A 72089-nucleotide genomic window follows, 5' to 3' on the forward strand; every position below is an offset into this window, starting at 1 on the left:
ACTGGTCTGAGGCTAAGGTTTACAACTCAGTAGCAAAGCTGATATCATTCACTAAGAAGATGCATTTCATGCATCCTATGAATATTAATTATTCATAGGATGGTCTTGAACTCCTGAACTTCCTGCCTCCATCTCCTAAGCACTAGGGTCTCAGGTCACCATTTTTACTCGCCCTTTTTACAGTACCTGTGTTGAGGGCATGTTGTACATCACTGTGTGTGTACACCACTTTTGTCGTTAAATTAGGGTCTTACTGAAAATTTTGTAGAAAAGCTGATAATTAACAAAATTTATAAATAATTAATAATGCTTTCCAAGTATTTGATGGTCCTGGATTGGTTTGAAAACACCAAAAATAGTCTCTAACTTAGTCATGTGCCAGCCCAGGGTATCCGGGCACAGTTGTGCACCAGATAAGGCAAGTAGGTCAGACAGGAACTAGGTTGGCATGAATGCTGGAGAAACAGCCTTCTCTGGAGATGGTTTTCAGTGAGACAGCTCTTATATATTGGCAGTAACAAGAGCTATAGAAACCTTGGAGAGTGGGTGGGGGGTTTCAGGGTGAGTGTATGTCATTGGCTGGGAACACTTCATTTACATAAAGAAGAATTCCAGGTGCTTGCCAGGCAAGGCCTTATAGGGAGAGAGGAAGTTCAATCTGCAGTCTGGTTACCAGGATACACGACTACTTCAGGATGGCAGAGGTGGGGACCATAAGGCTTGCCTGTGTTGGAACAAGCAGACCCAGAGGAAGGAGGAAGACAGTCCTATTCCAGCCAGTCTCAGGACAGGATTTTTCAGGTTTGGACAGGACTTGACCTCACTCTTGCTCCAGACTGGATCCCCTTGTCACATAGCTCTCTCACCCTGAGGCCATGTTTTAGGGAGTGAAGAGCTATCTGTTCTCCCTTACAAGGGACTGTGGGACACTGAAAGACAGTTGTTCAGACCTGAGTGAGCAGCTACTCGTGACACAAACTGAAACCGTGTTGGCTAGCAGTTGGAAGCTGGGGAAACATGTATAAAACATTAAACAAAATCATGTAAGCCAGGGCTTAGGGCGTGGCTTCACAGACAGGAGCACTTGATATGCAAGTGTTAGGACCCAAGTCTGAATCCCCAACACACACTACATGTGATATATGTATTTTTATGTCACTTATAGGACATGGCTATATGTCCTAGCATTCCTGGATGAAGACAGGCCGATCCTGGGAGGTCACTGGCCAGCCTGCCTAGCCTAGCCAAAATGTCAACCTTCCAACTCAATGAAAGACCCTGGATCAGGCGGTAAGGCAAAAAGTGATAGAAGATGACAGTTAGCATCTCTTCTGGCCTTTGTATGTGTGTGCACAGGCACACTAGCATATGCACGTGCATGCTTCACACTCACACACACACACACTGCACACAAGAAGAATAAATCTCTTAACATCTATATAGTTCTATAAGTCAGAACTGTTGGCTGTGTGAGGTGGTGCATGTCATTAATCCCAGCATTGGGGAGGCAGAGGCAAGTGGATCTCTGACTCACAGACCAGACTTCCCTCCATAGTGACCTCCAGGACGGCCAGAGCTACATAATAGAGAGAATCTATCTTAAAAGACAAAAAAGGCATTGTTAACAATGTGGCTTGGACACTTGTTTAGAATTATCTTTATAAAAATAAGTTTATAGTTTAACAGAGGGGAAATGCAGCAAGAACAAAAATAATAATAGAATGAATATCAATTACTTTCCTAGGTTTATCCTTGGGATTTCTTGTCTCATAGTATTCCCCCATAATAGCCCAAAAGGGTTTCTAAAAGGGAAGTCACTTACTATTTAAATGTTTTGTCTTTCTTTTATTATATACTTACTAAGAAAAAAATAAGCCAAAAACTTAAAACTAGGGCAAAGCTGTTAGCACCAGCCTTTTCACATCACCACTCTGAAGTATGGGCAAACAAGTCTTCCTAAGGCCTATCGCATCCACACTCTCTGAGTAGCAAGAGTACTCTATACAGTTTCTACATACTTCCAAGGTAATAAATAAATTGTATACTCTTAAATGTCTCGAGAAATCACAATAAAAATGTATTTTCTCACATGTGAAACTTAAATGTTGGTGTCCATAAATTCATAACTACATGGGACCACCAAGTCATTTCTTCAGTTATTACCAGCACCTTTGAGTTTCACAGGCTACTCGATTTTTAACAGGCAAGGTTTGCCAACCCCTTGTCCAAAGGATAAAGCTTATTTTGCTGTCTCTTATTGGTAAAGAGTTCAAAAATTGAGGTTTCAGGCATTACTTTGAAGATCGTTACTGCCACAAGCTGTGAGCTATCGCAGTGGTTAAAGGAGCTGGCCATGACAGTCCAGTGACCTGAGTTCAATCCATAGAAGTAGGAAGGAAATGACTTTACCAAGCTGTTCTCACACACACACACACACACACACACACACACACAAGCAAACACACACTCATGCATGCACACACACATTTAAGAAACAAATAAAGTAGAATTTCATTCTTCTTCAGTCACAGACGTGAACTGAATTTGTCCATAGTAAAGAATTCTATAGGATACAGATTTACTGCCTTGTCCAAAAATATAAACCCAATTTGTATTTCACTATTTTAGTATTTTCTTTCTGCTCATTGTTTCAGCTTATTATATTTTGCTGCCCTGCTCAATTATTACTCAACTAAACATTTCTGATAAGGCTGGACTGGATGTGTTAGAATATTATGGTCCTTTTCTTTCTTTCTTTCTTTTTTTTTTGAAACAAAGTCTTTCAGGGTTTCTTTTTGAAAACCCTGGCCTTGAATTCACTATGTAACCGGGCTGGCTTCAAACTCAGAGATCTGCCTGCCACGGCCTCTTTCTTAAACAAGGGATTAAAGGCAGGCACCACCATGCCTAGCTCAGAATATATCTGTTTCTAAACTTGGTAAGAATTCAGTTTGACATGTTCTTCTAAAGTAAATTGTTTGACCTTACAAGATAGCTCAGTGGGTAGAGGGCTTTACATGAAGAACTAATGAGTTGGATCTAAGTTCCCACATGTAACAGGAAAAAAAAAAAACAAAATAACAGACAAAACTACTCCTAAGAGCTGACTTCTGACCTTCACCTATACAGCTAGAACTTGCAAGCACCTATAATCACAAATGAACACACACACACACACTTTTAAAATAAAATAGTTTTAGAAAATAGAAAACCAACCATCAAAACTCCTGTGGTTGACACTGTAATGTCAGATCACACTGCTGTCTGTTTTCTGTAATGTACAATGGGGGCACCACTGCGTCCTGTGGTGGGTAGAATGACTTTGGGTGAGCCACAGAGAACAAAGTAGTACTGACAACTTATAAGGGATGCCTCGTTTCTTAGAAGAATACAGAAGATTGTTTCAGATTTGTCTAGAAGAACAAATTTCTTCCTTGAAATATGTAAGCTATATCTCCAAGAACCCCTGAGCAGGAAATCTCTCTTCACAGGCATCCCTTGTTTAATTAGGAAATGCTTGCATGTGGCCCACACACAACAGGAGGAAAACTCCAAAGGGCACTGTAGTCTGCTCCACACACCTCTGTCCAGAGATCCTTTATGTTTATAAAAATTCAACTTGTCTATGTGTCTAGCTTTCCACAGAAAGGCAGTGAAGAGAAGAGTCTAGACCTGCTGGCACACAGTTTGGTTAAGATCCCTCCTATCAGATGTCCCTAGCCTAGTAGAGATTAATGTGCCAGGGCGGGGTAATGCCCAGGGGAGGCCTCCACTCTTTCAGAGGAGAAAGGGAGGGGCTTAGGGGAACCGATTGTGGGAGAGGATAGCAGGGGGAGGGGAAGGAGGAGGGGATTTGAACAGGATGTAAAGTGAATTTAAACAAAGAGGTTGCTCTTATCTCCTGGCCATAAAGCTCCTTACATCCTGCACTGGGTGGCAGGCTTCCAAAGGCCCAACAGATCCATGAGCTGAGAGGCCCTTAGGGAAGTACTTTCATCCATCAGGTATTCTCAGGCTCCTAACCATTGTCTATTTTTGTAGTAGATTGTGTGTGTGTGTGTGTGTGTGTGTGTGTGTGTGTGTGTACCATACCTTTGAGCATTCATGAGGAGGTCAAAGAACAATCCACAGGAATTGGTTCTTGTCTCCTGTAGCTTGGTCCCGCCCGTTCTTCTCCCAGCCCCATCCTCCCAGAAATAAGATTTGGACTCAAAATATATTTACAAATATCTTGGCTATATAGCTAGGCTCTTCTCTGACTAGAATCATAACTTAAAATAACCCACATTCTGTCAGGTGACTGGTTATCTATGCTCAGGTACCACGAGTCTGACTAGTCACATCTTCCTGGGCAAGTCTCCCTGGCCTGGCTCTATCCCAGAATTCTTTCTACCTCTGGCATGTCCCACTTTCTATTCTACCATTTCCTATAGGCCATAGGATTTTTAATTGACAGGTAATGCGTCCATACAAAACACAAGATGATCTCTCCATCGTTTCCGCCCCTGTGAGCTCTGGCGTCAAGCCCAGGCCATCAGCCTTGGCTGCAAGCTCCTTTACCTACTGAGCCATCTCGCCACCGCATCCTAACCTAATATTTTGTATTCCTTCTGCTGTTATGTTTATTTTTTAAGTTTCTGAGACAGCATACCACTAGGTTGCTCAGGCCGGCCTCAAAGTTATAATCCTCCTGCCTCTGCCTTCTGAATGCTAAAGTCACAGCCTTACACCACCACACCCAGCTTTCCATTGTATTTTATAACCTAAAACGATTGTGACAGAAGAAATGTTTAGATCTTGAGAAAACTTAGACCCAGAGGGAATAATGACGACAGATGGGTCTACACAGCTTCAGGAGGCATCCACACCCAGGGAAGATGGAGATGCGGTGAATGGAGTTGCATTGCTGCTGAAGGGTTTGTTCCTGGTTTCGGCACTAAAGAAGAGGGCATAAAAAGGGAGAGAGGGGTTTAGGGAATGTGGCACGGTGGTGTGGGGGGAAAGGGCCTCTATTCTTCCACTTTTCTCCTCTCTCCTTCTCTCTCTCTCTCTCTCTCTCTCTCTCTCTCTCTCTCTCTCTCTCTCTCTCTCTCTGCCTCTCTAACCCTCATTCTCTGCCCTGAATAAACTCTATTCTATACCATGTCTGTGTGCGTGTGGTCCCTCAGGGGGAAGAGGTGCCTGGGCATGGGCCTGCCTAAGCACCCCTTCCAACTCTCCACAATCACTGAAATCCTGATTAGGCAATCGGCCTTGTAGAATGTTAGGTAGATGGTACTTTTTCTCTGAGAACTTTCACTTAACACTACTGAAAAGAAAAAAACAGATTTTCCTTCCTTGATTCCCTTCCCAACCACAGAGTAATCTGTAGCTTTTCTATATCTCAGGGACCACCTTTTTTTTTTATCTTGTCACAACACTGAAGTTAAACAACACATGTCACCACTTCACCCAAAAGCGGTGTTTTCACTCTGCCCCTTCTTGATGGCCCAGTGGGGACCACCCTTAAGATAACTGTCACCCAGGGTTAGAGAGATGGCTCAGGGGTTAAGAGCACTTGTAGACTTAAATTCCGTTTCCAGGCACTTCCGGACTCTGGTGCGGCTGCACAGTGGTGGGAGGGCTGGGTCACGTGGGTGTCGCATTGCCCAGGCTTCTGGGGGTCCTGGCGTTCAATCCTGACCGGCTTGGAACCTCCCTGATGAGAGTCATACATTAGGGACCCCTACAGGTTCTCACTGAGCACAAAACCTGCCAGATCAGGCAGTTCACAGTTGCCTGGCTCTCCAGCTGTAGGTTGGATTCGGGACACCACACACACACACACACACACACACACACACACCTGCAGGCATTTGTGTGTGCACACATATAAATAATGAACTAAATGAAGAAAAAAAAAAGATAATTACTGCCCAGCATTTTGTTTGGGACAGCTTAGATGGACCATCAAAGGCTATAATGAATCATCCTAGTAGAGAAGGGATTAGGGCCTCTCAGAGTGAGTGTTGTGATTATAAAAAGAGAAAGACGCATAAGAATATGTTCTATGGGGGTGTGGTGAGGTGGGGGTAAGGGGGTTCCTCAGTGGGCCCATGCCAAGGCATCCCTTCCCCCTGAGGGACCAGCTACACAACAGTATGGTATAGCATAGAATAGAGTTTATTTAGGGCATGGGGAGGGGAGTTAAGAGAGTAGTAGAGGCAGAGAAGGGCAGAGAGAGGGAGAGAGCAGAGAAGTAGAGGCCGTCCATGAACACGTGGAAAGAGGGGGAGGCGTAAGAGGGTAAGGGAATAAGAGAGAGAGGAGGGGCAAGCAGCCCCTTTTATAATGGGCCACACCTATCTGGCTGTTTCTGGTAACTGTGGGGATGGAGTGGACAGAATACAAGAGTGTCCAGGGGAAAGGTCGCTGGGGTCAGAGTAGCTCCTGCTATTGCATCACAGACACACAGATCCTGATTCTGAATCCTGCTGTAGTCTATGCTGCCCTGGCATAGAAAGTTTTGTTTTAGCGAGGCGGTGGTGGCACACATCTGTAATCCCAGCACTTAGGAGGCAGAGGCAGGTGGATTTCTGAGTTCGAGGCCAGCCTGGTCTACAGAGTGAGTTCCAGGACAGCCAGGCTACACAGAGAAACCCTGTCTCGGGAAAAAAAAAAAAGTTTTGTTTTAATCTATGCTCATTTTATTGGAGTGAGGATTGAATCTAGGAACTCCTTGGATGCTAGATAAACACTCTAGTGCTGAGCTAAAAACCAAGCCCTCTGTTTATTTTTGAGATGGACTCTGAATATTGCTCACGATGGTCTTGAAGTCACTCTGTGGCCAAGTAAACCTTTGAACATGTCATACTCCTGCTCAGGCTTCATGAGTGACTGGGATTACAAATCTGCACCACTCGCCATTGTATAAAGGATTTTTAAAAATGCCCCTTGCCTGGTAGCACCAGGCTGGGTGTTCGGGAGGACCCTGCCTCCTTAAAAGCTTCCCGCCAAGCAGAAGCTAAATAAACCAGTTTGTTAAATCAGAGCTCTGGGGGCGGGAATCTCAAGCCAGCACTCTTCAGTTTCCCTCCGCCCTCCTCAAAGCCCGGGAATGCGGCAGGGCCTGACTGTACAGCTCTGGCCACCGAGGCAGCCAAATCACCGCAGAGCTGGCAGTATTGCGCTTCCTCACCAAGTTCTTGTGAAACAGTTAAAAGAGAAAGTGCCAAGCACGTCCTAGGTGGCTTCACTCCTGATCATGGACGAGCCATCAGACTGCACAGTGACAGCAGAAGCCCCAAGAAGCCGAAAAGTCTGCAAAAGGGACGGGAGGAGGTAGCCTGATTTGAGGAGGAGGGTGCCAGGAGAGCAGCCAATCCCGCGCTCCCCGGGAGGAAGAGGAGGAGCCAGAGCCCGTGGGCCCCGCTCTGCTCACTCCCGCGCGGCGCCGGCCCCGCAGTCTCCTCCCGGCCCCGCGCTGCGGCCCACTGTGGACTACCCCAGTGCAGACATGGCCTCGGGCTCCGCCTGCACAGCGGTGAAGGTGAGATCACCCTACAAGCTGCGAGTGGGCCACCCCTGCTCGGTTCCCTCCTGCCCCTCCATAGAGACCTTACCTTCGTGGCTGTGTCCCCAGCCCGATCGCTCCCCACCCACATCTGAGCCGGGAGAGACTGGGGGGGGGGGTGGCCGGCACCCACCGCCAGCGCACCCCGTTGTCCCCAGCCTTTGAACTCATCTGCATTCCGGGCCCGAGCGGTGGTAACCGGGGCTCTCTGATGGGGAGTGGGGTGACGGAGGGGGGACTGCGCCCCGCTGTCACCCTCATTTAGTACCACTCCCCCCTGGAGATGCTCCAGGCGGGAGCTGACGCGGGGCTCAGCTCCTGCGGCTGTGGCTGCGGCGCGCGGGTCCCTCTAGCCTTACCGGACTTGAGCTTCCGCTACTTTGACTCGGCCCACGTGGGAGAGCTGGCACTTGCTCTTTTGCACGCTTCAGCTTTTTCCCCTCCAAACTTAGATTTCCTTTTGCTTTGTTTTACCTCGGCAGCGCAGAGCTGTGGGAGCTCTGAGACTTTTGAAAACATTGAAATGGAGTGCGGACCGCTCCCAACCTGGAGGCCTCTATCTTTAAACTGCTTTGCAACCTTGAAAGTTAGAGCTATTTTCTCAGGCCTCAGGTCCCCAGAGATCTGGACACAAGGGACTCTTGTGCGCTGGGAACAGCTGGCCAGAGGAGAGCATGAGTTCTGAAAGTTGGAGTGAGCCTCCCCTGGGTCTTTTAAACACATCCTGATTGATGGGTAGAACGAGGCAAAACGGAGCACAGGAAAAACTGGTGGCTAACTCCTTTCTAGGCTGTTTATTATCAGCCAAGAACGCAGTTGATTTGATTCACTTTAGGAATTTCTAACCCGTGATAAAGGGAGTGCACTGTTTTCAGGCATCCTTTTTGATTGCCTGCAGTGCTGTTTGATTCCCTTGCAAGAGGCCCATCTCTGCATTTAGCCTGCAGCCTGCCAGGGCTTTGTTGACTGGGGCCTCGCAGGGGGTCATGAACCACTCAGGATGAGAGGAGGGGGTGAAGTTCTACACTCAGACACTCGGGCCAACTTTTTGTGTTTTCGATTTTGAAAAGGATTATTTACATTTGTAGAAAGCCATGGTTCCAGTCAGCAGGAATGGGGCAGAGAGGGTCTTCATTTCAACTCATCTGCATTCCGGTGGTAACAGGGGCTATGGTGGGGAGTGGGGTGGTGGAGGGGGGACTGGAACCCCGCTGACACCCTCCTTTAGTACCACTCCCCCTGGAGATGCTCAGCCCCTGCTGGCTGCAGCGCTGGTCTCTCTAGCCTAACTTGCTCTTCCTGCTACCTTGACTCGTCCCACGTGGGAGATCTGGCACTTGCAAGGTACAGTGGGTACTTATAAAATGGAGATTTTACCATATTGTAGGCGGGAAAGGCTAGTAATATGGTATCTGTATTGGGTATGATTGAGTTTTTAGGAGTGAGATAATTCCAAATGTCCATGGGTGTCATTCATTCGGCCACCCACACACACCTTTCTACCCTAACAGCATATATTAGGTGGGGCCAGATGTAGTAATTTGTTCTTAACTGAAAAAGGGGAATCGTGGCTTGTAAAAATCCAAGAAATTTCACTGAAGTAGAGGCCTATGATTTGAAGATAAATCTGTTTGTCATTGCTGTCCCACAATGCCAGTAAAACTGAATGGCTGGTGCTTCACTCAATCAACGCAGTCATACTATTCATGCAAGGACCAGCATATCTCAACAGAAAGAATTTGCTTTAGTCTAAGGTTAGCCTTCTGCCCAACACACAGTTTCCCTGCAAAATGAATGTGGTCCACTCAAGAGCAGAAAGAGCTTTGTCAATATTGAATGATATGTATCTTTTTATCTTGGCAAGCTTTTGAAATAAAACTTAGAGATATAAATGGTGCTAGGAATGCCTGCTGAGTTCTCTCCTTGAGATTGCAACAGGTGGGAGCATTGTTAACAAGCATGCATGTTGCCAGCACCGTGTTCCACAACCTGCTAAGGCAGCATCCCAAAGAGAAAATACGCAGGGTCCATATCCAGAGCGAAATAACCTTATAAAAGGCTATCTTAGCGCTAGAGTGAAGTGACTTTGGAGTGCTTGCAGCCCAAGTGTGAGAACGTGAACCGGGCCCCTCAACACCCATGTCAGGGAGCTGCTTGCAGACACCAGCATCAGCAGTCCTGCCAAGAGAGGCAGACACAGGGAGACGCTTGTGGTTGAAGACTGTTCAGCCTAACCAAATTGGTGAGCTCTTGATTCGATGACAATGCCTTTCTCACTGAAAGAGGGGTTAAGTTTAACTGAGGACGACACCTGATGTCTACCCCTGGCCTTTGCACACACACACACACACACACACACACTGCACACAAACTGTATTTTCTCTGTACATCAGGTCATAGAGGTAGATTGCTCACTTGAGATCCTAAGACCATGTAGATTCTTTCTTACGGATCTGAAGCTAACGCCCGTATTGATACAGATCCTAAATAATGACAGACTTAAAACCTGGCATTCCCAGCAAGTAGATGCAAGATAGTTCTTGGAGCTGAGACAGTGGTTTCGTTTGCTTTACTGTGAGTGAAGAGGGAATAGAGAGCTTGGGTGTGTGCGTACGCAGGCCACCTCTGCGGAAAACCACTGGGCATTCTCCAAGTGTAGGAGGCACACTGCGTGTCTGGCAGGTGGCTCGCAGCCTGACTCACTGTACCATTCCATCTGGTTCTGAGAAGCAACTGGTTTATTATGTACTTCAGTGACAACAGTCCCACACTGGACCTGAGACGCCTGGCCTCCTATGCCAATGCTGCCTATCTTGTATCAGCAGTGGACTCTGAGGGCAGTGAGCTGTAGGGTCCTCTGCTAGAAGTCCAGTGCTGATCACACCTTCTTTGAGATGTCAGATTTAAATACAGTAACATGCCGCACACCCAGCTCAGTGCTTGCTCCGTTAATGCTAACTCTGGGACCTTCCTTTGCAAATGGAAATATTACTAGGGGTTCGAGCTTAAATCCAGTACCATTGGATTAAGAGATATGATGGACCTTTCAGATGAAACGCAGCCGGTTTTGTATGGGCAGTCTAATGTTTATTATCTCAATGTAATCCATCTGTCTACTGGTAGAATCCTTCCCAGAAATACTTATTGGAAACCTGCCAGGCTCTGAGAATGCACAGTTGAGTAAAACAGTGTTCCTGTTTTCTTTAAGTTTGTCTTATATTGGAGCTGGAAGACTTAATGAGGGAGCTCGTGGAGTCAGGGGAGTGGCAGAAAAGGCCTTTAGGCGGTGGTTTCCAAGCTCTGCTGCCAGCCTGGTTGTTTGAGGAGATGATGATGGGGTGGCTGGGGATGATGACGTCATGGTTATACCGCTTCCTTGATGGCAACAGCATCTTTGTGAAAGGCATCAGGTCCTGAGAGCCACACGGTTCTGCCAGTTAAGGGACCTTCTGTGAACCCAAGGGCTCTCCCAGACACTAAACTGGCCATAATCTTGAGTTCTCCAAGGGCCTGCAGATTGTGAGAAATATGATTGTAAGTCTGATTTTCTTATAGCTACTTTAGGCACATTGAAGACAAGCTAATAGTTGAAATGATGATAAAGAGCCTGAGATTGCATGGACAGCTAGGACTGAGGAAGGTCTGGGGAAGGGTTGAGCATCACTGCCTTGAAGTAGACACATCTCATGATCATGAGAATTAGTTGGGTGCAGGCCTTCAGGAGAGAAACCACAGTAGAGAATTTGCCAGCACCCTGAGGTGAGGGAGGCAGAGTTTTAAGACAATCTTAAACTATGTAGAGCACATAGTGAGTTCTAGGTCAACTATAGCTACAGTAAGACCCTGTCTCAAAAGAAAAAAAAAAAGGCTAACAATATTTGGATTTGATTCTAAATGCTTTGGAAGCCATTTAAGGATTGTGAACAAAGAGGTAGTGTCTGATTTATATTTCTAAGTGATTCCTTGGCTGCTCTGTACAGAATTGCCTGTACTGGGCAACGGACAACTTCTGGCCAGAAGCCATGGGACGTGTGCCAGTCTGTGCTGGCAGCTGTAGAAGTAGTGAGGCTCTGCAGGCAGAGTAGAGATAGGGTGGGGGGGTAGCAGTGGGGAAAGGGTGCTTCCTGTGTCTGCTTTCCAACCCAAAAGGTGCTGAGGAGCCCTTTCCAGAGAGAAGCAAGGAGGAGAAGCAAGGAGATTCCTTCCACTAACACGTTTCTGAGTGGGCTCTCAAGCGTGAGGTGTGAGGGTCTCTTTATTTAGCAGAAGAGCTGTGGAGTACATCCGGGTTTTAAGGGTAAGTTAAATGGAGACAGCAGGGGGCACATTGCCCAGGAGGACTTGAGAGAAACCTTGTCCAGGTTTAACCATGACCGGCTGTGTGCTTGACCCGTATAGAAGGTGAAGCAAATCTTTGGCTTCCAGAGAGGGAGGGGGGTCTGGAGAGCTGCTTCAGTGATCCAAGATAGGCCCGTGCCTAGTTTCTCCTCTGGGAGGTAAAAAATGTTAATCATGTGTAGATGGATAGAAAGGGAATATGGTCCCTTTGTGGGTCAGTGGTAGACTTCAGAGTCAGAATGTCCTGGTCTGGAGGATGGCTTTTAAAACTCTTCTCTGGACTGCCTTGAACCTGGCTGCCACTGTTCTGTAGAATCATCCTGAGCTTTGCAGTACAGAGCATACACTTAGCCTCTCCGGACAGAGTGCCAACGGTACCGCCTCCCTCATGTGGCAAACAGACGGGTACACACTGGGTTACCTACTCTCAGACGCCCCACGGAAAGCTGTTTCATATTTGGTTAAAGACCCCTGGGCCATTGCCTTCGAGACTGCCTGGTAAGGAGACATAGGAACACACACACACGCACATGCGTGTAAAAAGAAAGTCATACGCTCCTAGGCTGAGTTTTCCTTGAGCTTTGTATTAGCCCAAATGTGAGTATTCTTATCTGAGCCGACTTTCTTGAGCCCAGTGACAAGTACTTGCCAGTTTCAGTAAGAGGCACCAAGAGCTCTCCACAATTTCCATGCTGGTTCTATGAGCTAATTAAAAGTCTGACCCACATAGAAAATAAACAGATAACATCAATGTTTGTATGTGATGGAGCGGAGAGCCTTAGACCCTTAACTAGGATCTTGGGCAGGAAGAAGGCACGCTTCCGGAGACATCCGCATGCCTGCCCACCCGCCCGCCTGCCTGCTGCCCGCCTGCCCACCTGCCCGCCCGCCTGCCTGCCTGCCTGCCCGCCTGCCTGCCTGCTTTACACTCATGCCCTCGGTCAGCACACCCTTACACCCTTCTCCCTCTTGACTCCCTGCTCTCGGAACCCTCGGGAGTCCGTGAACAGCCCATCCAGATGGTCTAGGGTAGACCCCCCATCTCACTTTAAGTTTATTTACATGGAATGATATTTATAAGTTCTGGGTTGGGGTGTAAACATCTTTTTGGAGGAGCCTCTTGACTATCCCCTGAGAACCCGCATGCGAAAGGTTGCAGCCTGTTATGCTGTGGGAGATGGAACACATGGGTCAGCTCTGTGAGGAGGACCACTGCCATGGGTATTGGGACCTCAAATGCCGGGTATGCTTCCTTACCGCTGTGGTTGGAGCAGCTTCCCCTCCTCCCCTTTCCTCTCCCCTCCCCTCCTCCCTCACCCTTCTCTCCTTCCCACCCATCCCCTCTTCTCTCTCTCCTCTCTCTCCTCTCTCTCCCCTTCCCTCCTCTCCCCTCTTCCCTCTCCCCTCCCCTCCCCTCCTCTCCCTTTGGATAAAATGTATTGTCCATGAGTCAGATCCTCTGCAGTTTGGGGTCTGATATCTGACCTACAGGGGCTGCTGATACCCATCAGCTGAGGAGTCAGGAACTTAAGCCACACCCTGCCTTTCCTCCACAAGCAAAAGAGACCTGGAAGGAATGCAGCGAGTTTTGAGGAAGATGCTCCTCAGAAACCAGATAGTCAATTTCAGGTCTGAAATATACGAGCTTCCGAGTCCCGAGAGGCTGCTGGGATCTTGCAGGCTTTCCAGACTCCTCTGACTTCTGTGAAGGTGTTAGGTTGCTAGGATGGCGTTAGCACAACTCAATGGGCTGGAGAGCCTGCTCAACAGACAGCATCTCATGGTGCTGGAGGCTGGTTGTCCCAGGTAACCAGAGCATTGCCAGGAGGGTTGGTTTCTTCTGTGGTAACCCTCGTTGATGTCTGGATTTGGAGTAGCCGTGTTTTCCAAATATTTTGACCAAAAAAAAAAAAAAAAAAAAAAAAAAAAATTCCAAAGCAAACTCATTTTGAGCCAAAATGAGTTGCCTACCAGGAACATGGATACAAGTGACCCCAAAGGAAATGTTGCAGTGTATCTATCAATGGTTTCATGAAGTTTATTTTGTTACAGGATAAAATTCAAATACATTGGTGGGAACTGAGATTAGACAACCTACAGCAGAGCAGGGAGCCCCTCAGTCCATCTGATGATGGTCTTAGCTTCCAGTTACTAGAACTTAGTGGTCTGCTAAACCAGATCATTCCAGAAGGTGTCACCTCCTGGTGACTAGGATGTTAGATAAGATGTGGGTAGACAAGAGAACCAGAGGTATGACCTACGATCTGGCTCTGCAACAACTCAGAAGTTCTAATCAGTCCTTCAGCCTTGTCGAATCTTTAAGCTGGGAGTGGCCTCTTTTCTGGGAGCTTCAGTGCACAGACTCTTCCTTCTGGGTCTCTTTGTCTTTCTCTGTTGCAGTGTCTTTTGGTAAGTGCACTATTTTTTTTTTTTTTTTTGTTCAACCTTGTCTCCAAATACACTCAGGTACCGAGCATCACGATAGGTTTGGACTGGGGCACAGTTTGGCCCATAGGCATTCCCTGTGGAGAAAGCTTACTACCTTTTACTGGTTTTACTGCTGTGAACAGACATTACAACCAAGGCAATTCTTATAAGGGCAACATTTAATTGGGGCTGGCTTACAGGTTCAGAGGTTCAGTCCATTATCATCAAGGCAGGAACATGGCAGCATCCAAGCAGGCATGGTGCAGGAGGAGCTGAGAGTTCTACATCTTCAGCTGAAGGCTGCTAGCAGAATACTCACTTCCAGGCAGCTAGAATGAGGGTCTTAAAGCCCACATCCACAGTGACACAGCTACTCCAACAGGGCCACATCTTCTAATAGTGCCACTCTCTGGGCCAAGCATATACAAACTGTATATGGGCTTATATACTTACTTTGGGCATATGTTGTTTAGTTCCTATTGCAGGTTTTGTACAGACCTTCCAGGCTTAAGCATGTGACCTCTTGATCCCCATAAATCTGGACTTTCTATTTTCAGTGGGCTCCTATAAGACCACACACATAGCACCTCCATATTTGTTTGGTGGTAACTGGAACTGAAGGACTGAAATCCCAGACCCCCCCCCCCCCAAGCTGTCTTTCCTCATCTTGAACTTGACATGCTCAAAAGCTGTCCATCTTCCTGACAGGAGTTAATCTCAGCTGTTCTGCCTTTGGTATTTTGAATGTACATCCGGGAGGCTAGTCTGAGCCCAGGCGAGGTAGGCAATGTCCTGGTTTTGAGGTACCAGGGGAAGTGCACAGGGTACCTCAAGACAGACCGGTAGGTAACATCTCCTGTTTCAGAGAAAGTAGCTCTAAGGTACAGTGTCACGGACATTCTTTTTGAGGTGACCAGTGGGAAATTGGGAACAATTATGAGCAATTAAACATGTCCGTCTTTCAGAAACCTTGTTTTGTGTAGTGAAGACTTACTTCCTGGATGTGCAGAGTTGAGCCATGAGTTCTGTGTCAGCCTTTCACCCCATTTTTAGGCATTCTGGAGTCACCTGGATGTGGGATCTGGCCAGGTCTTCCTGCCTCCTAAGTATGGATGGCAGTTATGTCAGTAGTGTCCTCGGTCGTGGCTCTCAACCTGTGGGTCACCACCACTTTGGGTCCTGCGTATCAGATATTTACATTAAGTTTTATAACATCAAAACTAATTATAAAATAACAAATAATTTTATGGTTGGTGGTCACAGGTCAGGAACTGCATTAAAGGGTCACAACATTGGGACAGTTGAGACCTACTACCTTAGATGCTCACCCAGCTCCCATATTCTCTGTATAGTGTATTCCGTCACCTTGAGCAAAAGCTTGTCTTGACCAAGGGTCAGTCTCTTTGTATCGTAGAAACAGTGACTCTTCCTAGTAGACTTTCAGCTCCTGGAAGACCCTAGAGGATGTTGGGAGTTGGCACGTGGTGCTCAAGCTGGAAAACGTGTTGCTGCTCTTTTTGTACAGCAGGAATTATGCTGTAGGGCCTGCGTAAGAGTGTCTGTGAAAGTCAGATAGGGTGCGGCCCCTGAAGCACTCAGCACTAACCTAGGGTGAAGAGCTTGGGAGCTTCATCCAGCTGTACTTCGCGTGTACCACCAGCAGGTGGTGATGTTGGCCACGTATTGGCATTGCAGGCCTCCATCCGCAAGGCCCGTTCCCTGGATTGACAGTCCAGGGTTCAGTTGGGGCTCCGGTTTCCAGTAGCAGGTGTAGGTTTAGGTGTAGGTGCGAGTTTCCATTAACAGTATGAGCCCGCTGGATGACCGGGTGGGCTTTGTAGACAGCTGTGGTCATCCTGGTCAGTTTGCTTCCGTGAAGAGTACTATCTACTCCTCTCTGAGGGCTGAGATACTGAACGGAAGTTAAAGCTGGCAGATACGGGAGTACGGGCTTCAGGAGCTAGCCTGTTCCGGTTGCTGCTTTCGTACTGTACTAGCTGCATCCTGAGAGTGATTCTGAAACAAGGTGAGATCTGTTTGTATTCAAACCCGAAATCTCAGTGTTGACTCAAAATCTGAGATCGTGTAGCCTAGGGAACATCTTGAAATGACTGAGCAAAGTGCTCATAAATAAAAAGTTTGAAGTTTTTAATTTGTTTGACTTTTGACTTTTGTTTTCATGTTTGTAGCTCAGGCTGGCCACAGGCTCCCTATATTTTGGAAGATAACCAAGCCCAGTAGCTAAATTCCCAATAAGTCAAGTGATGGTAGGTTCGTGTTGCTCTTTCTTGTGCCCAGTGTGAGGACATGGGCCGGACAGTCTGTAGCCAGATACATGAAAGATACAATGGGGAAGCCATGCCAGAAGAAGCGCTAGGATTTTGTAAAACAGAGTGATTTTATAGATTTGTTGATCTTATTATTGAACAAATAACTGTTGTTGACTTGAAAACACCAATGTACTGATTGGTCAGTCTTTCCCATTTAGTTGATAAAAAAATACATCTGCTGTAATTTCAATAATGTACCACGAGGTGGCACCAATGTCAACTGTTTTAGCCAGCAGGAAGTGTAAATCCACCATTCTACAGCAAAATCTCACAAATGCTTTGTTTTGGAACTTTACTCTGTCGAGTCAGAAACTTCTATTTTATTTTGCAAAAATATTATTCAGTGACACCTTTACACCTTTTTGTTGTAAAAAGTGCTGGGTCGTTTTCTATGAGGTTTCTCCCCAAAGTCCCATGTTATGGCCTGCTTGTTTGAGTCCTGTCTTCTTTAGGGAGAGTCAACACAGGAAAAACTTTCGTAGTAGTAAGGTTTCTTAGTTTTTTTTTAATGTTAAGACGTTAATATTTGTCTTTGTAATTGTTTTTGTTTGTTTTCTTAGACTTTGTTAGATCAGCTCAATTGTTTTTGAAAGGTTCATCTATTTTTATTTTATGTGCATTGGTGTTTTGTCTGCATGTGTCTGTGCACCACATATGCCCATTGCCATCAGCAGCCAAAAGAAGGTGTCGGATCTCCTGGAACTGGGGTGTGGACGGTTGCTGAGAGTGATCTTAACTGTTGAGCCATCTCTCCTCCAGACGAACTCAAAGGTTTCTTTCTCCACCTTTTCCAAGAACATGGATTTCCAAGAAGTTCCAGGAAACTGAAAAAAAGATGCTTGAATTTAATAGTTAAAACTACTTCAAATAAATATTTGAATTATACACTGTATGAAATACCATCTGCTATCTATGCATACATATGAACAGCACTTTGATTTAGTAAACATATATGTTAGTATGAGCTTGTCCGGTCACTCATCTTTAATCTGTATTCCCTTCCGGATGGTTATAGTGGCATAAAAAGAAAATTTCTTATTTTATATCATGGTATAATAAAAAGAAACAATTATCAAAGAAATAGGCCTAGGTTTATATATCAAGCTTTCTTTACTCCATAGTAAATGTGGTAGAGACGCAACCTTGATCAGAAAGACCTTTTTACAAATTTAGGACTCGATTTCTAACCTAAAAGTCGCATTCTATTTATTTGTAATTTAATTGGGAATAAATGTGGTATGATTGGAAACAGTGGGCTATGATTTGGCTATTTCAAGAATAGAGAAGACCATCATGTTTTATTGTTTTGTTTGGGTTTTTTTTGCTTTTATTCTTTTTACTAAAAGGCCGTTGCATGTTTGCCTTTCTTCAGTAATTTTCAGAGTTGCTTCCTTCTGTTCAGGGATTGGTAGGAATGGGAATGGGCCTGTAGATATGGTTAGTCTTTGCTTAAAATAAAGCATGACCAGATATGATAGTTGTCTTTCTTCTCTTTTCTTCCCTAGATTGGAATAATTGGTGGAACAGGCTTGGATGATCCTGAAATTTTAGAAGGAAGAACTGAAAAATATGTGGATACGCCATTCGGCAAGGTTAGTTAGTGCCCGGCTGACGAGTGCTGCCTGTGCCGATGCTTATTACCAGCTTGGCTTTTTGTTTTGTTTTGCTTTTGCTTTTTACTAAGTTGTTTGCTCACTTTACATCCTCTCCCTCCTCTGGTCCAGTCCCTCTCTTTTACCCCGGCCCCGCCCCCATCCCCCTGTCCACTCTCCTCCACAGAGAAGGGTGGGGTTCCATACTCATCACCCACCCAGCCCCTGCACGTCAGGCCGGAGCTAGGTGTATCCTCTTCCACTGAGGCTCGACGGGGCAGCCCGGTTAGAGAAAGGGACCTGAAGGCAGTGTCGTCAGATAGCCTGTAGGAAAATTCAGCTGCGCAACTGCTGCACAAGGGCAGAGGGCCTGGGGCCATCCCGAGCTGCGAGCTCTCTGGTTGGCACTTCGGTTTCTGTGAGCCCCGTGGGCCCAGGTTAGAGTCTGTGGGTTTTCTGGTGGTGTCCTTGACCTCTCTGGCTCCCTAAATCCTCCCCGGTCTTCCACAGGATGCCCCAATCTCTATTCGGTGTTTGGCTCTGGGTCTCTACATTAGCTCCTAGCAGCTGCTGCATTACACCCCTTCTATAACATTTTAGGTTCCTTTCTGACAATATAGCAGGATCTAAATAATACTGTCAGGAGGGGGTTCCCTCTCATGGTGTGGGTCTCAAGCTGGGCCAGTCATGGACTGCCCCTTCCCTTACCCCTGCATGTCCTGTGGGCAGGAAAAATTGTGGGTCTAAGGTTTTGTGACTGGTTTGGTGTCCCAGTCCCTGTATTGGAAGTCTTACCTGTTACAGAAGATGGCTGGTTTGGGTTCCAATCGCCCATTGCTAGGAAACCTTAGCCAGGGTCACCCTCCCAGATTCCTGGGAGTTTTCGTTGTCCTAGGTTTCTAGCTCATTCCAGAGATACCACCCCTAATCCAGTTGTCTCTCCCAGTGCTCCCTCCGTCTCCCTCCACATGGTCCTCCTGTTCCCATCCCTCCCTCCTCCCTCCACAGTCCACTCCTTCTATACCTCCCACCATGCCTAATCTATTTCCCCCTTCTCAGTAAGATTCAAGTGTGATCTTCTTGGGCCGTTCTTGTTACTTACCTTTTGTGGGTCTACGATTTGTAGCATGGTTATCCTGTACTTGATGACTAATACCCACTTATAAGTGGATACATACCATGTTTGTCTTTCTGAATCTGGGTCACCTCACTCAGGGTGATATTCTCAAGTTCCATCCATTTGCATGCAGATTTCATGCTGTCTTTGTTTTTAATAGCTGAGCAGTATTCCATTGTATAAATGTACCACATTTTCTGTATCCATTCTTCAGTTGAGAGATATCTAGGTTATTTCAGGTTTCTGGCTATTACAAATAAAACTGCTTTGAACATGCTCTGTTGAGAATTCCAATTAGCTTTGTACCCCTTTTCTTAATTGGGTTAATTGGTTTGTTGGTATCTAGTTTCTTTCTTTTTTTTTCCGAATTTCCGATTTTTTTTTTTTTGTATACAAGAAATAAAAGCACTTTATAGCTTAAACATTTAAATGAGTCACTCCTTGGTACTTGAACTCAGGCCTTTGAGCATGCTAAGCAAGCACTGTGTAGACTGAGCTACACTCCTATCTGGCTTCATTTTGCTTATTTCTGCCACCTGAGATTGAATCCAGGGTCTTTCCATGCTAGGCAAGAATGTTTTTACTTTTGTTTTTCTTTTTTTTTTTATTCGATATATTTTTTATTTACATTTCAAATGATTTCCCCTTTTCTAGCCCCCCACTCCCCTAAAGTCCCATAAGCCCCCTTCTCTCCCCCTGTCCTCCCACCCACCCCTTCCCACTTCCCCGGTATCTAGTTTCTTAAGTTCTCTATATATTTTGGATATCAGGCCTCTGTTTGTGTGGGGTTGGTTAAAAATCTTTTCCCACTCGGTAGGCTGCCATTTTGTCTTTTTTTTCTATATTCTTTTTTATTATTTTCTATATTCTTTGTTTGCGTTCCAAATGATTTTCCCTTTCCCGGTTCCCCCCTCCCCATAAGTCCCATAAGACCTCTTACTTCCACCTGTTCCCCAATCAACTCCCTCCCAATTCTCCGTCCTGGTACTCCCCTACAGTGCTGCATCAAGCCTTTCCAGGACCAGGGCCCTCTCCTTCCTTCTTCTTGGGAATGATTTGATATGTTAATTGTGTCTTGGGTATTCTGAGCTTTGGGGCTAATATCCACTTATCAGTGACTGCATTCCATGTGTGTTCTTTTGTGAATGGGTTACCTCACTTAGGATGATATTTTCCAGATCCAACCATTTACCTAAGAATTTCATGAATTCATTGTTTTTAATTGCTGAGTAGAATTCCATTGTGTAAATATACCACATTTTCTGTATCCATTCCTCCATTGAGGGACATCTGGGTTCTTATAAATAAGGCTGCTATGAAGACCTAATGATTCTTTGGATTTCCTTGGTGTCTATTATTATAACCACCTTTTTTTTTTTCTGGTTTCCTTAATTTGGATATTCTCTCTCTCTGCCTTTTAGTTAGATTTTCTCAAAGAACCAGTTCTTAGTTTCATTGATTCTTTGTATTGTTCTCTTTGTTTCTATTTTATTTATTTCAGCCCAAAGTTTGATCATTTCCTGCAGTCTCCTCTTGGGTGTGTTTGCTTCTTTGTTCCAGAGCTTTCATGTGTGCTGTTAAGCTGCTGGTATGCGATCTCACTAAACCCTTTATGAAGGCACTCAGTTATTTCCTCCTAGCAGTGTTTTCATCCATTTGGGTATGTTGTGCATTCATTTTTGTTGAATTCTAGAAAGTTTTTAATTTAAATTTAAAATTTAAAGTTTTAAATTTCTTTATTTCTTTGACCCAGTGCTCACTGAGGAGAGAGTTGTTCAGTTCCATGAGTGTGTAGGCTTTCTGTTGAAACCCGGCTTTAATCCATGGTGGTCTGATGAAATACTGGGGCTATTTCACTTTCCTTCTATCTGTTGAAACATGCTTTGCAACCAAGTATATAATCAATATTGGAGAATGTTCCCTGAGGTGCTAAGAAGGTATATTCTTTTGTATTTTTTTTTTAATCGAGAGTAACTGTTGGGTTTTTTTGTGGCCAGGGGTCCTAGCACTGGATTTCCTCAGCCGAGATGTCCATCAGGCTACAGGAGACTGGTGACATACATGATCTTGAACACACATGTGACTTCTTGGTTTGCCCTTCTAGAAGTCAAGATGTTCATTTTCCATTCAAACCTGTTTCTAATTTAGAGTCACACCATGGACTGGTGACCGACCGACCAGCTGCCAGATAGGCTGACTAGATGATGAGTCAGTACGAAGTGACATTTTCTGACCCAAATGAGCCAGATACTATCCTGCTGAGGCTGTGTGAGTAGGGTATCCACATTCCTAATTCCACATCGCCTCTTCCAGTCACTGACATTCCTCTGACCCTCCGACAAGAGCTTGCAACCGGCCACGCCCTCCTTCCCAGCTAAGGTCTTTCTTTACCTGACCTGGGTTCTTCTAAGTCTGTTCTCATTTTGCTCGTAGCCTCGGACTTTCTTACTGACCTTGGTTCTCCGTGTTTTCCCTGTGACACTTTAAGTGGCCGACTCAGGCCTGGCTATCGCAAGCAGTCGGTTCTGTCACCGAGTTCTTGGTGCCCCCCACAGTGTTTTCTTAACCCCTCAGCCCTCGACTCTCACACCAATTCTTGAATCATACAAATGCCATTGACACATGTAAAAGTCTCCTGGGGCGCTTGCGGCCTTCAGAGCCTGCTGGGTCCACGATAGCAGAGAGCTCAGTCAGTACTGATTGGCCATGATGTTGCTCATTAAAAATCTAAACTCCTTTCCCTGTGCTGAATCTTCCAACTCCAAGTTTTCACCAATCTGTTGTGGTTCAAACGATTCCAACTTGTAAGAACTGTCTGCACGTTTTAATATTACTGAGTTGTAACTGTTTGTTTTGCATTGCGTGCAGCCATCTGATGCTTTGATTTTGGGGAAGATAAAGAACGTTGATTGTGTGCTTCTTGCAAGGTAAAGTATTTTAAGTTGGGTTTTTGTTTTGTTTTTTTTATTTTTAAACATTACTACGTCGGGAGAATTTAAATTTAACTTAAAGTCTGGGAACAGGTAATAATAATGTAGGTGTGAGTTATATGTTTGTAGAGTCAGAACTCTACTTACTACATGAGGCCCTAAGATAAAGTTCAGATTGCAAATATTTAGAAAATCAGAGGTATCGATCCCCGCCTCAGTTTTGTAAAATAGTCAGTTGACTGACACCGAAGTTTCAGTTACTGTCCTAACGACAAAACAATTTCCTTTGATGATTTTCTCTCTTCCCATAATCAGATAATAAGGTGTCCATGATAGATCCTTGTTTAGGAGTAGTTGTATTTCTGTGGAGGGGAGGTTTGGGGTCCCTGAACTAATATGGGTCACTAGTGCTTATCTACTCACTCCCTAAACAGAGCTGCTGGGGTGCACAGTCATTAGGAACTCCCCTGATCGCATGTAGCCTGCAGGCAGACTCTCTCAAGCATGTCGTAGGTGGTGCCTTCTAGAAGGGTGGCATGATCTAGTGGTGGGAAACAAGTCTCAGGCCAACCCACACTTAGCTGTGTGGATTTTATTACGGAAGACCTGGGAAGGGGACTTTTCAAAGCTTTGTCCACAACAGTGACGTAGAGCTAGCAAAACTAAAATGTAGTTGTAATCATCCCCTCCTGTGGATTTCAGACAAGTCTCCTTCTTTGGTCTGTAGTCATTACTAGGGAACTGCCTCACTTTTTCAAGCTCAGGGAAGAAACAATTGTTTAAAGTACACAATACTGAGTAAATATGTAAATTATAAACAAACATTTCACACATTGAACAAAGGCTTATGTTACTTGCTGTCAGTGTTATTTCTGTCTTATCGACATAAAGAAATGAATTCGTGATGAAGTTACCTCTGTAGGACATCACATATGTTAGTTTTTCAGGAGGCCTAGATAGTCTTGGCATCTTTATAAAATATTGCTCATAAGAACATTAAAATATCATGTAACCAATGTGAGTTTTAAATATTTTAATTTTTACTTATACATATTACTATCTTGCCTGCATGTATGTCTGTTTGAGGATGTTTGATCTTCTGGAACAGGTATTACAGACAGTTGTGAGCTGCCATGTGGGTACTGGGAATTGAACTTGGGTCCTCTGGGAAAGCAGCCAGTGCTCTTAACCACTGAGCCATCTCCCCAGCCCCCTAAAATTAATTTTAAAAATTGAGCAGTTTGCAGCTGTTGACTTGAGTCTCCTAAGTGGGTGTGGCTTCTCAGGCTCACGGTTGTGTTTCAGGTGCTCAGATAATTTTAACCAAATGCACAAGTTTGTCCAGCAGAGCGATATTTACATGGCGGGTGCTACTGAGGAAGACAGGCAAGGGCAATGCCCTTGGGCTGATTGTATTGTAGAGGTGGGCACCAGGGAAACACAGAGGGACCATTAGTGTGGTGTGCTGTGTAGACGCATATACTTCTTGTTCTGGGTGCTAAGATGTCGAGGGTCAGGGGCTGGGTGAGATTAAGTGTGGAAGCAAAGGGGTCATCGAGCCTGGATTAAGAGGCCTACAAAAACATGAAGTGCTTCCTCGAAGTTCCTGTAGCTAGAACTCTGAGGTCAGGGAGCGGTTCCTCTGGGGGCTGTGGGGAATCTCGTAGCCCTTTTCTAGATGTTTAGTAACAATTCCTTTTTTGTTTCTTTTTGTTTGGGTCTTTTTGTTTTGATTGGTGTGGGGGTTTTTTTGTTGGTTTTTTTTTGTTGTTGTTGTTGTTGTTTTGTTTTTTGAGACAGTTTCTCTCTGTTGCCCTGGCTGTCCTAGAACTCTTTCTATAAAGCAAGCTGACTTCAAACGCAAGATCCACCTGCCTTTGCCTCCGAGTGCTGACATTAATGGTGTGAGCTGCCGCAGCCACCACCAATAGTAATAATTCTGTATAGGGTTGTCATAGGCGTGTTATGCATCCCATCGTAATGAAATGGCATTTAACCTGTAAACCCCTTGAAAAAGTAGTGCTTACTTGATTTGTAGCTATTAAAAAAAGATGTCAGGTAATTATATTTGGAAAACTTAATGGAAATTGGAAACTGAGATGGCCAGTCTTAACAGAAGAAATACTTTATGTTACCCTATAGGTTTGGACCTAGATTTAATTGAGAAACAATTAGATAAAAAACGTGTTTTATAATATGTCTGTATAAACACTTTTGGATAAGCATTCATTGCATTTTTATCTACAGAAATAATTTTTAAATTCTTTAACTAAAATATTGGTTCCTTTTCTATAATTATATTTAAAAAACCCTTTTTGTCCAGTTATCACAGTACATACAGTGCTACATTTGCTGTTCATGCCTTATTCTCCATTTAACATAAAAACTGCAGGCCTCCCGCGCCTATGGTTTTAGTTACCACGCTTCTGGAAAGTTGTGCTTTATTTTTCTTGCATAGTATTTTACTGTCTTGAGGAGGGTAGTAGCTCACTGGAACATCATCGGGTTTCAGTGGAACAGCAAATTTTTGTCATTAAAAAATGACAGTATATTGAGTAATATATTGAGAAATTAATCAAAATAAGTTTTTCTTTAACAACAACAACAACAACAAAAACTAAAGAACCCTGACTCCCAAGTACAGTCATAACCTCTGGTCCAGGTCAAAGTTAGATCTGCAGTTCAGAGATGGGCAGTGATAGTCTGCACTTTTAATCCCAACGCTCGGGAGGCAGGAGCAGGTAGGTCTCTAAGTTCCAGGGAAACCAGGGCTACACAGAAAATCCTGTCTCCAAAATTAATTAATTAATTAAAATGAAAAGCAAAGAGCTTTGATTCAGTTAAGCCCAGAACAGTGGTCATGAAAAAGCTGTCTCCTAAACAAACAAACAAATAAATAAGATAAAATGCAATGAACTTTGATTCAGTTATCAGCAGTCATCACGCAGAAGGGTTTGGAGGTGTCCACCAGGAACTTGGTTTTGCTGTTTCTTTGTAACTGTTAAAGATCCCCGCTCTGATGGTGGCTATTCCACGTCCGTCTCCTCCCTCAGACACGGCAGACAACACACCATCATGCCTTCCAAAGTCAACTACCAGGCGAACATCTGGGCCTTGAAGGAAGAGGGCTGTACACACATCATCGTGACCACAGCTTGCGGGTCCTTGAGAGAGGAGATCCAGCCTGGTGACATGGTCATTATCGATCAGTTCATTGACAGGTAAGTGCTCTGTGGCCTTGTAGCTCTGCCTTTTCAGCTCTGAGAGAAGATGTGTGGGGGACACGGGGAGAGGGGAGGGAGCGGGACACGGGACCACTTTATGCTTTTCACTGTAGGTTTTGTTGTTTTTACTAAACTGGCAGATAGTAATTATATATTGATGAATGTAATTGCTATATGAGGACATTACATATGTATAGATAGATATAGATAGATAGATATATAGATATATATATCACCATGTAATGATCATGTATCACTTCACATATACACCTCACAAATTAGCTTGGATGCAAACATTGATTTTTCACTATATAAAAGATACATCACATCACCATGCCTCACAGGAGATTTCAAAAATGTACTCTTTCTGCTCAACTAAAATTCAATGTCCTTTGGCCAATTATCTCTGAAGCTTCTGGTAAATGCCAGTTTCTCTGAAGCTTCTGGATCTGTTTTTGATCCCATAATGAGTTCCCGTATTGTCTTTGCACTTCACCTCACAGCATTCCTCCAGGTCTGTTCGTACGGCTGTGAACAGCTGTTGTCTTTTTATGGTTGACTCATTTCTGTTGTCAACGTGTTACATTTTCTGTACCTGTGAGTAGGCATCACTGGTTGTTGAAAAGTACGTTGTTCCCTCTCTGTGTGTCTAAAATGTCTGTGTTTTCTCTTGTTGGCTTCTAATATTTGTTCCATTGTGGGTTGATAAGATACAAAGAATTATTTCACTTTCTCGGTATTTGGGGAACAGATGCTCTGTGGCTTGAAATGTGGTTTCTTGTGCAGTCCTCAGCACATTAGAATGAATGTCCTGGAGTCCCTCTATAGTCTGTCTCATCTGTAGTATGATTAGCTCTGAGGTGTCTTTATTGGTGTTTTTAGGAGGTTAGGAGCCTGGAATATGTCTGCTGATGAAACTTCACACTCCTGCTATTTCCGTGTCTGGACCTGTCTGTGAAATGAGTGTGCTGTGAATTTTAGTACCCTCGATGCTGCCTGCATATGTATTCTCAGTCATTATATTTCCTTCATAGATTGTTTCCCCGCTGTGAGCTTCTGGTAAATACCATATTATCCTCTGCTTCTGCCTGCACGTTTCAGATCGTACGTGTGAGTTCCTGCTGCTGTTTTTCTGTGTCTCGCTTATTTAATTCACTTCAAGAAATTCCTCCAGGTTCATCTTGTCACACGACTGCTGTCTTTCTTATCTATTTAGTGTTTGTTGTCCGCTGGGAAAGGCATGTCCACTTGTTAGGGGCCGTTCCCCGTGAATAGGCCTCTCTACTTTGATTCAGTGGAGAAAAATCAAAGCACTTGAATGAGATAAAGATACACTGCCGGGCAGTGATGACACTCACCTTAATCCCAGCATTCTGGAAGCAGAGGCAGGTAGATCTGTGAATTCGAAGGCCAGCTTGATCTACAGAGCAAGTACCTGGACAGCCAGGGCTACACAGAGAAACCCTGTCACTAGAAACAAAACCACAGATAGGTATATCTATAGTGAAAGAAAGAACTGTAGGGCATAGTAGGAAGGTAAAATTTAGGAATATGAAAGTATAAGGGAAAGAGAGTAGTGCGACACACCTTTAATACCAGCAGCTGAGAGGTTAACCGCGGCTGCTGTTAAGTTGAGACTAACCAGGGCTACATAGTGAGACCCTGTCTGAGAAAAAGGTCAGTAGCTCAGGGTGAGGTTGGACACAATAAAGGAAATTGAAGGAAAAGGTCATATACTCCTTGCTGAAGATGTGGGAGTCTTTCCAGGTTTGCAGGTGAAGGGGAAGTGGGAACTTCTTAGAGCCAGTCCAGCAAGTCAGATTGGGGTGGGAGTTATGGAGGCGGAGCCAGTTCTACCTTGCTTGCAAGCATTAGCTATAAAGTGACCGAGTTATGGCCGTTAAAGAAGCAGAGCTCTATTCATGCCAGTGAGCTTGGTATGTGACCCTTAGGAGGTTGACTGCACTTCTTCTGGCTTGTCACAAGTGGCTGCTCAGACAGTTGCCCGTCACTTTCAAGGTACCCTGTCAGTGTTCCTATGCGCATGACAGACCAGTGCCTGTAAGCATCGCTGAGCTTCCGTGTGTGAGGATGATGACCAAACCAAGGCATCCTGCACTGAGCAGGAGCAGGTATTGAGTGTTTTGCCAGTCCTGACCACACTAGGGTGTGCCTTCATCCACATGTGAGCCTTTCCACAGTTCATCTCATGTCTCGGAGACCCAACACTGTTTTTGAAAAGAAGTTTGTTCTACTTCCCAGTGCATGCAGATGATCACATCAGGGAATATATAATTTATCATGAAGTCTTGACTCATATTGGGCACATATTAGCAATTGAAATTATAGATATTAAGTTTGTATGTCTATAAACTTACACAAGTCACAGCCAGTTTCCTGGGCCTGTACATGCTTCGGGGGTTGGCTACCTGCTAAGCCAGATGGAAAGAGTATAGGAACTTGTATAAAATGAAGGGGGTTTTGATGTGCCCGACAGTAACATAAAACAGCAGCCCCCACTTAGGTTGTTTCCCATTGCTGCATCTGTAAACATGCTGAGAAGTGCTGGAGACTCCTTCTCAGTGCTGCCTGGCTGTGCCGAGCACAGGCGGCCTGCCTTTACACTGTACTCCTGAGGGATGCTAGATTCCATGCTTGGGGTTCCCATGGTCTTCCCTTCTTTGGAAGACCCTCCCTTCCTCCTACCAGGCAGCCTGACCAACTCACACACAACCCAGGTCTCGATCCAGGGCTTAAGTTCGTCCACCCAGTACCTAGCCCATCTCTGAACTGCTGGAGCGTGCTGGTCCTACAGATCTAAAGCATACAAGGATCTCCATGACACAGGGTATTCAGGAGGAGAGCCAGTGAGGATCTAGTATTGATGGTGTATAAAACCCAGAGGCCTGAAACCAGACTCATTGTAGTAAACATTTGCAAGTAAAGATGTGTGGACAAACAGGTATACTGTGTGACACGATGTTATATTCCACAGCTTCCATGATAACATTTTTTATTCTGTCTTTTGGTGGGGAGGTTGCAAAGGTGGAGGGCAGATACAAAGGGATGGGAAATGAGTGAGATTGGGGTACATGATATGAAATATACAAAGAATCAATAAAATGTTAATAAATGATAAATACCTAAAGCATCTCCTCCAATTCTGAGAGGTACCTGGACTGATTATACAACCCAAGGACACTCTGGCTTGCCTGCCATTCTGCTTTTCCAAGGACACTCAAACTCGGGACTCCCCTTTGACTCTGTAGGTCAGGGAAAAAGAAAAGATTGTTGGAAAATAATGACCTCATTTCCCGACGAGGACTGCCGTCCTGTTGGTCTCTTCCAAGGCTGTGTGTTTTATTACTAGAGCAGAAATGAAATGCTTCTGAAGGGACGCCCAATCAGTGCCCTCTAAGGCTTACGTGGCACGATACTTGTGAGATGCTTGTCATAGACCAAAGATTGAAAACAGATTCATACCATTCATATTCAGAAGGCGGCATATAAATCTTAATATACCCAGTCGATCTTCATAGTGACAGCTTCCTGCTGTCTTCAGTTGGATGAGTATTTCTTCTGCCTTGTAGAAAGTTCTGATTGCCAGAAGAACCACAAGTGGTTAGACCACTGGAAACAGAATCAGGTTAAACTGGGCATTGGTTTGTTGTTGTTATTATTTCTTTATTTTTTTAACACACCAGAGCATTTAACTGTATCCAGTTCCCTTCAAGCCATCAAAGATATTTGATTATATTTTGCCTTTCTTTTTTTTTCTTAAATTTTTATTTAAATGCATTTTATACATCAAACATATTAATAATAAAAAGTATTTTGAGAATCACATAATACATAGAAACTTTGTTCAGTTTTTATATTCATATCCTTTCATACCCTGAATATATCATTTTTATTAATGAAATATTGAATATATTATTGATATAATTAATATATCATTTTAATATTAATATATTAATTATTAATACTATTCATAACTGAGGATCCTGTATCTAATGTTGAATACTAAATTGTTTCAAAACATACAAAATATTTACTGGGAGTTAAGCATAGTAAAATCATAAAATAGTAAAAATGATTCATTAAGAAATATATTCAAAAGCCTTTATATGATACCACCTGACATATTGAGAGAGTAAAACGAATCATCTATCTGTACCTTGTCTAACAATCAGTTTACTTAAAAAAGATTATCAGTGTTTCTAGGAAAGAAATTATTTTATCAGTAAGTATATTTTAAAAATTTCAAATTAGCAAAAACTCTTTGAAGCTAAACATTAAGACAATGTTTCAAGCATAGTGAGAAAAATTATCAATAATATTTCCATGATGTTTGTAGAACATAATTTTAATACTTTCAACTGTTAATATTCAACAGACAGAATAATTATTTTAAGATATATTTTGTTATGTCTCCCTTTTCATTTCTGATTTTATTGATTTGGGTACTGTCTCTGTGCCCTCTGGTTAGTCTAAGGGTTTATCTATCTTGTTGATTTTCACAAAGAACCAGCTCCTGGTTTTGTTGATTCTTTGTATGGTTCTTTTCATTTCTACTTGGTTGATTTCAGCCCTGAGTTTGATTATTTCCTGCCATCTACTCCTCTTGGGTTTATTTGCTTCTTTTTGTTCTAGAGCTTTCAGATGTGCTGTCAAGCTGCTAGTGTATGCTCTCTCCAGTTTCTTTTTGGAGGCACTCAGAGCTATGAGGTTTCCTCTTAGCAATGTTTTCATTGCTTATGTCACATAAGTTTGGGTATGTTGTGGCTTCATTTTCATTGAATTCTAAAGTCTTTAATTTCTTTCTTTATTTCTTCCTTGACCAAGTTATCATTGAGTAGAATGTTGTTCAGCCTCCATGTGTATGTGGGCTTTCTGTTGTTTTTGTTGTTATTGAAGACCAGCCTCAGACTGTGGTGATCTGATTGGATGCATGGGATTATTTCAATCTTCTTGTATCTGTTGAGGCTTGTTTTGTGCCCAATTATATGGTCAATTTTGGAGAAGGTACCATGAGGTGCTGAGAAAAAAGTATATTCGTTTCTTTTAGGATAAAATGATGTATAGATATCTGTTAAATCCATTTGTTCATAACTTCTGTTAGTTTGACAATTTCTCTGTTTAGTTTCTGTTTCCATGATCCATCCAATGATGAGAGTGCAGTGTTGAAGTCTTCCACTGTTATTGTGTGAGGTGCAATGTGTGTTTTGAGCTTAAGTAAAGTTTCTTTTATAACTGTGGGTTCCCTTGCATTTGGAACATAGATGTTCAGAATTGGAAATTTTTCTTGGTAGATTTTTCTTTTGATGAGTATGAAGTGTCCTTCCTTATCTTTTTTGATAACTTTAGGATTAAAGTCGATTTTTTTTTTTTTTTTGATATTAGAATGGCTACCCCAGCTTGTTTCTTGTTTCTGGTAGTCTTGTTTTTAACATCTGATTCTGCTCTAAGCACACCCAGCTTCTCATTTGTACTGTGTCCTATGTGATGAATTTTGAGGGAGTCAGTCAGGAACACCAGAGGCTCTATGTCCACCAGGCCATTGGTCTTCAGCATACCCACCATACCCTTCTCTTTTTTCCTGATGCTCATTAACAGTCCCTCGGAACTTTCCCTTGGTCCAACAGAAATCTTGTTAGGCATTTCTATTTTAAAAGGACCTTATATGGCATCCAGGATTTATAATTTGAGTTCTGTTTCCCATCCTTATGTGTTGCACCACTGGCACGCTAGAGAAGGCAGAATGAAGTCTAAAACTGGGGTCTGTAGCCTGGGTCTTTCTTTGCCATACTGGAAGGGGAAACAGCAGAGTCTGGGACAAATTCTATAGTTCCTTGTCTCTTCTCTGAGTACCTGGGCATGCTGGTGTTCCACTGAGAGTCAGGAATGGGGCCTAGCAGTTTACCTTTCTCCTCCGGGCCCCTGAGAGCTAAGCAGAGAGGGGAGGCAGAGTTCTGAATGAGTGGAATACTGCCTGATTAGGAGCGAGAGCCAAGCGTTCCAGAGAGGCTGGAGGGGAAATAGCCTTCCTCAGGAGTCTTAGGCGCAGGCTACGCTTTAGTTGTAGGCCTTCCGCACAGACAGTGATCCGTAATGAAGCAGCTCTCTGAGATGGAGGACCTTGCTTGTTCTTACTGGTTTATGTGATGGTGGATGTAAACACATACACTTTATTTGGAGTGAGTCAGGGATTATATGTCTTCAGTGGAAAAGGAATACCCAGGAAGGGAAGGGAACCTCATTGGCTGAAGACTCAGGGCTGTCTAGATACCTCAGTAGCATGGAGAACTCCAGGTGTCACGCCCATGTTCCTCAGTTAGGTGTCCTGGTTACGGGTTCCAGAACTGGGAGCAGCTCCACCTCTACTGGTCTCAGATCTCTGAGATTCTCCGGGTCTGAGCTCACTCAACCTTGCGAGTTCTTTCTACTTGTTTTTTGTTTGTTTGTTTTTTGTTTGATTGTTTGACCTTTACTTTATCTGCATTTATTTTATGCTGAATTTGTTCCCGAGTTTTTGCTTCTTCGGTTCTTCTCAGATTTCTTTTTCTTCTGGCTTTGGAACAGTCTGTTCCTTCTCAGTGTGGCAAGGGAGCTCATGTGTAGGTTAATCCGGCCACGAGCTCTGGAGGTTCGTTAGGTTCCTTGTTCACCTGGATGTGTTCAATCACTAGACGATCTATATCCAAACCCTTCGTTCAGCATTACTTTCTACATTTTTAAGCATGTGCAGCAAAAATTGAGCACTTTTTCCAGAATGGCACACATTGCTTCTTTAAAGTGACATCCTTCGGATTCTTGGTGGCTTTGTGGCTATGCATACCCTTGCTGTCCTGGGCAACTTGACCGATGTTCTTAAACTGAACACGAAGGTTTGAAACTCTTGATTGGCATTTTGTGGGATTTTCTTGTGTCAAGAGAATATCGAGCCATCCTCACAGGTCACCTCTGGCCAGTTACAGGAAGAGGCCTTGCCAGTTCTTATAATCTTCCAATAACACGGTCCTACACACTACATTCCTGTGGGTGGGTACGTTTCTCTTTCATCCTGCCACCTGTGGGGGTGAGCAGCTGACACACAGGAGTCAATGTAGCTTCCATCCTGACTATGGCTTTGCTGTGTAGATAAAGATAGCTCAACTGTTCCCTGGGCTCCAATTGGACTTTTACATGGTGCTTCTTCCTTGAACTTCTTGTGTGCTTTGATCCCAGCATCTCCTGATCTTCAGTGTCACTTGGCTGCTGACAGTTTAAGCAGCAAGGGCATGAACCCCCAGTTGTGTGCTAAGGGGGTCTTCCGTTACTTCTGTACCAAATGGTAACAGTTCTTTTCACAAATATTTTTGAAGATGCAGTGGCCTCTGAACCACACAGGATCAGTGATGAGGTATCTCATGGAGTCAGACACTTGGGATAGATGCCCCCGCCCTGCTGCAGTGTGGCAAGGGCCTTGGTGTAAACAGGCCAGATTCTAAGAAGAGGCTTAGACAAATTTAGAAGCATAGTTGTTCAGATTGCTTAGCCTTTCTCCCATTGCTTATTAGCTTTGTAGCTTATATTTACTTTTTAAGGGTTAGATGTAGAGTGTTGCTTAAGGTGCCTTCTCCTGAAGGACTCTGCTGGCTTCTCTCCAATGCTGAGACACTCTATTGTCTCTTCCTATGGTCCTGGGCACACTTGGTCCCTCCATTTTTCTGTTAAATACTGTCTTTGTTAGGGTTCCTATTGCTACAGTGAGAACACCATGAAAGGCAGGTCATGGAGGGAAAAGTTGTTTAGATTACACATCCAGATCATAATTTATCTTTGGAGGAAATAGGGACAAGTCCATTCAAGTCCAGGTTGCAGGGCTGCAACCTGGAGGCAGAAACTGATGGTGGGATCATGGAGGAGTGCTGCTTACTGGCTGGCTCCCCATGGCTTGCTCAGCCTGCCTTCTTACAGAACCCAGAGCCACGTGCCCAGGGATTGGGCCATCTGCCATGGACTGGGTTCTCCCCTCAATTAGTGAGGGGATAAACTGGCTTACAACTGGATCCCATGGATTCATTTTCTCAATTGAGTCCCCTTTCTCTCTGATGACTCTAATTTGTGTCAAGTTGAGACACAAAACCCGCCAGTACAGATACTATTTCAGATCCTGTTGTCTGGGTAAAAGAAATGTAATACAGTCATGCCATTCAAAAGATTGAGGGCCCAGGGACAAGGACTTCCAGCAATTTCTCCATATATCCTTTCTTCTTGCTATATCACTGAAGTCATTGATTGGACAGGAAGAAAGGATATATGTAGAAATCATGGGTGTAGGTCCTTATTTTACGCTTAAAACAAAATTCATAGAAGCAGAGTAACTTCTGTGACTCAAAATATCAGGTGAAGCAGCTGGTCCTTCAGTATCCTTATCTGTCAGTGTAAGAGTTCTGGGGGCATTGGATTCTCAGGCATTTTGGTTTTTAGTTTTTTCCCCCAGCTTGTCTGTCCTCTTGCAGGAAGAATAGGAGAGGCCTGGGTTTGCTCTTGCGCTGTGCTCTGACTCATCAGGAAAGTCCCACAGTAAATACTTGGGCTGATAGATTATGCCTATTTATTTCACCCTTCTAGAGCCACAACCCTGCCTTGGGCTTCCCCGGTGATGTCATTGTATAAGGCTGTAGTCTTGTTGGGGTGTGCTCTGGTGTCCGCACAGGTCTCCCTTCATCTTGAGTACGTGTAGGTTCTAACAATTAGGAACAGACTCCTGAACGTGATGACTTGCACCTGGGATCTCACCCCCCAAGGAGTCCAGGGCAGGGATTTTGTTTGGAGACAGTTCTGGATGCCCGGATTACATAGTGACAGCCCTGTGTCTGAAACTAGAGGAAGGCACGGAGACTCATGATGAAGAATTTCCCAGGGGCCTTTGCATTGCTCCGCCCCACTCCTCTCAGAGGCAAGTGCAGACAGGACCGTCCTGCTCCTACGGCTTCTTGTGTGTCTCCTCACTCTGCTGAGAACATCTTCTTCAGTGTAATAAGGAAGCAGATACTACTGGGCACACACTCACTACGTGCCTCTGCCCTCCTTTCCATCCATAACTTGTGTCTGAGTTCTCCTTTCGTATCTAGCAAAGTCATCAACCCCCAAGAAGTAGTTTCGCCTTAGATTTTGCTCTGGATTTTGCTCTAGTTTCCTTTTAGTTCTTCAGAGCGTTACCATATTCCCGTTGGAACAACTTAGCTGTGGAACTGAGTGCCATCGTCAGTTAATGGCGGGCTAGCACTCTGTGATCATCCTCCCGCTAACGCTTGAGGGACGTTGGTACAGAGATGCTATCACATACTAGCAAGTGGACCCAAACTCAGGTGACGCAAGCCTGTCCCTCAGCCCCTCCCCCATCCACGTGCTTCCAGCTCTCCTACCCCAGTGAGATGGCTCAGATTTTGTAACTGTCTCCTGGCTCTTGCTCATTTGTAACTCTGCTGGCCCTCAGTGAACCCTGCTGGAACCATCTGTCCCTCTTCTGTCTCCGAGTCTGCATGGCAGCATCTTGTTATAGGCACATGCTCAAGCCTTCGGGACAATACTCTCCCTTTCCGCCTGACAGCTGCTTTCTATAGCTTCCTGTAAGTAAGACGTTAAACCAAGAGACAGCCACAGGTGATGCCTGGGGACTACCTACTCTGGGGCATTGGAAAGCAGAAGTTTAACCATCGGAAATAACGTTCTGCTTAGCTATTCTCAGAGATTGACTCAGCCCTTCCTGTAATTTCGTGCGAATTGTTCCAACTTGTGGATGGCTATGTGCTTCATTAACTCTTGCCGCTTTTCTAGTAATGATTTCTTCCATAAGTTCGTATTTTTTGCTTGTTTCTCTCTTTCCAAAGGAATATGAATGATTATGTTGGATGGTCAGGAAGACAATTTACCTGTGAATAACTCAGGAGTGGAAGAAAATGTCACATTCTGCTCTTAGGACCTGGCGATTTTTTACATATATGCTGTTCAAGATGGACATTTTAAAAGGGTCATCTGACTCATTGGTGGAATTTAAAATGCTAAAGCCTTTCCAGGCAACTTTTTCCCATTTACAGCTTGCAACCCTAAGCATAAAAGCACACAGTGGTACTTTTCCTGCATATAGTATACCTATGTGTGGCTATTGTTTCCTGGGTAAACAGGTAAAATCACTTACTTTGACCTGGAACAAGTTGGGACACTTAGGAACCAATAACAGCATTAGTAAATGTTATTGTTCCCTTTTACAGATGCAGACTGAGGTTCTATCACTGTCTCTTTCAGAGTCTTGATCAAGGCCTCATTGCTGATGTCTGAAGTCTTTTATCACCCTCAGATTTTGTGTTAAAATCCTAACCCTTAAGGGAATGATGTCAGATTTGTTCCTGCTACCCCCCACCAGAGTTAAGATTTTTGTGATTGTTATTTTTGTATTGGGGAGGGTGTAAAGATTTTTTTAAAGAATTATTTATTGTATTTTATGGGCATGAACTTTGCCTGTATGTATATGTGTGCACTGCATCTGTGTGGGTCTGATGCCCTCAGTGGTCAGAAGAATGTGTTGGATCCCTTGGAACTAGAGTTGTAGGTGGTTGTGAGCTAGCATGTGGGTGCTAGGAAGCAAACTCTGGTCTTCTGCAACCAACAATGCTCTTAACAGCTGAACCATCTCTTCACCCCCACCCCACTCCCAAGAACAAAGAATGTTTGTTCTTATGTTGACTGGTGTACTATTAGCAAGATCCCATAACAGACTATATGGAGGAATAATGGAACCCTCTTCATTGAACAATCTCATTACTGAGGTTTAAACATCCATAAGGTTCGTTCATATTCTCATTCTCTCTTTCTATTTCTTTCTCTCTCTTCCTCCTCCATCCTCTCTCTCCTTCTCTCTCTCCCTTTCTTCTTTCTTTCTTTTTTTCTTTCTTTCTTTCTTTCTTTCTTTCTTTCTTTCTTTCTTTCTTTCTTTCTTTCTTTCTTTCTTTCTTTCTTTCTTTCTTTCTTTTTCCGTTGTTGTCGATGCCACGATTGTTAAACAGTTGGGAGTCCTCCTGAGATTGAACTGACACTAATGAGCTGGGAGAATCTTCCCCAGAAGCCATCCTTGTGAGCAACGCCATGTCCCCTTGAGGGTAGTTGACTGGCTCTTCCACACTCGTGCCAGCGCTTGCTAGAGACAGGCCACATTTGGAAACTACCTCAGAAGTTGTGATGATTTTGTTTCCTGGACAAGTGTTTCTCTCCAGTGCATTTTTAGCTTCACATTTCTTCAAGGGAGAGTATTGACTAGCACTTTCAAGCTATTTCAAAGGCCTCTACCTAAGAAGCAGCCTAGTGGTTGGGTTTTCTGCTGTGCTGTGTCTGAAAGAGCCCAGTGGTGTCTCTCAGAGTACCTTGAACTCATTTCTCTTGGCAGCGTGAGCATATATGTCTCCTTCATTCTTTCAAAGAGATATTTTGTTTGTGTGTTACATTTTTATTTTAGTGCCTGAGCTGGTCAGTTTTAACTGCCACCTTAACACAATTTAGAATCATCTAGAGAGTCTCAAGGAGGAATTATTAAGGCCAGGTGGATGTGTCTGTGTGGTTGTCTTGATTATTAACTAATGTCAGGAGAGCTAGTCAATTGTGGGCAGCACCCATTCTCTAGGCAGGGCTCCTGAGTCATAGGAGAGGAGTCTCTGCTGTATTATGTGGATGTGATGGATGTGATATGACCACCTTTCTCAAGCTTCTCTCACTATAACTTCCCCACAGAGATGGACTGTAGCCTGGAATTGTGAACTAAAACCCTTTCTTAAGTTGCTTTTTGTCAGTCTTTTGTCACAGCAACAGAAAGGAAGCTAGGAGAGCATCTACCCCTGCTTGACAGCCTCAAGCAGTTTCAGAGGTGTGCATGATTTATGGCCCATCAAAAATGCCAAACTCCCATGTTGATGGAAGAGACTACAGAAGCGGATGCTCTGTGTGCAGCGATGGCCAGTCCAGCCCCTTATATTACATTATTTCATTCCACCCTTGCTTAGCCCATATGGGGTAAGTGGTTTTGTCCCTCCTGCCCCCACTTTTAAAAATAAGAAGATCTGAGGCTGAGGCGCAGAGATCAGAGTGACTTTCCCAGAAGCAAGCAGACAGTGAGTAGTAAACAGCCTGACAGTCATTCCCTGAAATCCATGCTTAATTAACCTCTTTACTTTAGAAGAAGAAACAGACCTTCAGCAGTAGTTCTTTACTGTTATAAAAGCCATGACCGATTTGATCATATATCAAACTAAAACAAGTGTATCCACACCCTGTTGATGATATAACAAATTATTTACAAACTTGGGGGCTAACCATAAATTTTTTATCTTGGTATTATTTGGTTAGTACTTTAGCATGGGTCTCACTGGGCCCTTTTTTTAAAGCTGTTAGCAAGGCCATATTACTCAAGGGGTGGTGCTTAAGATGGAGTCCATTTCCTGTCCCTTTGTGCCCTGTACTCCTTGGCTTTGGCCCACATCCATCCAGAGCTGGCACTAAAGGATAAAGTTCTTATCACTCTGACATCTACACATCTCCTACCCTCTTTCACATTTAATGATTCTTGTAATGATGATGTTCCTGCATAATTAATTCAGAATTATCTGTTTGAAGTCAGCTTCATACTAACCATCTGCTAACTTTGCTCCCCTCTGCCAGGTAAAGTAAAGTAATCATAGGTTCTGGGGATAAACCTGTAGTTATCTCATGGGGTAGGCATAATCCAAATGTAACACTGAGATGCAACTGCATCTGATATACTGAGGGGCAGCCACTTTTAAGCACCATTTTTAAGCAAGGGTGAAAGTGGGTATTCTAGTCTATTTCAGCTGCTATAACAAAATAGTGTATAAGTGCTAAACAACAGAAATTTCTCATAAGGCTGAGAAGATCCAGAAAAGATGCCGGTGGATCTGGTGTCTGAGAAGAGCTAACGTTCTTGGCATCACCTTGCTGTAGTAAAAAGAGAAGGCCTGCTCTTTGCTCTCTACTCTCCCACACTCTCTCACCTCTCTGCCCCTGGGGCTCTTCCCCCCTCCACGTCGTCATGGCCGGCCTCCACTCTCTCTATTCTCTCTCTCTCTCTCTCTCTCTACCTCTCTCTCTCTCTCTACCACTAACTCCCATACCCTATTCTGAATAAACTCTATTCTATACCAAAAAAAAAAGAGAGAGAGAGAGAAGGACTTGCTTCCCTTGATCCTCTTTAGTAAGGACCTCTAAAACCAGTCATGAGGATGCTGTGTGTCTGCTACGCATGACCTGATCTTAGTTTCCTGATGTTTGACCTTAAGGGAAAGGATTTCAACATAGAAATCTAAGGGTTGTGCAAGCCTTACATGGTGCTGTGAGGATTTTGTTTTAAATGTATATAGAGTTTGGGGTGTTGAAGACTTTGTACAAGACACATTTGGTTGGTTGGTTGGTTGGTTGGTTGGTTGGTTGGTTGGTTGGTATGTTGGTTTTTAATTGAAACAAAAGGATGAATTATATCTCTGGCCCATATCACTCAACAACAATAGAACTACACAGTTGAACTATAATTGTTAACCTAACCTAGATGGGCTGGTGTGGTTGAGATTGGAAGGTGACCTTTCTGGCTTTGTTAGCAGCCTCTCTTGCAAAACTGCATCTGCAAGATTGTTCTAGGCTTTGTACTGAGTTGGAGAGGATGCAGTCTCTCTGACAGTCTCAGAAGAAGTCAGGTACTCCTCCGCAGATGACTCACATTTGCTTTAGGATTCCCTTTGGGGTTGCCTTGACCCTTCTCAGATGTGGTTGTAAACCCCTTGCTCTGTCGGAATTCATCTAGTGTGGACAGTTCCTCAGTTATGATTCATGTATGGGTATATTCTATTTATAGCAGTTTAGCTTTTGATCATTAACCATTTCACTGAGCACAGTGACACTTGAGTTACTGGGGCAGCTGCCACAAGTGGGTGTGCCTTCCTGGAGGAGAAAGGCATTGATTTTGATGCTACTCTTCCTCTCTTTCCTGGGGTACGAGTTTTCTGGGTCCTCAACCTATAGCTGACTTTCAGGTGCCTCTACTATGTTACCAGGGTGCCTTGATTGGCTGACTTCTCTTATCACTTCTATAAATGAAGGGATGAGCACTCTGATTATTTGTGTATATTCTTTTACTTGATTTTTTTTGAGTTAGAGTCTTACTATGTAGACCAGACTGACTTGAACTCATGGAGATCTACCTGCCTCTGCCTTCTGAGTACTAGAATCAAAGTCATATGACTCCAGGCCCAGAGAATACTATGTTTTATTAGAAAATGGGAGAATGAAACATACAGAATTTGCTATAACTATGTAACTTGTAATTAAATACCTTCATTTAATAAGAAAAATGCCAAGCCGAACTGTGGTGGTATACCCCTTAACTCCCAGCTCTTGAGTTCAAGGTGAGCCTGGTCTATAGAGTGAGTTCAAGGATACACAGAGAAACCCTGTCTTAAAGAACTAGAAGAAAGAAAATTGTAAATTGTTCCATTTAAAGGAAGGAATTAAGACCAGTCGACAAGTATAAAGGAACATAGTGAGATGTGATGTTTCTCACAGGCAGAGATGTGGGAGACAGAGGAGCAGTAGCCATGTCCTTAAGATATTCTTACATGGAGCCTGTTGCAATAGCCACAGGAAGTTTCAGTGTCCTTGCTTTATAATCCTAGTGGCAAGTTGGGGACACTGCTACAACTTGACTCATCAAAACTAAAACCAGGCAGATCTGGAGGTGATAACAAGGCATTCTTCTGTTGGTCAGTCTTCCAGGGAAAACCCTGTTGATCTAGGCTAGAGCTGTCATGTGACCCGTTCTTCCACCTCAGCTGGATGCCTTGGGGTAAGCTCTGACGTCTCCTTGAGTCCTATGAACAAGAGTCAAGAATCTTAGAGCTTGCTTTCCTCTACAGCAGTGGGGCTACTTCATCTCAAAAAGAGATGACTTTCATGCCAAGTAGAGTCACTAGGTATGACCCAGCCAAGGAATAGTTAATTTGGAACAGTACCAAATTATGCCAGCTGTGTAAATAGAACCAGCAAAAGGAATTTTCCATTCTGCCCCACTCCCACTCTACACCAGATTTTCTGCTTTCAGCTTTCCTGTGTCCCATTCTTGCCTCATCTCCCCTCAGCAGGAAAAGGCGGGGTAGGGGTTTTCCCTGAGTTACTCAGTAGTTCAATTTTAGAAAAATCAATACAGACAAAACCTAGTTGATAGTCTTTCCTGAAAGTGTCCAAGGAGAAGCTGAGTGAACTGGCAGTGAGTTCATTTAGCTTTATGGATTCCAAAAACAGAATTTAGAAAAACAAAAAAAAAAACGAGACAGGTGGATTTCTGAGTTCCAGGACAGCCAGGGCTACACAGAAAAACCCTGTCTCCAAAAACAAAAAAAGAAAAGAAAAGAAAAACGAAAAACGAAAAACAAAACTACTTGAAATAAAAACCATGAGAACTAGTTAAAGCAGGTAAAAACAAGCTGAACAAGAGACAGATTACCAGTAGAGCAGGCCAGTCTAGCTGACTTACAGGATGACATGGAAAAATGTGACTAAGATTGAGGCAGCAGGTTGGTTTGGTTTGGTTTGGTTTGGTTTGGTTTGGTTTGGTTTGGTTTGGTTTGGTTTGGTTTGGTTTGGTTTTATGGGTTTTTTTTAATTTGGTTTTTTTTCCGAAACAGGGTTTCTCTGTAGCCCTGGCTGTCCTGGAACTCACACTGTAGACCAAGAAATCCGCCTGCCTCTGCCTCCCAGAGTGCTGGGATTACAGGCGTGCGCCACCACCGCCCGGCAAGGCAGCAGTTATTTTTACTTTAAAGACATCAGTCAAATGTGGGTAAGGACAAAGCAGTTGTTTAAAAAGTTGGGTTTGGGGGAGGGGGAGTGTTTGATTTTTTTTTTTTGCTTGTTTTTTTAGATTTTAGGGAGACCTGGATATAGTCTGATTCAATTCATACAATGTACAATTAGGAAAAACTTAACAAATAAAATGAGTCTATACAGTTTTGGGGAACTAGTTAGTGTGAGTCTGAGAAATGGCACACTGAGCCTACTCTTCTGTATATGTCATGGTAAAATGTTTCAGATTGACTTTGATTGGTCATTACCTACCCTCCCCAAGGTCGTGACTTAACAGTCTCCATGGGTACACTTTCATTCCTGGTCAGGAGCCTGTTACAATCAGCCCAGAGCTAGAAGAGTCCAGTTCAAACCTGAAGATGCTCTGTGACAGTTACCTTCATTTTTCTACAGCTGTTGGATCAAAAGTGACCTCAATACTTCAGAAGACAGAGACGGTATTTTAAGAGTAGTAAAAACCTCACCCCTTTCTCTTTCTAGGACATCCCTAAGGCCCCAGACCTTCTATGATGGGAGTCATTGCAGTGCCAGAGGAGTGTGCCATATCCCAATGGCTGAACCGTTTTGCCCCAAAACAAGAGAGGTTAGTAGTCTCCCTTATAGGTATATCAAAGAGCTTGGAATGCTATCTGCAGGTAAACCAGTTGGCTGAGTAGGTATCCCTCTTCATCCCTCAGCTTTGGTTTTAGAAAGCAGTTGGTTTCATGATACACTGTTTCCCATGGCTAAGAATATCTCCTTTATTAGTTATTTTAAGCAGAATCATTTCACCTGCTGAGCCAGCCTCAGAACTGTTTCTGATGCAACTAATGTTTCTAAAAACCTTGCAGTAAGGAAGCCCAGATAAGTTGATCTCTGGGCAGAAAAGATCAGGAAAGCCATTCTTGTTTGGCCATATGTCTTTGGAGGGGCGGCAATCTATTAAAAAAAAAAAAAAAAGACTTTCTTCCAAAGGCTACAGAGTCCATGTGAAAAAGCAGTGACTGGACAGCTGCACTCTGGGAAATGGCACTGGGCCAGACCAGATACCTTAGCTGAGCGAGTGTGAATGGTTAAGACCTCAGTCCAGATTGAAGCCCCAACATAGCCTTCCTAAGTTCTAAACAGTGAATGGAATTCAAGTGCATAAACCAAAGCCTGGTGTGTTTGCTCTTAAAGCTATGAGCTCTGCCTGCAGTGGACCTGAATGTGTGAATACAGGGTGTGATGGCCTCTTTCAGTGATCTAGGTTCCCTAAGGATGTGACAGCAAAGTCTACTCTAGGTAGTTTGCTAAAGTAGAAAGATAAAAATCTTGGGCTGTCTGTGTGATTTGTGCTCTTCCTTTTCCAGGTCCTCATAGAAACAGCTAAGAAGCTTGGACTTCGGTGCCATTCAAAGGGGACGATAGTCACAATTGAGGGGCCTCGTTTCAGCTCCAGGGCAGAAAGCTTTATATTCCGTACATGGGGTGCAGATGTTGTCAATATGACCACTGTTCCAGAGGTCGTACTGGCTAAGGAGGCTGGAATTTGTTATGCAAGCATTGCGATGGCAACCGATTATGATTGTTGGAAGGAGCATGAAGAAGCAGTAAGTGGGAGTCCCTTCTGATCACATGAGGTGTGGGCATCAGTCATCAAGAGAAGGTCTAATGTCTCATTGGTTTTCTTTGCATTTGTCTCCCGGCCTTTGTACATTCATTTTAGGTTTTCATTAGGCTTTGTTGGATATTTTCTGTAGTTCCTATTGGAATATAAGATCTTCCACAGAGGGTCTGGGAGTGCTTATTGGAGAATCAACAGTGCAGGCACTACATGGTAGACACGTAGATGTATTGAGAATCATTGAGGCCTGCCTTTAAAGAGAGAGATGTACTTTGTGTATGATTTCCTTGTGCTGTTGCTATTTATGTTCATTTTCATGGAGAAAGAATGCCTAGTAAGAAGCCTGAATCCCTATCCTGTTCATCATACTGTGGCCACTGTCCCAGCGCCTATTTCACCAGTCAGTTCTATATAACACAGCATCACCTAGTCATGTCATCTGGCCACCCATGTGCAACTTGCAACACAAATTAATCCCGATCCTTTGGTTTTAGTAAATGTATTATTGCTTTATCCTTACTACAGCTGGTAGTAGGGTGTTGCTGTGTATTTATTTATAGGAGAGTTTTGAGGCCAACTGTATCTGGTCTGGCAGCTTAAGAGCACCTCCCAGCTTTGTGATCAAGAGAAGCTGTTTTCAATTAATGAGAAACATTAGTTCCTGTCTCGTCCTGGCAGCACATTGCTTCCATTCGGATTTTCTGCTCAGTGTCGAGCAGACAGCTAGATGCCTCCTCTACAGAGGGAGCAGAGGCTTGTTATGCCATATGGGTGCTGGAAAGCAGATGGCTAGGTTCTGTCAGTGGGAAGGCATAAAGACAGTAATGTTAAATGCCACAAGAAAGACACGCATAAACATGGCATCCACTCAGACAGCCATTTGTGTCGTTGTGCTTTAAACAAATTACAGCCTGACATGACAAGATGACAAGGCCCTAGAGTGGCCTAAACTCACCTCAGTTTCCTTATGACAGTCAACAAGTTATTTAATTTGTTTTCTTTGAAATGAAGCCAGGACATGGAACAGAGGAATGGCTCTGTCTTGTGCGTGTGTGTGCATGTGCATGTGTATGCGTGTGTGTGTGTGTGTGTGTGTGTGTGTGTGTTAGCCATTGTAACCAAAATACTGGATAGAACAGATTGTTTGAAAGCCACCATAGCAGCTCCTGTGTCTCAACCAGGAAGCAAGGAGAGCTAGATTGAACAAAAAATGGGGCAGTAAACTTCCAAGGCCATTGCCCCAGTTACTGCAACAACCATCAAGCCCAACCGCCTAGTACTGGTTCTAATCCGTGGGTCACAACCCCTTTGGGAGTTCAAAGGACCATTTCACTGAAGTTGCCTAGACCATTGAAAACATACTTGCATTACAATGCATAGTGGTAGCATTACAGTTATGAAGTGGCAATGGAATTAATTTCATGGTTGGCATTTCCACAACAAAAGGAACTGTGTACTAAAGCTTCAAAATGTTAGGAAGGTTGAGAACCACTGTCCTAAAGGTTCCACTGGCTAAGGAACACGCTATGAGCCTGTGGTGAACATTGAAGATCCAAGTCATGAAAGAGAGGTAGGACTGTCCACGCTGTGCAGGAGCAGGAAACAGGAAATGGTCAGAACTCCAGGCCTGGGTATAACCCCAACTGGCTGACTTTTGTCAGCTACATCCTGCCCCCTAAAGAATCAACAATCTCTCAGAATGTCACTGCCCGTGGGGAAAGTGTTCATATAAGAGTTGGACCACAGCAAGTGGTTTGGAGAGTGCTGACTCGTGGGATCTTAGGACAGTGCTGACTCATGGGATCTTAGGAGAGTGCTGACTCATGGGATCTTAGGACAGTGCTGACTCATGGGATCTTAGGACAGTGCTGACTCATGGGATCTTAGGAGAGTGCTGACTCATGGGATCTTAGGAGAGTGCTGACTCATGGGATCTTAGGAGAGTGCTGACTCTTGGGATCTTAGGAGAGTGCTGACTCGTGGGATCTTGGGAGAGTGCTGACTCATGGGATCCTATCACCAGTGATTCCATGGAGTAGGTGTGCAAAAAAGCAAACCTTGGAGGTTTGAGCTTGACCTTGAAGTGAGGGTTCGGTTGTTGCTGTGAGTCACAGATCAGTAGGAAGGGCATTGTGAGTGGAACCCAGCAACAGAAACAAAGTTCAGAGTCAATAGGGAGAGTATATGGACATGAGTAAAAATAAATAAGGTGAGTCTCTGGCTGCCATAAACGCCTGCTGTGATACCTCAGCTTAAATTGCACCTTTGCATGTAGCCGAGCTCCCGCTGCTATGGCGCTAGTACTTCCTCACCGTGTCTTGGTGTTTGTCACGCCATCTGGATGAGGTGACACAGATGTAATCATCGTGTCCTTGGATCTTAGCTGTCTCCTAAGCAGGATAAAGCAGGGCAAGGAGCTGGGCCTGGTGGCCAACTTTCCCCCGTGAACCAGTTCATTCATACACAAAGGTAGATAATAGCATGGGTGCATACGAGCCCAACCACTCTCTTCAATCTTCATGCCCAGTCAGGTTTCATCTGGACCTCCATAATTTTAATCCAGTAACATTGCAGGAGGTAGCTAAGTAATTAGATTAAAATTATGTTTTAATTACTTAATATGCTCAAGCAAATTTCTAGTTCCTAGTTAAATATAATATCATAAATAACATGCATGTTATAAGTGACTCCCATGTGCATGCACACACACACACATACACACAAATATATACACCAGTTTCTGAAGATTCAGTTTAGCGCCCGATTAATGCTGAGTAAGTAAGCATTCTGCCCTGGAGCTATATCCCCAGCCCTAGAAGTGATTTTTTTTGTCTTGTACAGGAACTTAAGATGCCAAGTACAGTTGGCACACACCCAAACAGCAGCATTTGGGGCGCAGAAGCAGGAATCACAAGTTTGAAAGCAGCTTATGTTGCACAGTGAGGGACTGCTTCATATAATAAAGGAGTAGCAAATTAGCCAGAATTCACTCTTCTATGGACCAGGAAGTGTGGTGGTGGCGGCAGCTGCTATTGCTGGTTGACATCTGCGATATTTTCTTGGGCATTTTAGAAATAACATTGGACTACTTTAAGGCCTTTACCCTAAGATGAAGAGCAGTGTTTGGGCTCGGGGTATTAAATTTGGAGTAAACAGATTTACAGCACAGGTTTGTTTTAGTCTGTTCAGGTAGCTATGAGAAAATCCCATTAAAGTAGCTTCTACACCAAAAAAGAAGGCCTTGGTTTTATAGTTCAAGGGGTTGAAAACTCTTAAGATCAAGACTCACTGACTGGCTGTGTGTCTAATGAGACCCCATTTCGGTCATATCTTCACTAAACCTCATATGACGTATAATTCGTGTCTTAATTACTTTTAAATTTCTGTAATAAGGGATGACCAAGACACCTTATAAGAAGGAGTTTATTAGAGGCTCACAGTTCAGAGAGCAGGGTCTATATGAGCAGGCAGTTAGGCATGGGGCTGAAGCAGTAGAGTGACCTCAGTCCCTTTGGCAATGGCGCCCCTCCTTCAGCCAGATTATATCTCCTAATCCTTCCCAAACAATTCCACCAGCTGGGGACCAAACAGTCAAACAGATGAACCTCTGGGGCCATTCTCATTCAAACCACAGCAGTGAGGGAGCACACTGTAATACCAGGCCTCGTTCTTATCAGCAGTGCTGACCTGACCTAATTAATCAACTCCTGATATACCAGCTTCCTGACACCCTCAGAGAGAACAGAATTCCTTAAGATGAATTTGTAAGGGAGACAGACATCTCACACCAGAGCAAGACATGGACACCGGTAAGTGTTCTGTGAAAAGTAGTTTATACTAATAAAATTCTGTGTTCTCTCTCCAGGTGTCAGTGGACGGGGTTTTAAAGACCATGAAAGAGAATGCCAATAAAGCCAAAAGTTTACTCCTCACTACTATACCGCAAATAGGCTCAATGGAATGGTCAGAGACTCTCCGTAACCTAAAAGTAAGTGTCCCTACATCTGTAAGCAGACTGTTCTGTGACTTTTAATTATAGTCTGTCTTTCACTTTCAGTTTGGTCCATCTCCATGTACATTTTGTGCAAGCTGCCTTTTTTTTTTTTCCCAAACAAGCTTTTTTGTTATCTAGTGCCTCAGATTCTTTACATCATCCTAGAGCTGTCCTTACATCTTGGTTCAGAAGGCTGATGAGTTTCCTCTGTGTGCTTCCCGAATGCACGACTTTTTCTTCTTTGGCAGACTGATGCAGGCTGTAGGCAGGCCCTTATAGCCAGAATATCAATATGTCAGTCACAAAGGGGAAGGAAATATCTGCTTTAGGCCAATATTACATAAAATTCAGACAATTATTAATGATGGGTAAATGACAGGTTGTAGATTGGTAGAATCTCAACTCTAGTGTTTAAACTGTAAGCTTAGATAGTAGCATTTTTAATGGCCGTTCTGAGACCTGAGTCACTGGAGCAAGTAAGGAGCCTCACTGTCAATTCCCCTTAGCTTTTACTTGTACCTGAAGTACCTCCAGGTGTCCTAGAGCTTATCTGTGTTCCTGGATCCTTTGACAGTCACTGAGAGGATGGCACAGGTTGATAGAAGCTACCCCTACCTGAATTAGCGCCTCATCCCAGAGGAATGAGCCACAAGTTTAGCGAAGTGAAGCCATTGTGAGGTAGTAAATGATTAATAGTGTTTTCTGTCTTGCATGGAATGTCCACAGCACAGCCAACGTAGAGATCCCAAGATGGAGAGTAGCTCTTGTGAGCTAGGCAGCACACCACTGTGACCACGGGTCTCAGCCTGTAGGACTGGGGAGGCCAGGAATGTTGTAATACAATGTCTTCCCTGAGAGGAGACACCCACACTGGTTTCAGTGCCGGATACCTAGGAGATAAATGTTTGCTTAATGAGTGCTTAATTTTTCTCCCATGAAGGGTTCTGTTGCAGCTAAGGTGCAAAAGGACCTTGTGATTATTCTAATTCTGGGGTGGAGGGGCAGAGAGGAGATAAAAATCTACCAATTACAAAACAGTGGATTGAAGGAAACAGTTTCAAACAGATGTACTCGGGCCACTCAGAAGTTCGTTTGCGGGAACCATGACTCACTGTGGCCTTTTCAAGTCAGTTTCAGACTCTTCAGATAGGATGATCCAGTTGCCAACTCTGGTCTTTCCGCTCACCAAGTTTCACATTCCAAGTCAGTTCCTTAAAAGACATGCTGAGGTGGTACAAATCAGTGATCTTTTTGAAGCTGATGTTGTGTGGTCATATAAATACTCACTTTAAAGTGGATTATTTATTGTAGCATTCATCAGATTTCAAATGGAATAAAAAAGCTAAAGGTTGAAGATTTTAGACAAACTTGAGTACCGTGACCTCTGCTCTAGAATAATAAGGAACATGGGACTAATAATTTTTACTCTGAATCATCTCGGCACCAAACTGTATCTAGTGAAATGTGTATCATTCATTCACTCACTAGTTCATTCCACAAACACCAATCAGCCCACTGTGTCAAGTTCCAGGTCAGAACAGTACCCAGCTGCAGGCTGGGGTAGGACATGCCTCTAATGCCAGCATTTGAGAGACAGAGCAAGGTAGATCTCTGACCAGGGTCAGCCTGGTCTGCAGAGTGAATTTCAGGTCAGCTGGGGTGATATAGTGAGATCTTGTTTCCAGAAACAAAACATAGGACAGTCCCCTGGCATGGTGAAGATCCCATTGTGTTGCTGATCGAGGCACATTAAAGCTTCAGTGCCTTTACAGAGATACAAGATAAGGGGTAGAGGTGGAGTGGATGATAATTAAGCTGCTGGGAGACTGTGGAGGGACATGTGTGACTCTCACAACAGTCCCCTGAGGTGAGCACTACTAAGCACAGTTGTCACAGAAGGGAAGGACAAACGAGAAATCAAAGTTGCTCCTAAGGTCCCACATATGGATAATGGTTTTCCTTAGCTATATTTTAATTCTCTCTCTCTCTCTCTCTCTCTCTCTCTCTCTCTCTCTCTCTCTCTCTGTGTGTGTGTGTGTGTGTGTGTGTGTGTAGACATACATGCCATGGTGAGTGTGTGAAAGTTAGAGGGCAGCATGTAGGATTTGATTCTCTTTCTACCATATGGGTCCCAGTACCAAGTACCTTTACCCCATGAGCCATTTTGCCTGCCCTAATTAGTGGTTTTTAAATTTTGGCTAACATGGGAAGTATCTGAAGAGTTTTGATAAATATGTGTCCCATGAATCCTTCCTATAATCCACAGCATCTCAAGGGTTGTTTTCTTTTGTTTTTACTTTTTTAAGTCATATTGCTGCTGCTGCTGCTGCTGCTGCTGCTGCTATTGCTTTTCAGAGATGTGTTAGGGTCGTTATGCTATCTGCTGCCTGTAAGCCCCTGTCATCTCTGCTTCCTTTCTTCCTTTCAGAACATGGCCCAGTTTTCTGTTTTACCACCAAGACATTAAAACAGCATGGCTGACACAAGAAGACTTTCTACTGCTAGTCTTTGGGGGATTTTGCTTAAACAAAAATGGAAAAGATCCGTAGCCTTCATGCCTTTGCCTGGAAAGAAAGACACTGTTAGTGACTCAGCCGAGATCCGAGAAAAGCAAAGCACCTGCTGAAACTCAAGGGAGCAAAGTCCGAGAGCACATCCATCTCATTGTCCCTATTACACTGACATCAAGGAAGACTGCTGAGAACATCCTTGTCCCTACGCTGCTGAGGAGCCAGAGTGAGCTCGAGATGGGACTGTGCGACTGTAAACTGGCACCTGGTATTCTAAGAGTTTCTCTTGAAGAAGTTATGAGATATTCATTCAAAGAACCATGTGTAAAGGGTATTACCTGTCATAGTAAAATAATCAAAACTACCTGATTATCAAAAAAAATTTAGGTGTGCCATGTTTCCGTTATACTTGGGCTCTGGAGCAATCAAATGAAAATCATGTTTTCTCACAAAGAAATGATCAATCTTTTCTCTACCTTTTGTTTTTAAGTAAATATAAAGTTGTGAAAATTACAATGAACTTAGAGAACTTTGAAACTCTTTTGGTGGTGAAGCAAAGATGACAATATTATAAATGTCCTGTGTATGTGATTCAAGATACGTAAGCCAGATAATCCCCTTCCCCAAATAAAGAAATAAAGAAAAGTGCTGTGTGAAAAGCTTATATCTCTGCTTAAGAAAGGTCGTGGGTCACCACACAGCTAAGAAGATTGGAATTGAGAAAGCCAAGGCTGGTGTTTAATGCTAAAATGAATACAAAGTCAGACTGCTTCTCTGATTAAACCACTGTGACTCATTACAGTGTACCCAGTGTTTTTTAAATGACCATTTGTTTCTATTCCTTTTTTAAGAGTTATTCCTTTTTAAGAGTTGGCAGTGTTTTCTTTTGTTTTAAAAAAAAGCAAGCAGAAGTAAGTGTTTTCAAATTATTGTTGTTACAGGTGCCCTACAGCTCTTGTAAAAGGTCTGTAAAGTAAATGTGCTTGTGTCTGAAATTGACTTTGAGATAATAAGCTGTTGAGTGTAAGCAATGAATGAACTATTTGCTGCAGCGTTGATGTTGAGGCCCCGGGTAAGTGCAATTGTGACTTCCGGCCCATGTTACAGAGCTTCCAGAGCTGTCCAGAGCTGGCTGTTAGCAGTGATGGAGACTCCCTGAGTCCTGAGCAGGGCTTTTGGTTGTTTTTATTCAGTGCAATATAAACAGTTCTTTCCCCTTAGTCACTGTGGAGTGGGCTTCTGTCCTGTTGCCTTTAGAAAATGCTGCTCTCTTCAACATGGACAATGATTTTCTTAAGTGGCCTTTCTAGCCCTGTCTTTCCTTTTTCCTTACACTCCTTCATTAGGATGAAATACGCATATAATCACTGAGTCTGGATCGGCACGATGCTTCTGTCCCATCGGGTGTCATAATTCCACTCTTTTCTGACAAATGAAATCTCATCTTGTATCCTTTCATGTTCTTATCCATTCCTTTGTTGATGGACGTGTGGGCTGATTCCATAATGTACCTGTTCTGAGTAGTGTTTCAATAAACATGGGTTCTCAGACTTTTCAAATGACCAGATTATACTTCTGCGTTTGCATTGGGTCTTGGCTCGTGCTGTTCGTATTGAAACTCCACTTTGAGAACCGCTATCTAAACCATTTGTCTGGCTGTTCTTTAGACAGATTCCAGACCTCAGACCTAGTCAAGGGTATCACTTGATCCATTGTTTGTTTTTTTAACAACTTTTTATTGGTTCTAATTGGTTCAATTTCATATGCACACCAATCATCTCATCTCCCCTCCCCTCCCCTCATACCTGCCCTTCTCCATCCTTACAACCTCCCCTGCTAACAGAAGCTGTAGTGTGTATCTCACAGTGTGTCCCACAGTATACTCTTTTGTCCACATTTCTTGGCTTGCAAATGTTGGTTGCATTGAGTTCTTGGTCTGGTACAAGGCCTCTGGCTTCTGCTACACTATACTGGACCTTCACGGGGACTCATTTCATATATCCTGTTGTTGCCCTGTGTCATGGAGATCCTGGAGTTTTGGATTTGTAGGACCAGCCCCTTCATTCTACCAGTTCATCTATGGGGTGCATGTTGGGGTGTGCCAATTCAAAGCGTTGGTCTGGGCCTGAGAGTTATCTGTCTGAGCTGGTCAGCCCACCAGCCCTCCCGCACCCACACTACCAGGACAAGCTCTCCTCCCCTGTGCCATCTGGCCTATCCAATGCCACAGCCAGCAAAAGGCTGGTCATCTCAGGCTTGCTCCCTGTCTGAGTCGTCTTGGGCTTTCTCCTTGCCTGGCCACCCTCGTGGATCATCTGTTTTGGTCTCTCTCCATCTTAGGGCCCATGGTCCCAGGTGGAGTTCTTCCAGTCTCCTGGGGGGCCTGTCAGGGCCTGCACAGTGCCAGACTAGTGGTCATCTCAGGCTATCTCCCTTAGCTCCCTGTGCAGGGGGCATCATGGCACTGTATTGGTGGTGGACTCAGGCTTGCTTATTTCAGGGTGTTTAGGTGTCTTAGAGTTTTATGGCTATGAACAGACACCATGACTAAGACATGTCTTATAAAAGACAACATTTAATTGGGCTGGCTTAGAGGTTCAGAGGTTCAGTCCATCATTATCAAGGTGGGAGCATGGCAACATCTCTACAGGCAGAGATGAGAGTTTTACATCTTCATCTGAAGGCTGCTAGTGGAAGAGTGAATTCCAGGCAGCTAGGGTCTTATAGCCCACACCCACAGTGACACAGCTACTCCAACAGGACCATACCTTGTAATCATGCCACTTTCTGTGCCAAGCAAATACAAACCATCACAATAGTCAGAACACTGAGCACAGACAAAGCCTCTCCTCTCTGCCACCTACTAACTCACATATATACAACAGCCACACCTTCAATGCCTCTAGGGGCAGGTCCATTGTATTTTGGTTTTACTATTTTTTGCTCTTTATTAGGTAATGTCAGCACACAAATATGCTTCATTTCTCTCCCTTTCAATATGTGTATATGTGGTGCAGCTTATCAAACACAAAGCCTTGTGCATGCCAGGCTAACACTACCACGGAGCTATATTTCTTAGCCTCCATTAAAAATCTTTATTGTCTTAACTTTTTTGACATGATTTGAAATAAAATCCTTTCTTAGTTTTTTGTTTGTTTCGGTTTTTGCCTTAGTGTGTATAAAATACCTTCGTTGCTGTGATAAAATAACTTGACAAAAGCAACTTAAGGAATTATGGGTTTATTTTGCTTCACAGTTCAAGAGTGCAGTCAGGGCTTGAGGCAGCTGCTCACACTGCATCTACGACAAAAGCGGAAAATGGCGACTGCTTGTGCCCAGCTCACATCACTTTTATACAGCCCAGGATCCCAGCATAGGGAATTGGCACCACCCATATTGGGTCTACTCAAGTTGGGTGTTCCCACTTTAGAAAACCTCATCAACATAATCCTAAACAGGCAGGCCCAGAGTTCATCTCCTGGGTGACTCTCGATCTATCTCATCTGGAGTTGACAACAGGCATTAGGCATAACATTCTCCGTTTTCTTGCTCAGTTCAGTTCAGATTTTGACGCCTCCAGTACCACCTTTCCCTTGATCTAATCCACTCATTATCTGACAGCCCATCCTCTATACTTCCCAAACACTTTATTTTATTGTTACACTGTTATGTCTTTATTGGTATTGGTTGTATTTAGTATCTCCAGATTCTTTACAGAGTAACACAGAAGAAGTACTGTTTGTACTTCTTAAATAAGTTTACATGTCTATGAAGTTTCAGCCTATTTATATTTCAGCCATCTTTCCATTTCCAGTAGGAATCACTGGTTCCATTGAACTTCTTTAGGCGAGCCCAAAGTAAATATCCACGCTGGGTATTTTCAGGCCACCTAGAGTCTGTTACCCAAGGACCATTTGTCATAATGCACAACATAAAGCTATGTACGTGGTCTGTCTCCCAACTAGATAGTAAAAAAAAAAAAAAACTGGAAAAATGGAAAATCTAGAAAAAATGGCTTATGTGTTAATTATTCAATAAAATCAATGAGTTAATGTATTGCCTAATTTGAGTTTTATACCTAATAATATTTTTCCTGCAATAAATTTTCTTCCTCTTTAAACTGATGTTTAAAATGATATGTTCTACGTTGTTTAAAACTCGCTGTTCTTAATTCTTTAATTATATTTTAAAATCATTTTAAAAAAAAGAAAGAAAGAAAGAAAGAAAGGAAGGGAAGAAAGAAAGAAAGAAAGAAAGAAAGAAAGAAAGAAAGAAAGAAAGAAAGAAAGAAAGAAAGAAAGAAAGAAAGAAAGAAAGAAAGAAAGAAAGAAAGAAAAAGCCAGGTGGTGGCATTGGCATACGCCTGTAATCCCCGCACTCTGGGAAGCAGAGGCAAACACGGATTTCTGAGTTCGAGGCCAGCCTGGTCTACAGAGTGAGTTCCAGGACAGCCAGGGCTGCACAGAGAAACCCTGTCTCGAAAAAACCAAAATCCAAAAAAAAAAAAAAAAAACGGAAAAAAAGAAAAGAAAAACCCTACTTGCTGGAGGCCATATTTGCCTTGGGTCCTCATAGTTGCTTAGTAGAATAAAATTTGTGGTTGTATACATATTCATGCATTCATATATATTCTTTACATTTATTTAGTGTGCAGAGATCAGAGAACAAGTGTATAAATCAGTTCTTCTACCATGAGGCTTCTGGGCATCAGACTCAGGTGGTCAGAAATGGAATCAAGAGCCCTTATCCAGTGAGTCATCTTACTGGCCCTTTACATGTATTTTACGCTTCATTATAGTGATTGTCCATCTCTTTGGTACAGGAAAAGTCTCTACCTTCAAACTCTCACTAAATAATAATTCATATAATTCACAACCTTACTCTTGTCCTTTTTCTTTTTTTAACTCATAAGCCAATTATTGGTTAATTATTTAAGAAATACTCTTGTGTTTTTATTTGGGGGATGTTTTGTTTGGTACCCTTTGGATAACAAGCTAGAGAAAAAGGCAAACTGTTAAACAACAGCTATCAAAAGCTATCCTGTGCAGTATACAATGAGCACTAACTTTTTTTTCTATCACTCTTACACATTTGAAGACAAGGGATGAGTAGGAACCCTTACTGTAGATCAGAGCTGCTCAGCAGGTTGTAAGTCTGATGACAACTTTACATTTATTTAGTGTGTATGCAAGTGTGCAGAGATCAGAGAACAAGTGTATAAATCAGTTCTCTCCTACCATGAGGCTTCTGGGCATCAGACTATTATAAAGATAATAGTGCCCTAGTTGTAAGAGAGATGACAACTCTGGAGGCAGTGCAGGGTCTGCCTGCCTCTCAGTAACATTTAGTTCGTGACAAAAGGTTATGGTAGATATTTCAGTGGGTCCTTCACCCCAGAGTCCATCGAAGACTATTTCAATGGAGAGGCATAGAGTCCCATTGACCTCTCATGAATTGGCTGTTGGTGGGCAGTCTTATGTAAGTCCATTGCAGGCAGCCATAGCTGCTGTACCATGGCTGCCTTGACTAGAACACAGCATCTCACGGACTTTCTCTTCCTCCCTATCTTCCTGTTCTTACATGTTTCTTCCCCCTTTTAACCAATGATCCCTGGGCCTTAGAGATAGTGATGTGTGATACAAATGTTCTGTTTAGGATTAAGCACTCAACTGTCAATTATTTTCAGCTCCTTGAACCTGGCTACAGTCAATAGTTCTAAGCTCATGGTTATGCAGATGGTTCTGGGTAAACTCAGTGGCTCCCAAAGAGGAAAGAAACCAGTGTTTGGAAGAGAATTACAGGATGGAGCGAAAGGTGATGAGAGGGAGATTGAAGAGGGATGAGAGGGAGATTAGTGTTGCTAGAGCCCTATTACTATTTTTTTTCTAATTGTATCTTGTCAACTTAGCCAAACTAAAGGGTAAAGGGTAATAAGAATATACTTGTGTTCATAAAGAACAAACTGAGGCTCTCTGATTTAGAGTTGGCATAAATAAATAAATAAATAAATAAATAAATAAATAAATAAATATTATTCAATGATCTTGATAGCTACTTATTGCTTTCTGCTATTTGCACTATTATAATTTGGAGAAACCAGTTTCTGTGAAGTAAAGGCCACTTTGGACATCACTTACAACAGTGTGACATGCATTTATGTCTTAAGAACTGTTAAAATTAGAATGTAATCCTTCCAAAATTCACATGTAGGAAGCTTATTCCTCATGAAATAGTATTGAGGAGTGGAGAGTTATTAAGTCACAAAAGTCCTTAGACACCCCAAAGGAGCTTACATGCTCCTTCAACCATGTTAGGACACAGCAAAAAAAAAAAAAAAAAAAAGATATATAAATAAAAGAAAATAAATAAATAAAAGAAAAAACTCATTTTATGACGCACAATGAACCTTGATTTGATTTCAGACTTCCCTCTCAAGCAGAACTATGAGTGAGACATTTTTGTTTATGTTTATGCATATAAGGTATTTTGTTATCACAGCCCAAATGGACGAATTCCGGCAGCCAACAAAAGAGTTGCACTGTCAGTTGACTGTTTAAATCAAAGAGCCATGGAGAAGAAACCGCAGTTTTAGTTTCATAGTTCATAAAATTCAACAAGGAACTGAAAAAGAGACAGTGGTTTAAGTATTTTGTTGTAGCACTGCCCCAACCCCCTTCCAGAATTAAAAAAAAAAAAAAACATAAAACAAACAATCAAAAAGTTTGACTTAATTTCATCTGGAGAAAAAAAGAAAAAAGTGTGTCTGTTTTCAAGCCACTCCCAGTTTTATGAATAATTCAATCTGTAAAGCTTCTCATCTGAATGTGATGATGTATTTATAATTGTCCTCTTTGTAACCTCAGGCCCTATAAAAATCAAGATTCCAAAGCTGAAGCAGTACTCGGAAGGTCAACTTCAGATATTTATAAAAATTTTAAAAGTTCTATGGCAAATCCCAATTAACTTGACACAAACCCAGATATTGGGGAAGAGAGAAAGACTTCAATTGAGAAATACCTCCATAGGACAGGCCTATAGGCAAGTATTTTCTTGATTGATTGATGATTGATGTGGAAAGGCCCAGCCCACATGTCTTAGTTAAGGTTTTATTGCTATAAAGACACCATGACCAAGGTAACTTATATTGGGACAACAGCTAATTGGGGCTGGCTTACAGGTTCAGAGGCTTAGTCCATTATCATCATGGCAGGAAGCATGGCAGAGTCCAGGCAGGCATGGCACTAGAGGAGCTGAGAGTTCTACGTCCTTTTCTGAAGGCAAACAGGAGAAGACTGGATTCCAGACAGCTAGGAGAAGGGTCTTAGAGCCCACCTCTACAGTGACACACTCCAACAAGGCCATACCTCTTAAAATTGCCACTCCCTGGACCAAGGGCATTCAAATCACCACACTACTGTGGATGGTCCATCCCTGGGTAAATTGTCTAAAGTAGAGATGCAAGACAGTATGCAGCACTTCTTGGATTCCACTTCCCTCCCTGCTGTGACTTCCCTTAGTAATGGAGTCATAACAAGAAATAAATCCTTTTCTCCCCAAGTTGCTTTTGGTCATGGTTTTATCACAGCAATAGAAGAGTAACTGAGACACTAATACATTATCCGACTTGTTATTTATTAATTTGTTTGTTTGGGGGGGAAGGGAGGCATGCACCAGGGAGCACATGTAAAAGCCAGGACAACTTTCAGGAGTGGATTTTCTTTCTACTGTGTAAGTTCCAGGGATTGAACTCAGGTTGCCACGCTGAGACACCTTGCCAACTCATCACCCTATTTCAAAAATTATCACTTCATAATCTGTCTCTCCTATAATCCCACCTACTCCGTACTTCCTGTATTAATTTGAGAAATTCTATATGTTGTGTCTCTGAGGATTTCAATGCTATTTCTAAAGGATACATTTTAGTCATTGTAACACTGCCATAGAACTGTGAGTACAAATGCCACAGTCTTAGCAAATGGTAGCTATTCAAAAGTCCACTTGTTTTATAAATGCCAATTCTACGCATTGTTTATTTGAAGCCAGATCCAAAGAAGGACACATTCTTGTAATACCAGCAGTCAGAAATCTGAAGCAGGACTTGAGTTCAAAGCCAGCTTAGGCTACAATATTTTGAGTTCAGTTTGAACTATATGGAAAGAACCCTGTCTCAAAACAACAAACAACAGAAAGACCCAATTTAAGGACTGGGCATGTAGATCAATGATAATATTGCTTGTGTAGCATTCCCAAAACCCTAAATTCAATGCCCAGCACCCCATATATCTAATTAAATCTGACAAATTTCAATTAGCAGACAGGTGCTTAGTGATTTTTATCAGTCTACATTCTTCCTTTAAATTCTTGAAGTTTATTTGTTGAAAGAAAACCCATAGTTTCATAAAGTCTACATTTTATTACTACATCCTTAACATGTCTTTTAAAATGTTCCTCTGTTATCTTGTAATTCCTAATAGAGGCATTATCACTCTTATAGGGAAACTCAATTTAAACTCTTCATTATATTGTCGCTTTTTGTTTGTTTTGTTTTGTTTGTTTTAAGACAGTCTCTATGTATTCCTGGCTGGCATGGAACTTGCTGTATAGACCAAGCTGGCCTTAAACTCAGAGATCACAGCCATCTTAAATAATTTATATGTACACATTTTAGGAAAAGTCTACACTAGTAACTTCCCGTGTGATTTTTTTTCAAAAGATCTTTTGTGTTAATTATACCTCCTGATATGCCTGGAGTTGTTGGCCAGTAAAGTCCTCTACACCCCCAAACATCACAGGCATTGCCTATGCTCTTACGAAGAAATGGATGATAAAATTCTGTTGCTAAAGATACTACACTCTTGAGTCATAAACAACAGAAAAATCAATCTGGTGCTGACTGACCTAGAAGAGTCACCTCTGGTGGCTAGCTTTCAAAGGTCAGGAAGGACTCTGCACACTACCAGAGGAGGAAACTAATCACCAATCTTATCCAGCCATGAACCCTGCTAGCTATGATAATGCCTGGCCTGGCAAAGACTTGTGGCACAAACATAGGAGCAGCTAGCAACCCACATTATGACTGAATTTAATGCCTATTCCACAAGACAAAACCAAACCAAGTGATGAGATACCAAATCTTTTAAGTTCAGACTAAGTCCATTTTAGAGAACCTGACCTAAGTTTGAACTCAAGTAAACTAACAGGCTGGTACCTAGCATCAGTTTCCTAGTTGCCCCCCCAACAAAACCCGAGCCTAGCTCCAGTCTCTAGGCTAATCCCCAACAAGACAAGCATTTCCAGGTTACATCCTAAACAAGACCAGTGTCTCCAGGTAATTACTCCAACAGACCTGTACCCCAGGTTACAAGCCTACCCCTTGCCTAGCCACCACCAGTGTAGAGGAGAGCAGAAATTAAGTTTATGATATGATTCGCAGCACCAGCCAATTATGTTAAAAATAACTTTCCAATTAGATACTTGCACATGTACTCCCTGCTTGCTGCTTACTATAAAGCCTTGCCCTGATAGATATTCTGGGCTCCCCCACCACCAAAACCATCCTGCATGATGGCAGTGAAGGGTGGCCCGAAGCTAGCTCAAATAGAATAAAGACCCTGCTGTGAGTTGCATCAGATTGACTCCTGTCTACTTTTGGGGGGACCACTAACATTTCTCTGGCATTACAGTACCATTGTCAGGGCCATGAACCTGTGGATAGTCAATTTCTAGGCCCTAGAGAGACCTTACTATTATTGTTTAGTGGACAAATTATTAATTAAACTTACTATTATACCTATAGTTTAGAGCATCTCCTAGCTCTCATCAGAGAAACTTCTTGCAGTAGGTGACAGTTAGCAAAGAATCACAACAGGTCAGTGTGTAGCGAATAAGACACTGGAGGGTTTGGCCCTAAATAGGACATCTATGTCACACACACACACACACACACACACACACACACACACACACACAGAGAGAGAGAGAGAGAGAGAGATTTTCAATACTCAGAACATACATGATATTTTCAGCAACATGTGCCCATATTTCTGAGCTGTGTTTGATTATATTTAGAGTAAACCCTCATGTTCTTTTTGACATAATAAAGGCCAGACAACAATAGGATAATGTGTTCAGAAAGAGATTGTTAGTTAAAATCCCTATATTCAGCAAATCTGCCTTGCGAGAATTAAAGATATTTTCATGTAATAGTGGAGATTTTATTGCTTACAGAGCCTCCTCATAAGACATTCTTAAAAAAGAAAATCCTCAGGTAGAAAGTCAGTGGCCTAGAAAGTAACTCACCCCAGCCTCCGTTAAAGAACACTGGTGAAGATAATCATTTAATTATAAAGCAGCATAAAATTCAGCCAATTTAAAATTAACAACAGGAAAAATATGATCCTTAAATGTACTGTTCAATTTGTACCATACAAAAGTCACATCCATGTTGAATATTTGTCAACCAGTTAACTGTTCAGAATGTCATGACTGGACAATTGAAATGTTATAGATGTTATCAGACAGTGCCTGAAACCTATAGCAGAGATTCCCTGCTTCCTGTGACCTGCCCACTGATGAACCTACCAATGTGATTGCTAAATGCCTTGACATAAGACTTTTGTAATAAATTAAAGAATATACAAATGGGACTGGAAAGATGGCTCAGCAGTTAAGAGCACTGACTGTTCTTCCAGAGGTCCTGAGTTCAATTCCCAGCAACCACATGGTGGCTAGCAACCATCTGTAATAGGATTTAATGCACTTTTCTGGTATGTCTGAAGATAGCTACAGTGTACTTACATATAATAAATAATTTAAAAAATTATATCAAACTGAACTTCTTTGCATCAACACCACACACCCACAAGGCTTAGAACATTAAAGGAGAGAGTAGAAAGAGTATAGGAGCCAGAGGGTGAGGAGGAGTGCTGTGAGATTCTATGTTCTAGGCATGAAGACAGATTCTTCAGGCTGTTACATGCATGGACTCACTAACTGGGATTACTTGTACATGGCTCAGGGAGTAAAAGAAAAAATGCCGCATAAAGGCAACAGAAGCTACTGAGGCCTCAACCCTATCTGAGGAGCTTTTGACTACTGAATGCTGCTGGGAGATTCACTTTTCTGTGAGGGACAGCCACTGGCAGGTTGTCCTTGCCCCAGTGGATGGCCTCATACCCATGCATGTATCACAGCACTAGTTGGACTCAAGGGATGGAAAAAAGGAAAGAGCACATGAACCTGGGAGAGCAACATATTAGGGAGTGAGGGGAGCTGGAGGGATTAGGGCGTGGGTATAACTAATGCGTTTTATTTATCTGTGACATTTTCTTTCTTTCTTTCTTTCTTTCTTTCTTTCTTTCTTTCTTTCTTTCTTTCTTTCTTTCTTTTGTTTATTTTGTAGTTTTGTTTTGTTTTGAGACAGTGTTTCTCTGTGTAGCCCTAGCTGTTCTGGAACTCAATCTGTAGACCAAACTGGCCTTGAACTCAGAGATCTGACTGCCCCTGCCTTCCAAGAGCTGGGATTAAAGGTGCATGCTACCACTGCCAAGCTCATCTATGACATTTTCAAAGAATACATGTGTATATATATATATATATATATATATATATATATATATATATATGTGTGTGTGTGTGTGTGTGTGTGTGTGTGTGTGTAGACACATATATACATATATGTATATATACACATATAGACATATTAACATATATACATATGTATACATCATATAAACATATACATATATACTTCTGAGAATCAAAAGACATAATCAACAGAGTGAAAAGCAACCTCTGAAATGACAAGGGGTTGTATTAGTTTTCTGATGCTGTGATACAACACTGACTAAATGCAACTTGCGGGGGGGGGGGGGGTTATATTTGATTTATACTTTCACAATTCAGTCATTCTTGAGAGATAGTCAAGCAGGAACTGAAGCAGAGACCATGCAGAAGCAATGCTTACTGCCTTGTTCCCACAGCAGGCTCAGCTACATTTCTTACACATCCCAGGCCCAGCTGCCCAGGGAGATCAGTACACACAATAGGCTGGGCCTTTCTACTTGAGAGAACAATAAAGAAAGTGCTCCACAGACATGCCCACAGGCCAATCTGGTGGAGACAATTTCTCAATATGAGTCCTCCTCCCAGGTGATTCTGGTTTATACCAAGTTGACATAAAACTAAGCAGCACAGGAGTGAATATCTGGGATAGAGAGAGTATTTCTAGTGAAATAACAAATAATAAAGTAAAAATAATCTAAATAGCTATTAATTAAGTATTAGCTGAAATACCCAACAAAGGGTAGAGAGAACTTGTAGAGACCAAATCCAATGGTTAGGCACAGTCCCCAGTTGAGGGATGGGGCCACCCACCCATCTCAAAAATAATAACCCAGAATTATTCCTGTCTAAAGGAAATGCGGGGACAAAGAGTGGAGCAGAGACTAAAGGAAAGGTCGTCCAGAGATTGCCCTACCTAGGGTACATCAAATCCAAACACTACTGCTGATGCCAAGAAGTGCTTGCTGACAGGAGCCTGGTATAACAGTCTCCTGAGAGGCTCTACTAGAACCTGACCAATACAGATGAGGATGCTTGCAGCCAACCATCAGACTGAGCACAGGGTCCCCAATGGAGGAGTTAGAGAAAGGACTGAAGGAGCTAAATGGGTTTGCAACCCCATAGGAAGAACAACAATGTCAACCAACCAGACAGCTCCCCACCCCCAGAGCTCCCAGGGACTAAACCACCAACCACAGAGTACACATGGAGGGACCCATGGTTCCAGCTACATATGTAGCAGAGGATGGCCTTATCTGGCTTCAATGGGAGGAGAGGCCCTTGGTCCCATGAAGGCTCAATGCCCCAGTGTAGGGAATGCTATGGCAGTGAGGTTGTCGGGAGTGAATGGGTAAGGGGAGGGGGAGGGAGCTCTCTCATAGAAGCAGGGGGGAGGGGAGGGGAGATGGAGTTTGTGGAGGGGAAACCAGGAAGGCAGATAACATCCCTAGTTGAGGTTCTCCCCTTTTAGATGACTATAGATTGGGTCAAGTTGACAAAACTAACCAGCATAGGTGGACTTTGCATCAGTTCCTGCCTCGAGATTCCTACCTTATGTGAGTTCCTGCCCCACCTTCCCTCAGTGATAGATTATGATGTGGAAGTATAAGCTACATAAAGCCTGTCCTCCTCAATTTGCTTTTGTGTTTCATCACAGCAATAATAACCCTAAGTTGCCACCCCCTCTTTCACAATGTTCCCTGAGACGTAGATGCAGGAGCTATGATGTAGATTATAAGAGCCAGAATGCCAGAAAGTCTACTCTGAAACAGTCTCTCCTAACAAGACCAGAACAATGGCAACATCAACAGACATGTTACTGTGGAAGGAAGAAATGCTGTCAAGAGGTTCCACCCCTAAATAAAGAACTACAGGCAAGTAATGACAGCTGAGGGGTGGAGAACTAGCCTCCCTCTCACAAGAGTGGGCCCTATTATTGGTTTGTCAGAAGAGTCATGTGCCCTGAAAGTATTACACACAAACAACAAAAATGGACTCAACAGGTTGTAATTATATATCCTTATGCATACAAAATCATGTATCACATAAATGTATGTAACAATTATAATGAAAGAAAAAGAGGCTATCAACTTGAGAGCAGGTGGGATTGGGTAGAGAAAAGGGAGGTAAGAGAGAAATATAATTCCACATTTTCTATTTCAATTAATACACACACACACAAACACACAAACACACACACACACACACAAATGGATTGTAGATTAAACTCAGTGGTAGAGGACTTGCCTAGCAAGTGAAAGGCCCTGGATTTGGTCCTTAGCTCAGGGTGGGGAGAGGGATGTAAGATTGGTAGATAGAGGAGAAAAAGTAAAAATTAAAGCAAGAAAACAAACAAACAAACAAAACATGTAAGATGGGGCTGAAGTGATGCCTCAGTGGTTAAGGATTTGATTCCCAGAACCCATATCAGGTTGCTCACAGCCTCCTGTAACTCCACCTGCAAGGGATCTGACACCCTCTTCTGACCTCTGACCTCTAGAGACACCTGCTCTCGTGTGTGTGTAGACACTCGCTCACACAGACACATGAATAAAAATTCATCTTATCTGAAAAGATGGTGTGATGGTTAGTCTTGGTTTAAATAACAAAATTCCCAGGATAGTTTAGTTAATCACACTTCTGGGTGTGATTGTGAAGGTGTTTACAGATACAACTACATTATAAAGGCTTTGTACTAGTCAATGGATTAAAATCTTGATGGTCTCATACTATAATAGCATCATTTGAAGAAAAAATACTGCGTTATTTCACTTATATGAGCTAGCTGAAGTATTATAGCCAGATTTGCAGACACAGGAATAGAATGGTTGTTGCCAAAGCTTTGAGGAGATAGAAATGGGGTTTGATATTCCATGAGAATGAAGACATTCTGGAGAAAGAGCTGTAACATAGTATGTTCATTACATTTCTCATTGATGTGACCAAATTTCAGCAAGAAACAGCTGAGAGAGGATTCGTTTTGGCTCATGGCATAGGATATGTTCCATCGAGATAGGGAAGGTCTAATGAAGCTGCTTACTCACACCTGGGTGGATCAGGAAACAGAGCTGAGTTCTGATGATCAGATGACCTTTCCTTATACAACTGAGAAACCCAGCCCATAGGACGGTGCCAGCCACATCTAGATGTCTTCCCCTCTCAGTTAATCTATGGAAATGCCATCACAAACACACCAAAATTTTGGCTCGATAATTATCTAGTCATTCTTTAATTCAATCAAGAGGATAACCTAAGTTAGCCATCATGAGTTCACCCTTGTCACGTTTACTCCCCAACACATCACCTTCACACAATACCACACAACAATGTACAACCAGTGTGTAACAACAGGGCTCCAGACCTTAACAGGCCAGGAGACAACTGACTCCATGATAGAAGCACCATTCAGGCCATACATCTCAGCACACAGACAGCAGCACCTGTCAAAACTAAAACAAAAAACTAATGCATCAAAGCTCATAGTTTGAGGAAAGTCTCTAAACGTACTACCATTGCTTTTTCAGTTCTGTAGTTTTGCTTCTGGCTAATTGTTCTCCCTAACTGAGCTGTATAAACCCAGGAAATGAATTTTTTGGACTTTAAAGCTCACCCTGAAAAAGGCTTGGGGCTATACTGGGATCCAAACACCCATTATGGTCCCCAGTGGCTGGAGATCATATTGACTGACCATATTGGTCCTCTATTAGCTGAAACCCACGTCTGAGCAGCCTTTTCTGATGAACACCCCACAAAAAGTGTACAATACCTAGCTCTGCTAAATTGAACATGGTTAAGATGGTATGTTTGGGGGGGGGGGTGTGGAGATATTGTTCAGTGACAGAGCACTTGCCTAGCCTGTCCTTAGACCCAAGCCGCAACATTGAAAAGTCATGTTTTCTATGCAATAAGTAGGAAATATCCATTCTTTTAAAAATACATGCTGCATGTTATGCTCAACAAATTTTAAAGTAAATATAGCTGAGGCTTTATTATCCAACTATAATACAAAGTAAACTTCAAAAATGAAAAAAAAAAGGCTAAATCTTATCATTTGGAATCTCATAGACTCCACCAGGAGAAATACATACAGAGTCAAGGCTAAGCCACCGGGAAAACATACTGAAGCATGTTTTAGAGTTATTCTTGAGATTAAAATTAGTCCAACTGGTGCTCCAAGAATCTGCCATTTGACTGGTATAACTGATAGTCTTTCAAAATCTTTTTGTTGTTGTTGTTGTTACTGGACAGTCAAATCCAACCTGGCAGTTTCTGACAGGATTAGATAACATGTCAGTACTTTTATTTTTTATTTATTTAAATTGTTTCATTTATTTACATTCCAAAATGTTGTCTTCCTTCTCAGTCCCCCTTCCAACAGTTCTTCAACCCATTCCTCCTCCCCTTTGCCTCTTAGAGGGTTCCTCTACCCCTCACACACCCATCCATCCCTATTTCAACCCCTCCCCACATCCCTCTTCCCTAGAGTATCAAGTCTCTACAGGATTAGATGCATCCTCCTCTCCCACTGAGACCAGACAAGGTTCTGCTACATATGTGCTTGGAACCTTGGACCAGTCTGTGTTTGCACTTTGGTTTGTGGTTTAGTCTCTGGGAGCTCCCAGGGGTTCTGCTTAGTTGACCCTGTTGGTATTCCTATGGAGTTGCCATACCCTTCAGTTTCTTCAATCCTTCCCCTAACTCTTCCATCCTCCACTCAATGGCTGGCTGTAAGTATCTCTGTCTCAGTCAGCTGCTGCTAGAACCCCTCAGAGGATAGCCATGCTAGGTTCCTGTCTGCAAGTACAACATGGCATCAGTAACAGTGTCAGGGGTTGGAACCCAATTGCTGGTGGGATTACAAACTGGTGCAACTACTCTGGAAATCAACCTTGTAGTTCCTCAGAAAATTGGAAATAGTTCTACCTGACAATCCAGCTATACCACTCCTGAGCATATACCCAAAAGATGTCCCACCATATCACAAGGACAAATGTTCCACTACGTTCATAGCAGCCTTATTTGTATGTAATAGCCAGAAGGTGGAAACAATCCAGAATAATGAATATAGAAAATTGGGGTTTGTTTACACAATCAAATACTATTTAGCAATTCCAAACAAGGACACCATGAATTTTGCAGGCAAATGGATGGAACTAGAAAATATCTTCCTTTGTAAGGTAACCCAGATCCAAAAGGACATGCATGGTATGCACTCACCATATTAATCAAAAAAAAAAAAAAAAAAAAAAAGAGTACCCATGATACAATCCACAGATCGGAAGAAGTTTAACAAGAAGGAATGCCCCAAGTGAGGAATGGGAGGTGGAGGGATGGAGAGATCTGAATGGGAGAGGGGAGAGGAAGGGAAAAGAGGGGGGCAGGATCAGGTATGGGGGGACAGGTGAGAAAGCCAGAGAGCAGGGAGAATGAATGGAAATATTAGGGTGGGGCTGGGGGTGGGGGTGGGGTGGGCAAGAGGAACCTCTAGAAAGTCCCAGAGACCTGGGCTGTGAGAGGTTTCCAGGACTCAGTGGGGATGACCTTAGCCCAAATGCCCAACAGTGGGGAGATGGAACCTGAAGAGACCTCCAATAGATAGAAAGGGCCCCCAGTGGAGGGAGGTGGTCACCAACCTACCTTCAAAAATTTTGACCCAGAATTGTTGCTGTCTAAAATAAATGCTGGGTCAAAATGTGGGGGTGGGGAAGCAGAGGTTGAAGGAAAATCAGTACCTTTATTATCTGTGATAAATTACCCTGATAAAAAGCAACTTAGGGGAAACATAGGGGGTTTTTGCTTTAACTTCCAGTAGGACAGAGTTCATCATGTCAGCCACTGTGGGATGCAGGCAGAGTAGTAAGAGCAGGAAGATAGCTGGTCACATTTTATCCACACTCAGGAAGCAGAGACAGAATAGGACATGGAGACAGACTGCAAAGCCTCAAGACCCAACCCCAGTGACTCACTTCTTCCCATTAGGCTCCACACCTAAAGATTCCATGATTTTCCCAAATGGCCCCACCATCAGCTGGAACCAAGTGTCAACCCTGAAGCCCAAGGAGGACAGATATAATAATGGATAATCTGTCCCTACTATACAAACCAATATTTATAAGATTAAAAGTTATACAATTTTGTATAAGGTTTGAATGCACCAGATCTGATCTGATCTCAAAAGCTAATCAGGGTAAGACCTGGGTAGTACCTATTTATGAGAAAATTTCCAGATAGGTAAAGTGTTTATTATATAGAGTGGCCAAAATACATGACAAATACCATGATAATTACCACATAAACTGACTTTCAAGTTGGCTATGTAATCAATGAAATAAAGTAAGATTACTAAGATTTTAGAAACATGAGAGAAAAAGAGAGAGAAGGAAAATGGATTTCAAAACTCTCCTAGGGACAAGGGAAACAAACGTCTTGTTTCCTCTATGGACCCTACTGGAGATATTCTTAGTACTGGTTACAAGTGCTCTTCCCTCTCTATGTATTGTTTGTCTTTGGTGCACCAATTTGTCCATGTTTCAATTTGTGTCTGTCCTTGTTTCATTGTTTGAATGATTGTTGTTCTATATTTCATGTTAAAAAGAAAAATTGATAAAAACTTTATCTGCTGGTGGTCCATCTCTTGATCCAGTCTCAGTTAACACAGCAGAGGCTGATTTAAGCTGCCTTGCATTTAGCTAGGAGTCAAGCACAGCTAGAGAAAAGCTGGTTTTAAAAGGACCAGCAGGTTCTCAACTCCAGGGAAAGTAGGTTGATTGTTATTTCTCCTACGGAAATTTCTACAATTGTGATTATTAGGTACAAAGTACTTTTTCTCTTGAAATTACAGCTAGAAAAAAAATTGTTTGGTTTCAATTCATAAGATTTATATAGTAGCTTCATTTTTGTTTCTGATTGGTCTTAAAGGTATAAATACATTTTACGTATCTTGACTATAGGGTATTGGGCATGATTAAAAATTATTAATTGATAACAAAAAGTTAATTTAGAGTATCTTAAACAACAACACATGGCATGACCCAACTCAGGAGAAACAGGCCTCTAAAGAGACTTCTAAATTGGCATAATATTTTCTATAATTTTTATTCTAAAAATTAGACTTATAAGGGATAAGATTTAAAACAATGTCTCTTTAATGAGATATTATAAGTAGTACTCTCATGCATTCAAACATAAGAATTTGCAGACAAACTTTATAATGTGAAAGTAATGTGTTTGCCATTAATTTTAAAGAAAATAGATCATTTAAAATTGGGTTTTGCTTTCCAAAGTTATAGTTATGCTCTAATATTGCAAGAGAAAGTTAAGAATTACGGTTAACAACTACCAATTTACCATTGACTGCAGTTTGCAGTCTGATTGAAGGCTCACGACTCTTAACCTATATTTTATAATTAAAATAATTTCAAAAAATGATAAAAGTTAAAAACAGCTGTGGCCAGCATAGGCTTGTTGCCACTTTTCACAAGATTTATTAGATACAGTGATAAAAGCACAATTTAATACCCGAGATTAAAAAGGAGATCTCAGTGGGAATTTATTTGGTATCAAACAGGCTCCTTTTAAACTGTTTCAAAAATGTATAGATAAGACTACTAAAAACAACTAGTAAAATTTTTGTGAGAACCCTCTAATTACAGATTCCTTTTGTTATTTGACCCTCATACAATGGGGTCTGGTTACAGGCTACTGCTGTACAGGACAGGTGGGTATTGGGCCTGGCCTTGAATAATTTACATCTGAATAAATACAAAGCTCAGAGCTGCCTCAGTAGAGGCTTGTGAGGCACTGTTTTTATCTTGCAATTCCCACCTAGGAAGTTCCAGGCCAAAAACAGGTATGGTTCAAAATACAGTTCAAACTTAAGTTCTATAAAAGGAAAACAAACAAAAAACAAAACAAAAAGCCGGGCAGTGGTGGCGCATGCCTTTAATCCCAGCACTTGGGAGGCAGAAGCAGGCAGATTTCTGAGATTGAGGCCAGCCTGGTCTACATAGTGAGTTCCAGGACAGCCAGAACTATACAGAGAAACCCTGTCTTAAAACAAAAACAAAAACAAAAACAAACAAAAAACAAAGCTCTATAAAAGGTAAATAAGGCTATAGAAAACTTATGAAGGTATTAAAATCTGGCCTGCTTACTCCATACAAAATAATTATTGATTCAGAAGGTTGTTTTTTGCTTTATATCCTGATAATTATAAAACATTTATTGGCTAAGACATTGCTCTAAGCTTACCACAGGAGGACTTAAACCTCTGTTCTCACGGTGGATACAAATTAACTAACAAAAGACAAATAACTTTACTGATAGTAGAGAAGGCTACTGTAATCAATTATTTATGTTATATATTCACAGCCATTCCTTGGCAAAGGGATCATTAATGTAGAGCCACCCTTTTTCATTTCCAAGTAAAGTTTTAACATCCTACTCTAAAGCTATTGGTGTATTGATAAAATATTATTAAATGAAATCATAAAAATATTTTTTAAAAAATGTCTTAAAAACCTGATGAAACATTTGCTCCTTGTTTCAGCCAGCTATCAAATTGGTCATGACAGAATATTGATGCTTGGCCTATTACATCACAAGCCTTTAGACAAAATTGAAATTATTATCCAAATGACAAGTTATTAATTAAAAATGGTTTATGTTTTATTAAAAAGAATAATAGTAGTTAGTTAGATAAAACTTCATTTTTTGGTTCCTGTCTTCTGCTTTCCAATGTTTCCTTGAATACTAAACCATATGTTTTAGCCCCATTCTTTTCTATAGTTTAAAAAGTCTCTAATAAAGAGAAAAAAGCCAAAAATTAAATTGTTCTAACAAATTGTGTATATTGACAATTTGCTGAGAGTATAAAGATGCTACTATGGTTATAAAAATTCCTAAAATTGTGCCTATGCCTCTAAATGATAAAGGAAGACTCCCTGTCACTTTATATCGCCATAAGAGAAACTTTGACATTACTTCCACACCTGATTAAACAACGGGCTAGGTCTTTGGTACTAGGACTTTTGGCTTGTGCGGCAGCATTGGAATTGTTCCTTCTAAACCATATATACAAACAACAAAATCAGTCCATAGCAATAACTAAACAAGTGCTTATGTCTTTGACACAGGATAATATATCTGCTCAAATTTGGCTCAGCCTATATCAAAAATAGTTACTCTATGACGGGCAACTCCTTTATAGTCCACACCAACCTAAGACAGGGGTTCTGGGACTGATAGAGATTCCCAAAGACAAATAATAAAAGTTGGACAAAACGTGACCTAAGACAGACGCTATTCCTTTTTATAAAATAAAAAGGGGGACATGTTGGGCATCGGTGAGCTTAGCTCCATGCCCCCAGCTGAACTGTTTACACAGGTTTCTTGAAAGCAAATGACTTAGCTTGATTCCTGTTTTCCTGCCTGATGTGGTAGGAACTTCCCACACCCATAGGTGCCTGACCTATGGCTATAATTGTTTTTTCCTGTTGTTTTTCCTGGCCTCTAGTATATATTGCTGGTCCCTCAATAAAGCTTTGACATTCTCCTTACTGAATGACCTGAGTCTGTGTCTTCTGTCAATACCCCCAGGCCTACACCCAATATTTGATATTGTGACACTGCAGGCGCTGTGGGATTACAAACTGTTACTTGTACAAATATGGACTTTTAGATCCAACTATATTTCATGCAATTGTATATTAGTAACCTTGTATTTATCTACTTATTTTAGTAAGTTCATTTAAAACATAAATATATGCAGATTTCCTGGATCAATTTAACTTGATCAAAAATAAAATCCTAAATGTTGTTATGCATGAGAACGTAAAGTAAAACTCCTTTCTGAATTAACCATCTAGAACAGCAAATCATTATTGCTAAGAAAAGAAATGTAATGTATCCTACTTACTTTAAAATAAATTAACCACTACATGAGAAAAAAATTAAAATTCCCATCAAAAATGTTTTTTAAACTTTATGTATATGGGTATTTTGCCTACATGTATGACTATGCACTACACACACACACACACACACACACACGCACACGCACACGCACACGCACACACACACACACAAGCCTGGTGCCCACAGAGGCCACAAGAAGGCATTGGTAACTCTGCAACTGGAGTTAGAGACTGTTGTCAGTCACCATGTGGGTGCTGGGAATCTAGCAGGGATGCCTGAAGGAACAGCCAGCGCTCTTAACTAAACATAAAAGTTTAAGTGTTAAAAGTGCATATGAAAAATAATTAAAATGGTAAACAGCAAATATGATTTTTTAAAAAGCAATGATGAAAATTGTCACCGAAATACACAAATGTCCTCAGACAGGATTCTGCTACTTTCTGTAGTACAATGACTGTGTGTAAGGAAGGTGCCTTTGTCTTGGGTGTTGGATGTTGCCTGCTTGGTTAGATTTCTGTCACACACCATTTCAGTTATTGCAGGATAACAAGTCTACCTGTGGCCTGTCCCAAAACCTGAAACTTGGAACCCCCAGGCCTAGTGACTCAGCATTAATGACCAAGCAATACTTCCAGCACAGTGTACTTTTCCACTAGTTCACTGTGCATGCTCTGAAGACCCTACAAAAGCCTGCCCGTCAGCCTAACCCGCTGCCGTCTTCCAGTTCAGAGGCAGCCATGATTCTGTGTCTCACCCCAGTAAATCTGTGTGAGGTTTGTTGCATAGTATGACTTTTTGATAGTCCTTGGCTCCCAACTGCCAAGATGCCCTTGTGCTGGAAAACCCCTTTCAGTTATGTTTAGGGTAGTGCTGCCAGAGATCATGGGTAAGGCATGTGTAGGCTTGCTTCAGAATGATGATCCATGGATGTTATGATTGTTAGTCTGAAACTTGTGAGTCAGAGAGAGAATGAATATCCCAGGTCCAATTTTGCCCCAATATCTAGAATATCTTTGATGGTAACCTGAGACATGAAATTTAAAAACTTTATTCAGAAGAGTAACTGGATAGGAAGGAACTAGAAAACACAGAGCAGAGCCACCAGGAAAAGGA

General features: G+C 42.6%; 1 protein-coding gene and 1 pseudogene across 1 annotated transcript; one reads left to right on the forward strand and one right to left on the reverse strand.

Annotated features, from left to right (window-relative positions):
• The first annotated feature begins 7331 nt into the window (after positions 1–7331).
• Mtap (methylthioadenosine phosphorylase) lies at positions 7332–53551 on the forward strand. The gene is made up of 8 exons (XM_052176752.1): positions 7332–7528; positions 18153–18239; positions 22225–22283; positions 25340–25507; positions 41891–41993; positions 42742–42981; positions 46861–46983; positions 49418–53551. The coding sequence occupies exons 1-8, from the start codon at positions 7496–7498 to the stop codon at positions 49454–49456; spliced, it is 852 nt and encodes a 283-aa protein (XP_052032712.1). The 5' UTR covers positions 7332–7495; the 3' UTR covers positions 49457–53551.
• Positions 52299–52412, reverse strand: LOC127681989 (uncharacterized; annotated as a pseudogene).
• Positions 53552–72089: the final 18538 nt, after the last annotated feature.

Source organism: Apodemus sylvaticus, chromosome 3 (assembly GCF_947179515.1).
Source record: "Apodemus sylvaticus chromosome 3, mApoSyl1.1, whole genome shotgun sequence".
NCBI classification, from domain to species: Eukaryota; Metazoa; Chordata; class Mammalia; order Rodentia; family Muridae; genus Apodemus; species Apodemus sylvaticus.

Bases quoted from the DNA above. Each gene is read 5' to 3' on its own strand.
- Mtap (XM_052176752.1), top strand. From the start codon at position 7,496: ATGGCCTCGGGCTCCGCCTGCACAGCGGTGAAG. The intron at 18,240-22,224 runs GTTAGTTAGTGC...CATTGCGTGCAG, and splicing joins TGGATACGCCATTCGGCAAG to CCATCTGATGCTTTGATTTT. The intron at 22,284-25,339 runs GTAAAGTATTTT...CTCCTCCCTCAG, and splicing joins GATTGTGTGCTTCTTGCAAG to ACACGGCAGACAACACACCA.